This window comes from Juglans regia, chromosome 4 (assembly GCF_001411555.2).
Source record: "Juglans regia cultivar Chandler chromosome 4, Walnut 2.0, whole genome shotgun sequence".
NCBI lineage: Eukaryota > Viridiplantae > Streptophyta > Magnoliopsida > Fagales > Juglandaceae > Juglans > Juglans regia.
In genome coordinates this window covers 13,573,923-13,646,011 of record NC_049904.1, presented here as the reverse complement: position 1 = coordinate 13,646,011, position 72,089 = coordinate 13,573,923, and the positions used below count along the sequence as shown (strand labels likewise).

Here is a 72,089-nt window from a genome sequence, read left to right as displayed (position 1 = left end):
ATCTCTTCCAACCAAAATCCTTTATTGAGATCTGACACATCTTCGCACCTCCAAGATGTATTGAGTATGGCAAGGAATGGGCTTCGGCTAGTATTCGTTCTAAAATTTTTGAATTAGCTAGGACTACTCTTCGCCCTCTATACAACAAGGTTCCATTCTAACCAAGTTGAAATGCAAAGGTCATTTGCCTTTTTGGACTCTTTGATGGATCTTTAATAGCATTGGATCCTTCCTTTACTGAATCTCCAGTTCATCGAAATCACTCAACCCCAATTATTGCGCAGTGAGAATTTCCTCCTGTGGCATATCCTTCACTAACATGTACCTTATTCCCTACAGAAGTGAATCTACATCTGTGGAACCTTCCACGCCCTTTAACCTTGACTTATGACTTAGGGCATCATCAACTAAATTAAGCTTTCTCTGGTGATACTTGATTGATATCCAACCATCTCTTCTGTCTCATACAGGCCCCCCCTCCCCAATGTCTACATACCATAGTCATTAAAAAACTTGAGTTTTTGAGAAAGTTACTGGGTATTTCCAAGCAAGTTGCTCGGGACTTCAGGTGAGTATGCTTGGTGCTTTTGAGCAATTATGCTCAACATATCTACTTGCTCACTCTTCTACACCAGAATGCACAATCTTTTCGTGTTTAGCATCTTCCGAACATGTAGGTCGAGCAAGTATGCTCAGGCATTCGAGCACTTACGTTGAGCGAGTATGCTTGTGTTTTCCAGACCATTTGCTTGGAGTTTCCAAGCACTCCCTAAGCCCAAGTCCCAACGTGGCATTATATATATATATGTATATAAAGATACTAAATTCTATTAATTAAAATTTAAAGAGTAACTTAATATATTATTATATATCTATAATTGTTATAAGTTTCAAAATAAATATTATTGTAATTATTAAGCTTAGTAATTAATCTACCGGATATTACATTGAATTTCTGTATTAATGATATTGAAATAAATAAGTGTAGTTCGGATCACTAAAAGAAAAATGAGTTTTTGCCACGACACTTAATCGTGGAAAAGGGGCTAAAAATCACCACAATTGACTTCTCTCCATGATTTTCCATTGCCCTTGAGTCGCAGCGAAAGATTAGTCCTAATTGAGAATTTGCAACGAGAAAAAAAAAATGAGCCACAAATAATCTAATTTTAAGGCAATTTAATTCGCTGGAAAAGTCCCAAAATTTCATCCACGAGAATGTTAACCATGGTTAATCCTTGCCTGAAATAAGTATTTACGGCGATTTGTACCCGCGGAAAATCATTATTTGCGGTGAAAGTTGATTACCGGGAAAGACTAGGTTGCAAAAAATTATTTTTGGGGAGAAAAACTCGCCATAAAAGGTCCCTAATAAGATTTTAAAAAAATGCACTAAATAGGATACATAAAACTAGAATGGATTCATAAGAATTAGGCAAAAATTAATTTTTTTTACAAGCACAACGTTAAATCCTTCACTTTAGTATTTTTTTTTTATAGGAAATAAGAAATTATATTCATAAGAATTTTTTGATAAGTAATGAGGCATACCAATGATGCAAAATAATTACTAACTGCAAAAAATTAAAAGTGACATGTTTACTAGAGGGTTTTATGAACCCAATTATTATGGCCAACACAATTATCATAGCCAATAAAAGAACGTGGATTTACAAACAAGAAAAAAAATATGACTCTAGCCCTGAAACTTGAACACTTTTCTCCAATAATTTATATCCAAAATGAGATTGGAAAGATGAATGGACACTAAGAGAAAGAGAGAGACTAGCCGGTGTGGAGAGGAGGCGAGAAGGCGGTAGCAGGAGGATGAACGGTTTGAGGAAGGGCATTGATCTATGGATAAGCTGATCTTAAAAGAACTCCTAGCAAAATTAAATATAGAAGTCAACATAAAAGTAGAAAGAGCATTGATTAGTGAGTAACCTTAACTTCAGAAAAATTCAAGATTGAAAATTATGATTCTCCAATATCACACAGGCTTAATTTACATGGCATTCATGATTCTAATGTCACAAAGGTAATATCACAGGAGCTTGATCAGTAATGATATGTGAAGAACATGAGGCACAACATCTATCTCACTAATGTTCATCAAAAGTTACAGGAGGCAAAACATAAAATCCCAATCTATTAGGGTGTGTATAAAGTGTACACCTTACTTAACCTTCTTCACCATCAAGAAGAACAAGTGAAGAAAGGTTATACTAACATCACTGATGGCATCTTCAAAATATTGAGCTTCTACAACTACCAAGATATATATATATCATTCAGTTCACCAAGCAAAACTAAAGTTCCAATAATTATGACGCAAGAGCAAGATTTCTTTCGAGATAGGAACAACTACAAAGAGAAATTTAGCATCAATCTAACCACACTAACCGAGGTATCTCCAATAATATAATGTTAGTAGTAATACAATTTATACATAGAATGCAAGAAAAATCAATATCTTTCACTTTTTCTAACTACACTAACCAATTGAGCCAAGAAATACAAGCACAATAAAAAAACAATAGTCAAACCTAATGAGGAAAGTTGTCATTACCAAATAAACAATAATGAGTCTATTATACAACCACACTACCTTATTAACGATTTTTGTAATATAAGTACTACACAACCACACACCTACACCAGCATGTTCTCCCCCACACACCTACACCAGAAGTTGAGATATGTATGAGATTATTTAATTCATGTAAAGTGAAAAATAACAGAGAAAACCCAAGAGATGGACTTTAATTTCAGAATCATTCTGATGGACTTTGTGGTACCTGTAATCCAAAAATAAGAGTGTTGTCGCAGATAATATTATTCAAAACCTTACATTTAGAACATGAAAAATGGTACAATAAAAATGGTGTTTTATTGTACAGAAGCATGCAACCTTGTTCATTGCATAACATCACTATAGTACATTTAAGCTTGGTCTGCAAGCTGTACAATGTAAATATGTTTGGCCTTTGCCTGTACAAAATGTTGGCAAAATGAAAAAAATGTTGAGCTTTGTACAGAGCTAGAAATGGGTACTTTGCAGAATAATTGAAAGCTTATGCATTCACATGTAACTGGCTATACAGAGACATCACACAACAAAATTTATTGACTACATAGCATTCATAATCAAAATCTTTGTTTTATTAAAAGAATAAAACACAAAGTTCCTCATAGTAGTATTAAGTTGGACTCAACCCTAGAAACTAACACCCAATGCCAACCCTAGAAACTATGCCCCAATCTCAGTTACTTGTGGTTCACCACATTCATTTATGCCACTAGGCCCTATTTAGGGATATGTCTCTAGTAACCTCTTTAACAATCATGTCTTTCCTACAATAAAACACATTAGTAAGGAAAAAGTAATGTCAATTTCCCAATTCATCAATACCAACTACCAAAAGTAATTCATGGTGTATGAGTAACTTTAGCCATGATTTTTGTCACAAATGTCTATCTCCTTCCTCTTTCAATCTTTAACTTTCTTTTATGTCTCCCTCCTCTTCTATTTTTTCTCCAACTCCCTCCGTTCTAGGGTAATAATTGGGTCTCAATCATACTATGTACAAACAATATATAGAAAAAGAGAGTTGTTATGTAGTGGATGGCCAGTACACATTTTATTCATGCCCTTCTGCGAAAGGCCACCTTCCTAGTTTGAGCTTCCAAAATAGAGGCAAACTACAAACCAAAATAAAGGCATCATATGATATTTGAGCAATCCTAACAACTAATTAACCTAGCCAAACAAGATCAACAAACTGAAGCTAGGGTTACGAGACTTACCCCAAAATCCAGTAAAATCGAAGCTAGGGTTACAAGATGAGAGAAAAGGACAGGGAGAAGGAAAAGAGAGAGGGAGAGAGCTTACTAAGATGGAGAGCAAGGAGAGGAGGTGGCAGAATACCTTGGTTTGCAATGGCGCCATGCTGGAAGAGAGAGGGATTGAGTGAGATTAGTTATAAATCTAGAGAGAGTGTGTAAGTGAGAGAAAGAGAGAGATGGCAGAGAGAGAGAGATACTCACCTTGGAGGTGAGGAGACAACGGTGCGGCAGCAGGCCATCGCTGGTCGATGTGAGGAGAGGCGAGTTTATAATTTCATAGAGAAGAGAGAGAAAGAAAGAGGGTACTAGAGACAGTCAAGTGATTTTGGGGATTTCTCTGTCAAGATTTAATCTAAGGCTTTTTGCGGCGACTTTATTTTCACCGCAAAATAAATATAACATATCAGTCAGCATCTCAGTTTTGTTCCTCATTATTTACGGTGATTTTAGTTGCCGCAAAAACTCTTAATTCATTTTTTGACAACCACCATGTTGCCACAGAACAAAATAACATCGCAAGTCGATCACATTTCCATCGGATTTATTTGCAGCGACAAAAATGTTGTCCCAAGAAAGTTCAAATTATGGAGATTGTTCATTCTCGCCAGAACAAAAATTACAGTAATATATGAGCTTTTGTGGTTGTACTACATGCAAATGGTAGAAAGTTGTATTTTGATCACCAAACTGCAACCAATGTTGTTTTGCTCGTTGCTTCCATTTGAGCTCCTCCTTAGCAAGATGTAATTCAATGTCATCTTGATGCTACTTTACATTACTTAGGTGAGTGCCATCTCCATTGTCCTGCAAACCAGCAACAACTTCCATTTTCTTCTTAATATACAGGGGAGTTTTCCTCTTGTTATAAGCTATCATCTCCTAAAGAGCCTTTTGATAATTAAACAACCTTTTCCTAATAAGCACATCAATTGAGTCACCACTACAATTATGTTGCCAGGCTTCCCTAACAATGGTAGAATATGCCTCCCTCAATGTCCAATGATAACTTTAATTATAACTTTCTTTAGTGAAGAAAGCCTCAAGTCTATTGTTGGACAAGGTAAACTTTGGTCCTTTTGTAAATATGCCATTCAAAGAACACCACTTAATTGCAGCCTTAAATTGCTCCATTTGTCAATATGGTCTGATGCTAGCCCCAACTTTCTCATTTTGACTAATGAGCTCATTACAATCCCCCATACAGATCCAAGGAGGAACTGTGTCTTGATTGAGCATTTTCATGAGTGCCCAACTTTGCTTCCTCTTAGAAGTCTCTGGATATTCGTAAAAACCTGTGACAATCCATTTCTGATTGCCATTGTGCTCAGAAATAATGGCATTGATGTGCTCGTATAGCTGCTAATAATGACTTTAAAATCTGCTTTCCAAAGTAGTGCAAGACTACCACTTTTTCCAATGCTATCTACTATTAAACAAGCATCAAATTTTAGCTTAACCCTTATTGCCTCCATTTTTTCTTTATTACATTTTGTTTCCATCGAAAAAACCACACTAGGGCACTTCTTTGTAATCACTAGACTAAGGACCCTAACTGTCCGAGGGTTCCCAAGCCCTCGACAGTTCAACATAAGCAACTCATTGCTTCTGGCAGAGCTGGGCACCAACTGTTGCCAGTTGAGCTTGACTGAGCACTCCTTCATTGGATCCATTTTTCTATTTTTCTGAAACAACCCTTCCATTGACATCATTTTCTAAACCAGTCACAAGCCTTCTCTTTTGAGCCCTTATTCCATAATGGTGTCTTGGGGTACTTGTTTTATTCCAAGCTTTCCTTTTCCATTTGGTTACTTTTTTGTGCCCCTTTTCATTATAGCCATCTACATTCATAAAATTCTGCTCACTATTGTAGGGGTCAACACCTATATGCTGGTCATTACTACTAACTTCCAATTCCTTATTCAAAGGAGGATTGGAAAAAACAGCTCCTGGGGACCCGAGATGACAAATCCCTGATTCCAGCAAATTTACAGCCATGAATCCAACAAAATCATAACCCATATCAGAGACCCCAATTCTTTCCTTGTTACCGAATTTCAACCCAACAGCCCCTTAATTGAGCTACTATGATTGATATCCTCTCTCCACTTCAGATCTTTGACCCTTAGATTGATCCTCATTCCTAGGAAGGGACTTTCCATATTAACGGTTGCAGACTTAGTCTCTTCCACTGAATTTGCCTCTTTTCCAGTAGAACTTGAATTCTTACCAACATTGACTTTATTTCATTTCCCTACTTCATCTTCCTCTTGGCTCCAAGGATTGCCATGATCCTTACTACCATTGTTATTGGAAGATGATTTAGAAACTGGTTTTTCGGATAAGGCTCTAAGCCAGACACCATATTGACTTTGGGTCCCACTATGCAAGGATTTTCTACCATTCAACTATTCACACTCATTAGCACCATGTTTAATAGTACCACAATTAAAATAGAAATTGGGAGTCTTTCATACTTAAAAGATATCCAACATTTACTCCTTAGAACATTGATTAGCAAACCACGCATGAGTGGCTTTGTGATATCCACAACAACTTTTACTCTAAGGTATGGACCCCATCCAATCCCATCCACATCAGTGTCCACATCCTCCACCACTCCAATCTTACTACCAATAAGCCTACCAATATCTCGAGTCATCCCTCCTAAAGGGATATTATGAAGTTGAATCCACATTGGTTCAGTAGAGAATGTAATGTCTTTAGCAGCAACATGACCATCAAAAGAAGTCAAGCATAACAAATTACGATCAAAGGTCCAAGGCCTACCTGTCATCACTTTCTAAAGGTGCATGCTGAAACTCAATGACAAAAAGGTTGGAGCCAACCTCCTTGAACATTATTCTCCCTTTTGTCTTCCACACAATTTGCATGGTGGATTTGAAAGCCTCCCCATTGACACTCTTCTCAGCCACTATGAGTCCAACAAGGCAGAGTTTACCACGAATAGAAGTCATGCTCTCTTTTGAAATCTCCACGTCTAAAGTGTTCTGTTCCCTTTTAGTGAGGCAAAGCTCACCCCATTGTTCAATGAGATCATCAGCCATCATAGCAAGATGTCACTTATGACCCACTCTCAATAAGAGAAGAAGAATAAAAACCAACAAGAACAGAAAAAAACCAAACCAGCCTCCTCCAAGAAGGAGACACTCTTGCCTAAAGCAAACACCCTCCTCAGCTCCTGCTAGGAGACCCTTATCATGTATTTTTGTAGTTTAAGAATAGGAGAATAGAAAATTGATCAACCTATGTATTTTCTGTTTTCAAGCTGACCCAATGTATTTTCTATTCATTTTCCATTTGTCACACTAAAGCAACTAAATTGCATATAATATGTTGGGATTCCCACAAAACATTGTTGACTCTATAGATAAATAATTAATATGGGAAAGAAAAATGAAGATTGTTATTTTAATTTAATATTTAATTAGATTTAAGGTGCCTATTTTATTTAAACCTTGTCATTTTTATTTAATTTAATTTATATTTACATTGTCTATTTTAATGTTATTTCTCCATTATTATTATTTTCTATAATTAAATTTGAATAAATAAAAAAACTATCAGTCAAAAATTAAAAGAAATAGTAGTTTTATCGATCACAATTTTAAGAACAGTACCTCGATTTAAGATGTTATTTCTTTTTTTATTTTATTTTTTATTTTTTTAGTTTTCATTTTAAATTTTTGTTTTCGTTTATTTTCAATTGGATTTTGGTTTTCCTTACTATTATTAATTTTTTAATTTTTCTGATACAATATGGCACGAGTACATGTCAGCAACAGTAGTGATTTACAAGCAAAATGTTCAAGAATTACAAGTATGAGGAGTCAAAGGCTCATCATTAAAGTATACGTACCAACTTTTCTAAAAGAAAAAATTTAGTCTTTAATCTATTTCTATCAGACATGATGAGTGTATATTCTAAATTGTTGTGTACGTTGACGAGAAAAACTCATAGGCCTAACACTTCACCGTTCAATAAGGTTGTAAATGAGCAATAGTAATACAAGATAGACAACTCGAATCTGGCTTCATTAAAAAACTCAAACTCGACTCAATTTGATTATTTATAAATAGATTATTCATATCAGAGAATTAGACCCGATTATTAATCGTGTTAATGTAAACTTTCATTCATTGAATTATTTTCACATATATAATAACTAAGGATTAATATAAACATATTAATTAAGGCATTATTTAGTTTGGAGCCCGGCCAATGTAGGTAGATCAAGCTAGTCATTCATTGACCAACGAAGGGTGCGTCGCAGTTGAGTTTGTGGTTGATCAGAGTAATTCTTTCTGTCTTTTTTTTTGTCATAAAAAGAAACTAACTTAAGTGGTGGATAATCTGTGTAATTAAATGCTTTAATGCATGCAATATATATATATATATATATATGTTTTAATCATAAAGAGATTTTATAAAAGTAAACTCATAAACTAACGTGACCGGGTTGATATAATACGTTAGATTATAAAACTACTTTTATTATCAAGTATATCTAACATATCATATGAAGTCATGTCAGTTTGTAAGTTGATTTTGTAGAATTTCTTTGCGGCTGTTTGTGATAACCCGAACGTAGATAGGTTTCATCTGTGTTATTTTCTCATTGCCTTAATATTATCTTAGGGCCATCAAATTAGGTCTAAATTGATAGAGGCATTGAACCGATAGTTTAGCATCCAAAGCCCAAGAGGAGGGGCCACTTAAGGCCTTGCATTTTCGGCCAACTAAGTGGGCTTGAGCCCAAAAACCCTAGAAAAGCAATAGGTCATGCCTAAGCTATGTGTCTTGTGCCACTTGTTACGCATGCATAGTCCATGAACCAGGACGTGATAGTGGGCTAAGGGGTAGAGAAACTTAGGGTTTGGGAACCCAAAGGGCTTGAACGCCTATCCTGGTGACAAGCCTTTGGTCTTGCCACATGTCACTCATACATGAAGGCTTCTAGAAGGGAATCATGAGATTCACTTAGGGGAGACCAAGAGCCACTCAGCCAACACGCCCCACACTCACCAAGAACCCCTTCACTCGCCACTTGTCAATTTAGATAGTTCCAAGAGATCTTGCACAGAGAAGTAGCACACGGGAACACTAAAAGGGTTGCTTTTTCCTAAGGATTTCATGGCAAACACCAAGAGGCTTTTAGATCCCCAAGCCACATGCCCACGCTAGGGAAATTTTCAGACTTAGTGCCAATTATCATTCATGCATTGGAGAAGGAACAATTCTAGAAGAAGTATCACACGAAATTACCATTGAGACCCTAGGGTTTCAGCCACCACATCCAATCATGTGTCACATGTCATGTTTAGAGTTTCTAAGAGACATTGGGAAGTGAGAGAGTCACCTAGGGAAGGAGCATAGGAAGAAGAAGGTTCTTACTTGGGAGCGAGTAAGGGTCACACATAAGGAAGAGTAAGGGACACCATGGGGAAGAGGAAAGATCCTCATGGGGAAAAGAGAGAAAGGGACGACACTTGAGGGATTCATATGAGATTCATTGAACCTAGACGTTTGAAAGGGAGTTTAGAGGGCATTAGGGTTTCGGCCAAGGGAAGAAAAGGGAGAGTCATGCCACATGTCCTTTATGCATTGGCTATTGTTTGACCAATCGGCTTCAACGAGGTAGGCTATATAGAGACCTCATGCCCTACGACCACCTTCTTTTCTTCTTGTTCATTTTCATATTTTTAAAGCATACTCTCTACTCCATCTCTCTCTCATGCCACTTAGAGGATTCTCCAAGTCCAAACACTATTTTCCCACACTTTCCTTCCAACCAAGCAGCTACCATACACTCAAGGGAAGGTGACGGATTTAGGAGAAGTTCCACGATAAGAATGTCACACTTCAACCTCCTTTCTTCTCACAATCATACACGCCTATTCCAAGGTGTAGGAGATCTCAAAGTGAGTTTGAGATTCAGAAGGACAAACTCACACACACGGTTTCATTGGGCTATTTCATCTTTCAAATGCCCTACGGTTTTTCCAAGGGAAGGAGGCTAAAAGTTTGAGGACTCATATCCTCAAGGCATTCGACCATGACACACGCACACTACTCACATGTTCATGACCTAGCCGCGGTCACACAAACTTGAAGGTCTTTTTATTCTAAGCCCTTGAATCGAATGCTTCAAGCCTCACTTTGAGCAAACAACCTACCCTAGCAATTCCATAACACACGCACACACGGATTAGGGTTAGAACCTTGTTCTAACAAGTTGTATCAATCTGTTACAACTTGCTAGTGATTATTCGAAGGATTTTGTAAGTAAACCCCCAACCTACTTTCGGTTAACATATGTATATACCTGTGTGAATCTTTCATCCTGTTTGATAGTGTGTATGTTTGTTATTTAATGAATTTGTGAATAAATATCTTGTTGTAAATGTACAAGAACATGCCATGATTATATGCTTCAATTTACATGATTTGAAAAGATTAGGGTTTCAGCTTATGGATGATTTGCTATGCTTTCCTGTTTTGGATTTTGTAATGATCTTTCCCATGATCTATAGTCCATTGTAGTTCGGTTTTTATGCTAATGAACCCTATAATTTTCTGCCACAGAATGTTTGTGTATGATGGATTAAGTGTCTTGATGTTGAACTATGCCATGCTCACATGTTACCATGCCATGATTCAAATGTGTTACACTTCATTATTGCATGCACGGTATTTCATATGTCACATGTCAAATGTTAGAAAGGGTACGTCTTAAGTCTTATGTTACATGCATTTTGGTAAATGATTTCTTCAAAGGTGTCTATAAATGTTTTATCACGACCCCAAATGCTAGAACCGAGGAATGTCCTAGTGGAACTTCTCTGTCCACCCTAGAGTACTTAAGAATGGAATGCTAACCCCTGGGTCGACAAAGAACCATCAGCGTACCTCAGATGGATCATTTTGGAAAAGATGTTGGAGCAAGGTAGTACCTAACGCTAGTGGGTGCCATGACTAAGGCAAATAACTCGACAAAGTAATGTCGTGTTATAACGATTATCAATAAGACATATTCACCACGATGTATGGATTGCTAGTGGTGCGATAACTAGTAGGAACATGCGGTGCTTAGGGCAGCCGTGTTGTGTCCACCATGTGTTATAAAAACAAGACAATGAACTCACATGATATGATATGAATCACGTGATAAGATACGATATGATATGTAACGCCCCAAACCCGGGTGGCTTGGAGAATTACTACTTGTCACTCATAAACATGTCTCCCAACACATCCAAAGAAAAATTCTCCAAAAACTTTATAAATGAAATCAATCTAAAATCTTCTCAATAATCTCATTACAAACTCCACACAAACTTTAATGCAATAATAATAAATCAAAGGGGTCCATAACCTCCCAGTAATAGTAACATACCAAACTGAAAACACCATAGGTCCTACTAAACCCAAACATATAATTAAAACTCAAAGGCATTAAAAACTAAGAACATCAAGAGTCCTTATTCCAACTACATCTCCTCAGCTTAATCCATGTTCACCAATCTAATCCAGGTCCTCATTTGGACTCTCCACATCATCTGAAAAATATTATCATGATAGGGGGTGAGTTATCACAACTCAGTAAGCAGAAATCATATGCTAGCGTGCAAACATGAGCATTTATAAAGTAGAGTATGCAGAATAAAATATTTTCCAGAGTTATCATGCAGAACAGAACATATTTTCAAAATAACAGAGCGATGGTTTTAAAACAAGTAAAACCCATGGTACTTTGGCATAACATAAACTGAGTATCATCATCAGATCAAAACAGAGCATCAAACAGAGCAGAGACCATGTTTCACCCCCGTGGTAGGGTTGTGCTAACCCCGGTGGCCAAACCAGGCAGAGACAGAGGTGAAATCTTTCCTTTATTCTTCTCGGAGCCCCGAGTGTGCACACAGGAAAGACCACAATAAAACCACTTTGTTTCCAAAGTGGGTGCACTCAGAGACAGAGAAGTTGGTACCAACCCAAACAGAGCAGAGCATAACAGAGCAGAGCAGAGCAAAGCAGAGACAGAGTCAGATACGAAAACCAGTACACCATGCCAAAGGTTTTCACATGTTATATCAAAATAATACAGAGTACCAAAATAGAATCAGAACAGTTTGCACACGCTGAACACAAAAGTCAGAACAAATAAATGCACAACTTTTCATATTCTCAATATCGCTCTTTTCCAGATTTCAGAAATCACATGACAGAATTTAGCTCATGTCTACACAATGCATGTCAGAATATATTTTCCTTTTTCACACAGATTTCATGAATAATGCAGATAAGAGACCGAGGTTGATCTTTGTTTTCACAAGTTTCCAACACAACACAAATTATGCAAGTTTTCATAAAATCAACCACAGTCTTATTAACTTGTATAAAAACCCAGCATAGGAACCCCGCTTACCTGACTCCTGCAGCGTATTATCTAAGCCTTGAAAATGATCTCTATCAATCTCGTCACCTATTCATAAAAATAATATAGATACGCTGAGTATTAAACGATAATTGATATAACGTCCATCTAATAATTAACACTCATAATCTCAACCCATAGTATAGCAAAAACAACTCACTAATACTACTAATAGTAATTTGGACAGCCCGCCATTCAACCCGAAAATACCATATTCTAATTTTAACAATTACCAAAACACCCACCAAAATCCACGTCAAACACAAATAACCAAAATATCAACCCCACCTCAAAGGCCCCTAACTCCAAGCAATCATCACAACTCAACCACAATGCAGCTCCAACTATTAATCTCCACTTCAAACGGTCAAATAGAAATCCATATAGCACAAAAACAGCCCCCAAACAATCCCAAGCATTACTCGATTTACTGCTCGACCAACCCAAAATAATTCACAATTCCAAGACCATTCCAAAACAAAGTGTTTGTTTACTCACTTAAAAATACCAGGAACTAGGAATCACAAGCCACAGAAGTCCAAGAACTGAAGAAAAGCAAACTCAACTCACGGCAACAACAAACTGCAGAAATGAGGATAGAATCAAAACAAATTCGAAGAGGAAAACTGCATGAGTACGTTACGGCAAAGAGAAATTCCAGCAAAGGTTTCAATGCTTACCCGAAACTCACCAACCCGAAATACTCCCACGCACAGCAACCAGAAAACTCACAAAATGCTACTCAAACTCACAGCAACAATAATTTCCAGCAAGGCTTCAATGCCGACGAAATGCACCAACCCAAAGACTCACCACACACAATAATCAGAACCCACGGCCACAAACAAAACTGCAGAAAAAGAAGATAAAACAAACCGAATACTAAGAAGCAGAATTCGCACAGTTACAGAAGGAGAAACCGAAACTTAAAGGGATGAGAAAGAAACCCTTACCAGTCGAAAATGGAGGGATTGCTCGCTGACTTGCAGAGGAAGGACCGAAAAGCATAAAGGAGAGAAAAACAGAGGAATGCAGTAACCGAAACCAGTGCTGCGCAAGAAGGAAACCGAACTTGAGGAAACTTGGGCAGAGAATCGGAACCCACAGACTAACGCAGCAACAAGAAATAAGAAGAAACCGAAAGAAAAGAAGGAGACGTGCGCGAGAGACGTGCGGGAGAAACAGAAGCTGCAGAAGAGAAGGGAGAAAGAAACGGAAAACAGAGGAGAAAAATCAAACCTCCCAAAACGACGCTGCTCGGTGGTCTCACAAGACATTAAAATGGCTGGGCCATTTACACGCACTGATCCGGGCCACTGATGAAGAAACTGGGCCTTACATGATATGAATGTTTAAAGATCAACACGAAAATGATATCAAAGATCTCTGCTACATATGTTTTGAAAAAGGTCAAGTGCATAAGTCAAGTTTTTGGTCATGTCATATGTCAAGTACATGTCCGTGCATGCATTCCATAATTGGTCGTTTGTATGCTTATGTTAATTGTTGCACGTTGTATGTTTACTTGTCGAGATTTCTCGAAATCTCGTTGTGGTAGTTTCCACTACCATTCCTCTCCTGGAATGGTAAAAGTTGTTACAGGTATAGAAGATCACCCCATGGTGAAACACAAAAGGACAGTACCCCCGACCATCCAGGAGGTACCAATGAACAATGAGAGCTCGACGGAGCCCTCCTTGTTGGATAGAGCAGAGAACACTGACCGTCTCATTTCCAAGGCACTGCAGCATTGACGAGCTAAAGAGATTAAGGAATCGGGACAAGGATCAATTTTTGGAGAAAGAAAGAAGCCTGACTAGTTTGAGAAAAGAAAAAGGAGGGACCGTTTTCCTATGCTAGGAAACATGTTTTGGATGTCTAATAGAATTAAGGCCTTTTTGTGATTGGTCCCTTTGTTTTGGGAAGAAGTTTTTGATAGTCATGTTTTGGGAGACAATGAACATATCTTTTATCTGGTACTTTTGAGAAGAATGTTATGTTAAAGGCAATGTTTGGGTTATGTTGAGTCTTACGGTACCATGTGCTAAAGCAATTGCTTTAGGCGTTACCATGTCTTATACGAACTTTACAATTTTCCATTGTGTGATTTATTGCATACTGCTAGTATACATAGCATGGGTTGGGAGCGCCACACTGTAATACTTCTCATATATAGAAATGGTCTTACATGATCAACTTTCAACAATAGAGGAGGAGATGAGGAGAAGAGAGAGCATCATGACTATGTTATAATTAATAACTGTTGTTGTCGGCTTGCTAGAGTACTTTGCCATTGTTCTCTTTGAAATATATATTTACTTACCTTTAATGTCTCCCACAAACTCCACTGCTAGGTTTTGGTCTCTGTACATGCCTCCTATTTATAAAGAGTTGTGATGATCAGTAGGGGTACAAAAAAAATGGTGAACTGGTAAACTGGGCACAACCAAAACCAACTAGTGAGCTCGGTCTGGTTCTAAAACGGTTTGGTCCAGTAACGGATCTATTTTCTTCAAAACCAATTGGAATCGGTCTTGTTCCTATTTTCCTTTTTCTAACACCAAACTAAACCGTACCGGACCGGACCGGTTCATATAAATATATGTATATTTCAATTTGTTATATTATATAAATTATTTTATATGAATTTTTATGTCATATATAATTTTTATATCTAATATATATAAAATAATCTTGTATTATATGCTAAATTACAAATTAAAATAACATTAAATTTTAAAATCCTATATAAATAACTATAGTCTTTAGTATTAGTAGTTATACTAATACAATATCGTTATAGATTATAATATACTATAATAAATATATCACTATATTATAATATATTATCATTATATTATTACATACTATAATGTATATTGCATATTATATACATACTATATATATAACATAATAGAAAAATTGGACCAAACCAGATTGGAACTGGTAAAATCGAAAATACCGGTTTAGGGGTATAACCGGTGCAGTATCGGTTCTTCAAATCTAAAAATCAGTGTATACTGGTTTGTTCTAAAATATGTCCAAAACCGAACCAAACCAGACCGGTTACACCCCTAGGGATCAGAGAGGTGGCCAGCCGGCTTTTCTTGCAGCCGAATCATGTAATTAATTAGAAGCTGCTTAGAGCGAATTACTCAACATAATGGACTCCAGTAACAAAGTTTCCTTGTTGGAAACCAATTCGCATGGTATGCCACCCATCGTTTTTTCTCATTATTTTTTGTTTATAATATAATGTTTTTTGTGTTGCATTTTGTTTTATTACTTTTTAGTAATATTATTGAATGAAAAATTCTATTTATAAGCTGGTGTGTGTAATATACTTAATAAAGTGTTTACATGATATAAATTTATTTAAAAGAAAAATAACAAAATCTAAATACTACAAGTCAAATCTTACACATCACTAATCATACCATCACTTTTGCGTACCATTTGCACACTCCACTGATCATATGATTGGCCAAAACAATTATTTTATATTAAAAAAAAAGTGATGCAGCCAATCACATCAGTGGAGTGCATAAGGAATATGCAAAACTACACAAAGTTTTTGATAATTTAATAGTATAATTAATAAAATTGGGAGATTTAGCCAAGGAATTGGTTTGATCCACGTTTCTTAACTAATCAAGTGCTAAGAAATTAATGAATATAGTGTTGAGGGAAAAATTAGTCGGTTGGCATATTCTTGTGAAAACCTATGTCAAATTATGTTGTAATAAGTGTTGAAGCGCTGGAACATGAAAAGGATTGAAGTGTGCTCAACACGGCTTGAGCAGAACTCTTCCAGAGAGGTTCGCTCGATGTACGCTAGACATGTCGCTTGAGCAATTTCTGAAACACAATGTGCGCTCGACTTGCGCTTGACACTTCGCTCAAGCCAATGCTTAAGACAACTTAAAATCCAGGGTTTTGAGTGTCGTGATCAACAGGGACTATAAATAGAACAGCTTGTTTCTGTTCTTTGGTGTGGAAAAATAGAGCAAATACCCTAGTTGCTTCCAAGAGCCATAGAGAGAAACTTTTCCCCACAATGTGAATCTCTCTTAGACAAACACATCTCCATCACACCACACTCAAGATCAAGCCTTATTTAAGTCCATTAAAGTGGACGTGTTGATTGGCCGAAAGAGTCTGAAGCTACTGTTGATGCAGAGATCGAGAGGTTCTCGTAGGAAACTATAGAAAGGTCGGAGTTCTGGCACTACATGCTTGTAGAGATCGAATGGGTCACTTGTGGTGTTGCAAGCCAAGTTTAGCTACTACAAAGGTTTTGTGAGTGTCTCTAAATTGGTTGTAACAAACCTTTTCTACAGTGGATTTTATGTGGTGTCTTACACCCGGAGTGGTTTTAGAATTTGAAGACGTTCTTCAAATGAGTTTCCACTTCGTGACCAAAATCACTGTGTTGATTATTTGTGTTATTTGATTCATTGATTAATTGTTTGTTTGACTATAACTTTGAAATGACCATCAAAATTGGATTACACCTATTCACCCCCCTCTAGGTGTAATGATTGGTAGAACCACTGCTTTTTCAGTTGGTATCAGAGCAAGTTCACTCCGCCAGGATTCAGTTCTTGAGTGTGATCCTGCTGTAGTGGTTTAAATGTATAAGTCTCAATCTCTCACATCACCACCATATTTTGATGGAAACAACTACGTTTATTTGAAAGTTCGAATTAGAGCGTTCCTAAAGTCTGTGGATGAACGAGTGTGGGTTTTCATAACAAAATGATGGAGAGAACCAGTTGCTATCATTGAGGGAGTTTAAACCCCCAAAAGTGTGGATAATTACTCTAGGGATTAAATAAATGAGTGTGGTTGGAATAGCAAAGGCCTGAATGCGGTTTTCATGGCTGTGTACTAGGAGAAGTTCAAGCGAATCTCCATGTGTGAAAATTTCAAAGAAGCTTGGGACATTCTTGAGGTTACCCATGAAGGTACCAAGGCTATAAAGAATTCTAAGCTTCAGATGCTGACCCCGAGTTTCAAAGAACTTAGAATGAAGGATGCTGAAACATTTGATGCCTTCTATGCCAAACTAAATGAGATTTTCAATTCTTGTTTTAATTTAGGGTACAGAATTCCTGAGAACAGAATTGTGAGAAAAGTCCTCAAATCTCTTCCTGAGAGGTTTCGCCCTAAAGTTACTGCTATTGAAGAAAGCAAAGATTTGGACACTACGAGAATTGAAGAGTTGGTGGGCTCTCAACAAACATATGAACATACTCTTCATGTGGATAAGAAACACAAGTCCATAGCTCTCAATACCATTAGAGAGGAGTCAAATGAGTCATCCGATGAGTCGGCTATGAGTGACAGAGAAATAGCATTCTATGCTAAGAAGTTCAGGAAAATGTTTATGGCTAGAAATAACAAGAACCAGAGGCCAGAGAAGAAAAATTTGAAAGATATAACACAGGCTCAAGTTCAGGAACAAGGAGAGAAGCACTAAGTACACTAGAGCAAATAAAGACAAGGTACAACAAGGGTGCAGTGTCATGAATGTCATGGATTTGGACACATTCGCTTGGAATGTGCAAATTACCAAATGGCAAAAGAAAGAGCTAAGATTGCATCCCTAAATGAGAGTGAGTCAGAGTCAAGTGACTCGTCTGAGAACTATTCTCCAAAAAGAAATCTCAACTACATGGCCTTCACTACCTCTGTTAGCAACAAAATTCAATGCAGTGAACAAGTGTTTGATGATGGGAGCATATCCAGAAATGAATCTGGGTATGAAGATCAGTTGCAAGAAGTCTACGAGAAGTTATACAAGGAATGTGTTAAATGGAGAAAACTCAACAAAGTGCACATTGAGGAGATAGACTTCAGCAAACGAGAAATGAAGGGCTTCAAGGCAAGTTAAATGAAGCCATTGGTCTAGTTGACCGGTTGAAAATGAGGAATGTTTCTCTGGAAGAGGAATTAAAAAATCAAGAAAGTGAGATGATTTTGCTGAAGGATAAACTGAAATCTTTGTACACTGGGAAATAAAAGCTAGCTGAAATACTGAGGTCAGGAAAGCCTCCTAGTGACAAGAGTGGGCTAGGATATGATGCAAAGAAATCTGATGCAACTACTACCTCAAAAGTCTCCTATAAAAATGGGAGGAAAACTGTTTTTGTTCATGAATCAACTACAAATGGGAATGCTAACCCATCAGACAAGGGTAAGAAATCCTCACATGTAAAAATGGGTGTTCCGTCTCACGAGAAGTCAATAGCTCGAAATACAAGCCCTGTTTGCCACCACTGTGGTAAGACTAGTCATGTTGTAGCGGACTGTTTCAAATTGAAGAGATACACTATGTATGATAATACACCATCTCATCTTTCAGGGGGCAAAGAGATCGCAAAGAGAACTACGTGTGCCATAATTATGGTAAGGCTGGTCACAGTCGACCAAACTGCTATGAGCTTAGAAGGAATCCCATGAGAAATGGAAATAGCGAATCAAGAAGAGGGCATTTGAATCTTTGGAGTCAATTCAGGGCCATAACTAGACAAAATGAGATGTTTAATGTCAAGGTAGACCAACTATCGACTAGTAAAAAGGGCAGCTCTCCAAAAGTTAGAAACGCATGGGTCAAAAATGGAGAAAGAAACACGTGCCATGTGGCACACATTGCTCTAAAGACCAGAGACACCTATATGTGGTACCTTGATAGCAGATGTTCTCGTCACATGTGAAGTGATAGAAGCTCATTTAAAACGGTTGAAGAGTACAAGTGTGGAATAGTAACATTTGGAGATGGTGGAAAAGCTGTGATATAATTGGGAGGGGTGAAATTGAAATACCTGGACTGCCTGTCTTAAGAGAAGTCCTTTTGTTGATGGGTTAAAAGCAAATCTCCTCAGTATAAGCCAAATGTGTGATAATGGTGCTAGAGTCCGTTTTTCAAAAGAAATGTGCATTGTTTCAGATAAAATGGAAATTGCATAATGCAGGGAACGAGGACATCTGATAATTCTTATGGCATCACCCCTAGACCTCAGTACAGTTGCAATAGTGCTATGAGTGAGGCTACTGACCTTAGGCATCAAAGATTTGGACATGTGAATCACAAAAATCTGTTTAAGATTGCCAAGAAAGAGATGGTGGTAGGATTGCCTGAGTTGGGTAAAGTGGAGACTCATGTGTGTGGATCATGTCAAATGGGAAAACAAGTTAGAACAGCTCACAATAACATAACGGCTATCCTGGCCGAATGACCATTAGAGTTGTTGCACATTGATCTTATGGGACCCTCTAGAACTGAGAGCCTGGGGGGAAAAAAATACATACTGGTAATGGTAGATGATTTCACCAGATACTCCTGGGTAGAATTTCTGATAGAAAAAGGTGAAGCTCCTCACGTGATTAGAACTTTGTGCAAGAAACTTCAGAATGAGCAAGGGAAAGCAATAGTCAAAATTAAGGGTGATCATGGAAGAGAGATTGAAAATTCAAATCTTGAGAGTTTCTGGGATGAAGAAGGTATCAATCAAGAATTTTCTGCTCCTATCACTCCACAACAAAATGGAGTGGTCGGAAGAACAGAGTTATTCAAGAAATGGCACGAGTCATGATACACAGTAAAAATGTACCTACTCACTTCTGGGGAGAAGCTGTGAACACAGCATGTCATATTGTGAATAGAATCTATCCACGACCAAGCACTTCCAAAACACCATATGAGCTGTGGAAATGAAAGAAACCCAATGTGAAATACTTCAGGGTGTTCGGAAGTAAATGTTACATTTTGAGAGATAGGAAAATTTTAGCTAAGTTTGACCCTAAGAGTAATGAGGGAATCTTTCTTGGATATTCCAAAAACAATCGTGCTTATAGGAGTTACAATCTACGCAGCCAAACCGTCATGGAGTCCATAAATGTGGTGGTGAATGATGCTCCTAGAGAGGAATTGAACAAGTAAGAGCCAACTCACTCACCGAGTGAAACTGGACAAGAAGATTTTGGTGCACTAAATGAGAACTTAGAGACCTCTTGAAATGAAAAAGTGAGTAACCAAAAGGAGCCTTTTTCGAGAGTGAAGTTAAATCATCCTCAGGATAACATCATAGGAAACATAGATGAAGGGATGAGGCTGAGGAGGAAAGTGATAAATCAATTGGTTCACTCAAGCTACATCTCACAAATTGAACCAAAAAGAGTCGAAGAAGTTTTAAATGATGAAAATTGGTTGAATGCTATGCATGAAGAAATAAACCAATTTGTGAGGAACAATGTGTGGTATTTGGTGCCAAGACCAGAGAATCATAATGGGGTGGGCACTAAATCGATCTTTAAGAATAAGTCAAATGAGAATGGTACAATAGTGCAAAATAAAGCAAGATTAGTTGCTCAAGGGTATGCCCATATGGAAGGAATAGACTTTGACAAGACCTTTGCACCGGTTACCAGACTTGAATCAATCCGGATATTTTTAAGCATTGCTTGCCACATGTGTTTTAAGTTGTATCAAATGGATGTCAAGAGAGAGTGCCTTTCTGAATGGGATCCTCCAAGAAGAAGTGTACATTGAACAACCAAAGGCTTCAATGATCCAAAATATCCTAATGATGTCTATAGGTTGAAGAAAGCCTTATATGGTCTGAAACAAGCTCCTAGAGTTTGGTATGAGAGGCTAACTTCATATCTAGAAGATCACAATTTTCTGAGATGAATTGTTGACAGGACACTGATCATCAGAAAAGTTGGAGAAGACATAACAGTTGCTCAAATCTAAGTGGATGACATTGTATTTGGATCATCTATTGGCGCTCTGGCTCTTGAATTTGCTAAAGAAATGAAAAATGAATTTGAAAGGAGCATGGTAGGTGAACTAACCTTTTTCTTAGGACTCCAGGTGAAATAGTTAGATGGTGGGTTGTTTATATCCCAATCTAAATATGCAAATGAGTTGATAAAAAAATTTGGATTAGATGGGAAAAGTCATGCCAGAACCCCTATGAGCACCAGTGTTAAGCTTAGCACTAATGGGTCAGGCAAGAATGTTGAGCAATCCTTGTATAGGAGCATGATTAGGAGTCTACTGTATCATACTGCAAGTAGACCAGACATCACTTTTAGTGTTGGGGTTTGTGCTAGATTTCAAGTCAATCCCAAAGAATCACATTTGGTAGCTGTCAAACGCATACTTCGCTATGTGAATGAGACAGTCAATTATGGGATCTGGTATTCTAGAGACTTTAGTACTGAGCTTGCAGGCTATTCAGATGTTGATTGGACAGGTAATGCAGATGATAGGAAAAGCACTTCTGGTGGGTGTTTCTATGTCAGCATGAACCTTGTTGCCTGGATGACCAAGAAGCAAAACTCCATATCCCTATCCATGGCTGAGGCTGAATACATTGTTGCAGGGAGCTATTGCACGCAATTGTTGTGGAGGAAGCAAATGCTATGTGACTATGGCGTTACTTAAGGTATGATGAGCATTTATTGTGACAATACCAGTGCCATAAACATTTCAAAAAATCCTGTCCAACACTCTAGGACCAAGTACATTGACATTAGGCATCATCTTATTCGGAAACTTGTAGAAACACATGTTGTGACTCTTGAGTACATTCCCACTGACCACCAACTAGCCGACCTTTTTACCAACCCCTTGGATGGGCTTCGATTTGAATTACTTAGAAAGGCTGAGGGCTGGAACATGCATCACATGCATTACATGCATTCTCTTTTTGTTTGTTTTGTTTATTTTTCCTTTCCTCTTGCTATTCTCCTCTGTTAAAGTTTTTCTTGTCTGTTGGATATACATAGCGTGCACTTGTGTGTGATAAAGAGTGTTAGTGATGTCAATTTTGAAAATTTTAGGTACATATGTCTTTTGAAAATTGTATCATGTACCTTTATAAGTTACAAAGGTTTAAAACATGTGTACTATTTGTAATTTGTGACCTGCATCACACACGACACTTCTAGCTCAATCAATTGTTATTTAGCCACTTGTGAGTTCTTGGGGAGGCAATTAAAGGTGTAAGCGAGCTCTACATGTATGCAGAATTGACCACGGGCTATATGACCTCATGATTATATATTAAAATTCCTTCTGTTAAAATTCTCTATCTATAAATAAATAAAATAAAATAAATAAATAAAGGAAGGAAGGAAGAAGAAGAAAAAAAATGGGTCATATTACTTGATAGGCCAATTTGATATAGGAATTCAAACAGAAGTATTTAGGTCCTAGTAATATTAGCTTTTACTTTGTATATCATAGAAAGGTTTCCCAAGCACTTATGGTTTCATGTTTCAGCCCAACCCCACTCACATCTTTTGGTTGAAACTTCTTGATTGAGTTGGGATTCACAAAACACGCATGTTCATCTTACTTGTGATACTCTGTTTTTAGTACTTGCGTAAATTGTGATAATATGATGCTCTTTTACATTGGATGTGATTTTAAGGCTTTCAAATTGACTTCATTAATACTAGAATCACTTAATGAAAAAGTATGTATTATTTTGAAAATTCTGGGGACATCGCTAGAGCGAAACTTAAATTCCGCTAGAGCGAAAATGACTTAAAAAAGGCCCACGTCATTTTCTTTTCCCCCAGACCCGTTTCATTTCTTGCGCCATTTTCTCTCCCCTCTTAGTGCATTTCCTTCTCCTCTTTATTCCGTGTGCTTTACACTTGATTTCTCTCAAGAAATCTCATCCTAATCACGGTAAGCTTCTCCTATTTGTGTTTATTTTCCTAATTTCGGCATTAGGGTTTGTTTATTTTCCCATTTGGGTTTGTTGCATTTGGACATTTTGATTTGGTTTTCTTAATAGAGAGAATGATTTAGGGTGTTTGGTGGTTTGTGATTTGGGTGTAGAGAATGATTCTCTCACTCTTGTATTTAGGAGGTTCATGGAACTCCCATGAAGTTTTGAATTTGGTTTTTGTTTGGATGCACTCCAAGTGCTCGGTGAAATGCCTCAATGGTGTTTGCTTTCTCTTTTTCATTATGCATTGGCATAGCATTGTTCTCACGTTCATTATATGTCTATCCTAGTGTTGGGATAGTGTTTGGCATGAAATTTAATTGTGTTTGTATATGGGAGGGCCATTGGGTTTAAAACCCAACCTTGGCTTAGTTGCACTTGAAGTGCTCGATGAAATGCCAAATGGGTTTGTGAAATGAAGCATGGGGCTATGAATTCATTTCTTCATTAGCATTGCATAGTGGGTTCTGCATAAATGGGTTTCTAAAACCCAAGTTTGGCAAAGTATACATTGGTTTACATTGGGCATGTGCATTGGCATACATTGGTTTACATTAGGCATGTGCATTGGATTATGAATTGGGCATTTTAGACATGCATATATCGGATCTTCACAATACCTTTAGCCTTGTCTAACGGTCACTGATTCTGTCCACAGCCAAAGTCATGTCTTGACGTGTTCGTCCACGCCAAAATCCTCCTGCCCCCGCTCAAGCACATTTCCACAATGCTCGGGCACAAGCGTTTTATACTCAGAACTTCTCTCACCATTCTCCTATTATCGAGCGTATAGTCTCCCTCGGTGAGCCTACTGAGACTATTATTCCCTGTATTTTGAGTCTCGCCAGTGGCAAGCCTTGACCACTGGTCATCCCACTCCTTCTGTGGAGTTGGTTCGGGAGTTTTACTCCAATATTCATGCCATCTCTGAAGATGGCTTTTTCGAGGTTAGTCTCCGGAACATCCTCTTCCAAGTGACTCTGGCATGTTAGCGGCCCTACTAGACGCTCCATGTGTGGCAAATCCAGTGTATCCCTATTCACGGACATCTCCTCTTAGTCTGCTAGTCATTTCTAGATGTCTGTATGGTGGGACTCGTTTTTGGAATGGTAAGTCACCACTTCTAACAGTGAGATTTCCACTTGAATATCTCATTCTTAATAGGATTGTCCTTACAAATCTGTATCCTACTAGTCATCAGAGTGATGTGGGTCTTGACCGCGCCACTCTTCTGTATGCACTGATCAATGATGTCTCCATTGATCTGGGGAGTCATCTTTTTGCCGGGTCTTGCTTGAGGCCTTTCATTCCATGAAAGTACGGACTGGATTGCCATTTGCTTGCCTCATCACTCGGTTAGCCCTCTCTCAGTCAGTTGCGATTCTTCCCCATGAGCCTAGAATCCCTCTTAAGGCTCCTATTGGTCATAAGACCATGCAGCTTAGTCATGCTCACATTACCTCTCATCCTCTAAGTGTTGAGCATCCTCCTGCACCCTCCTTTTAGCCATCGAGCTCTCGGCCATCCAGTTCTCATCCTTCTAGCTCAGCACCATTCCCTTTGGCACCAGGATCAACCGAGCCCAGCTTGCAGACGATCCTTTAGTACCTAGCCCATCTTGAGGCCCATTTTGATCGCCTTGATGCTCGTGTTGATAGCCTTCAGCAGCTTGTGACTCAACACTTCAACGACATGGAGGAGCGCCTCGATGATGATGATGATGGTGGCAGTCATAGTGATAGTGATAATTGAGACCCTTGGCCTATTGTGACAAAAAGGGGGAGTAGTATAAATTCAGGGGGAGTGGTATAGATGCAGGGGGAGTAGCAAGAAAGGGAGAAGGGGGATAGGTGTTAGTAACACATTATTTTGTGGGGGAGCAGCTTTTGTTTTTGTATCACATGCTGCTTGTGCTGCTGTTGTTTGTCTAATTGAACTCAATGTCTAATTAATTGCTTAATGAAATGGTTTTTATGAAAATTTCACTTGTTATGTCTATACATGTATTTTGGTTTGTGATTTGCAAACAGACATTGATTATACTTATGAGAATATTTCTTGCATATTTTTGTTGGTACATTTAACCATTTGCTAAGTGTTTGCAGAAATATCTCAACGTGTTCAAGACTATGCTTGAATCTGGGAACCCTGTTTGGGGTGTGTCAGGATTAGGTCCTATGTATAGGTTAGAGGTTTTGTCGCATAAATGCCAAAGGGGGAGATTGTTGAGGGAAAAATTAGTTGGTTGGCATATTCTTGTGAAAATCTATGTAAAAGTATGTTGTAACAAGTGTTGAAGCGGTGGAACATGAAAAGGATTGAAGTGTGCTCAACACGGCTCGAGCAAAACTCTTTTAGAGAGGTTCGCTCGACGTAGTGCTCGAGCGAAACTCTTCCTGAGAGGTTCGCTCGATGTGTGCTCAACGTAGCGCTCTAGCAGAACTCTTCCAAAGAGGTTCACTCGATCTGCGCTCGACGTGTCGCTCGAGCAGTTTCTAAAAGACAACATGCGCTCAACACTTCGCTCGAGCCAATGTTTAAGACAACATAAAATTCAGGGTTTTGAGCGTTGTGATCAACAGGGACTATAAATAGAATAGCTTGTTTCTGTTCTTTGGTGTGGAGAAACAGAGCAAAAACCCTAGTTGCTTCCAAGAGCCATAGAGAGAAACTTTTCCCCACATTGTGAATCTCTATTGGACAAACACATCTTCACCATACTACACTCAAGATCAAACCTTATTTAAGTCCATTGAAGTGGACGTGTTCATTGGCCAGAAGAGTTCGGAGTTGCTGTTGATGCAGAGACCATCCAATACTTAGGATGTTTGGTGCGTGGATATAGATTTCATACAACTGATAGAGAACAGTATAGAAAAACTCAAAATGGTGGGGTCGTAGTCTAAGAAAGCCATGGGGAGGATAACATTGACTTCTATGCAGTTGTCAAAGATATCATTGGGTTAGAGTACGTGGGAGAACATATGGCCTGGTTATTTAAATTTAATTGGTGAGATGTCTCAAATCCTAGGTTGGGAGTACGTAATGATGAATATTTTGTGAGTATCAATACATCTTGCACATGGTATGAGGATGATCCTTTTGTTCTCCCTTGCCAAACAAATCAAGTTTTTATTTAGATGATTGGAGTACTGAAACCCATGGTGAGTAGTACAGAAGTTTGCACCAAGATATGTATATGATTACATTCTAGAGGTAGATGAACAACATGAAGAATTTGATGGTCCAACAAATAAATAAGCATATCAAGAAAACGAGTCAAGCATCAATTTATTTGTTGATCTCAGCCAATATGGCATGGATCTATTGTGTAAAGAAGATGTTGAACCAAAAGTATTAATTGAGGTAGATTGTCAGAAGAACATGAGTCAACTTAAGTGTCTAGCAAGGATAAGGACAACTAGTCCAACAAAACTGATAGTGAATGATAGCTATTTTTGTGGAAGATTTGTTGTTATTAATATAATAACATATTTGTGAATAATAATTTATTACAGTTTAAAATAGATATGCCTCCCAAACGCAAATTAACTCATGTGCCATAAATGGTGGGCCAACATCACCAGGCCCAGAACAAGATATGTTACATACAAACTTGATTTTATTTGATGATTTAAGTAATAATGTTTTAAAAATAAAATAATTTTTTTGATATTATGTGCTTTAATTACTGTATAGCTGTTGTAAGTCATCACCGAAGTTGAGGTGCTACTAGGGATGTCTGCATAGAGAAAGAAAGGAAAGCAAAAAAAATTAAAGTTGATATTCCTGATGATCACACCGGTGGCTCTGGAGATTCAGCAACTTGGCTTGCTTCTTATGTTGGTACCCTTACTCGCACATATGCACCGATGGCTACATTCTCTTAGGCTAAAGTTCCTCAAGATGTGAAAGACCACATCAAAAATCATTGCTTAGTTATAAGTTATTTAGAAAATAATTAAGTATAACATGTTAATTTATAATTAGTTTGTATTTGGACTAATCGTTTAAAATTTTTTCAAGGATGAGTTTAAAGTTAATTTTGGCCGGTGAGAGGACCGACTAATGGTTGATGAGCTAATGTTCAATGCATTCCAGAGGTACAAAGGTAGGTGTCATGCACACGATCAGAAGTTCAATAATGCAATAGAGGCGCATCAAAATCCATTCCAAGACATGCCACCAAACGAATGAGAGAAGGTTTGTGATATGTTTGAAGATCTTACATATCAAGTAATTTCGCTGCTATATTTCTTTATGGTATAAGATAAATGCATTAAACAAATATAGTAATAATGTTGTTTCGTTTTTTTGTAGTAACAAAGTACTGTCAACAAAGCAATAGAGTAAATTTAACGATATACCATCATACAAGTTCTCAATCTTTTCATCGATTATCAAAACAATTGGTAACGTTATACTAGTCCCCTGTTAAATATTAACGTGTCAAAATTTATTATTGAAGTTATAATATAGATTTTCCTTTTGTAGAAACAAGACATTTCTATTGACAATAATCTGACCCAATTGTATGTTAAATCATATACAAATCGTGATGGTGTTTGGACCAATCCTGAAGCTGAAGAAAAGTATGTAAGTTTAAGTTTTTTAGTTGTATCTAATAATATTTTTTTCATTTATACTATCTCTAATGATTTTGTTTTTATAGGAAAAAATGATCACTTATGGAAACTGTTGCGGCTTCAGTTGATGAATCATCTGTGAACGATGTTTAGATCTTTTCTCAAATTCTTGGACCATGTTCTGGATATCCGAGGGGCTTAAGATGTTGCATGAAGTCTTCCTCAACATCATCATCATCTTCTCAAGTCAGATCGAATAACAACTCTCAGGAATTAGAATAAGCAAGGTTTGAGATCGAACATTTGAGGTTGAAGCAAATAGAGTTGCAGACTCAATTAGATCAGGCAGCGGATATAGAGGCAAGATTAGAACAAAACATGCAGAAGAAGCTGGAGATCCAATCCCAAAAAATGTTCGAATAATGACAATTAATGATGTTCCAAAACTCTATGCCACCACAATCCTAGAACTTATTTTCTTTAGTTCTCTTTTTATTATTCTGACTTGACGCAACATTTGAACAAATGTGATGTTTTAATTACAATATTTAATATTAGTTTTATATTTGAATTTACAATCTACCGTAGCATGAGTACCGTTCGAACATAAAATACCCAATTCGAACGGTAATGTACAATTTATTACCCTTCTAAGGCATTTTAGCTTCTGATCGAACTACCAATCAAAACCATTCGAATGACTTAAAGAAGTGTCAATTCTATTCGAATAGATTAATTGTTTGTTCGAACAAACTTTGTATTTGAACATTCGAACAAATAATAGCTTGTTCGAACACATTTTTCATCATTTGAATGTACCATATACCATTCAAACAAAAATATTGAACTACCCGTTCGAACAGATGTTTTCAGTTCAAACGTATATAAATCGCGTTCGATCATATTATTTTTGTTCGAACATAGATATACATGTTCGAATAGACAAAAACTATACGAACACTCCCTCCATTTGAATAGGATCAAATAAATTAGTGTCATTTGAATTAAATTTTGATTGAGTTCGAACAGATAGACTACCATTTGAACAGTAAATGTTCCATTCGAATAGTTTTTTGGGACGAAAATGTTTCATCCCAAAAGAATATTCTTGTTCAAATGGTTTCAACCGGTTCCACCAGATTTCATCTCTAAAAGTATTTTTGGGAGGAAATTCAAATTTCGTCTCCAAAAACCTTTTGAGACGGAACTTTTGGGACAAAATAGAGATGAAAATTTTTCGTCTCTAATACTCTTTTGGGACAAAAATGCATTCTCTTGTAGCGACGTATAAGCACATGACTAATTTGATAGTATAATTAATTAAAATTGGGAGATTTAGCCAAGTAATTGGTTTGATCCACGTTTTCTTAACTAATCAAGCGCTAAGAAATTAATGATATATAGTCATAAAAGTGAGAGAAACAGACTCATCAAATGGATATATAATATATATAATTTATAACACTATACATGAGAGGAAAATGATTGGACCAGCAGCCGAATGTGGGTATATTTTGTCCAGCTATTAACAATAAATAAAGTTATTCTTTATAGTTTTAAGACATAACAACATGCGACAACAAGTACTTATCTATAGTGAAGGAGAAAATTTATTTCATGATTTCAACAAGAGCAACAATGGCTCAGTATGGCCAATTGTTAAAAAGGAATGCAGAAAAAACATCAATTCTTTCCTCTCCTTAATTTCATGGTATTATTAATTAATGCCAAATACATAATGACGACTAAAGAATAGAAACGGCGCCGTAAAGGCATTATTGGTTAGCTAGTTTGGAGCCCCGTCAATGCAGACCCATTGACCAACGAAGAGTGCATCGCAGTTGAGGTTAGGGTTGATCAAAGTGAAGGTCTCAGCATTCAACTTGAACTTCTCAACAACCCCAGAGCATGTCTCTCCACTTTCTACACCATGCACAAGATCACAAAGAATGCCCGCTGCCTCCTCCTCCTCTTTCACCATCCCAACTGCATGCACCCATTTATTCATGAATACCATCAATATAAAAGTTAAATGATTGTCAAGTTTTTATATAAATATTACTTTAAAAAAATATCATGCCAATATATAGATGGTTATGGAGTGGTAGTTAATCATGCATATAAGCAGAACTTACCGCCAATAAATCGACCTTCAGCCACCGGGGAGAAGGTGATGAGGAAAAGAGAGAGCATCAAGACCAAGGAAATAATCACAGCTGTAGCGTTGGAAGACTTGGCCATTAATGTTATCTCCTATATATTTTCTTCTATTTAATGTACTTATCTTCTAATTAAAACTGCTCTGGTGAGTTTTGGTCTCCATATAAGCCTCCTATTTATAAGAGGAAGGAATTGGTGAGATCAGGAAGCTAGAAGCCGGCTTTTCTTGTAGCCGAATGTGATTCCCAGTTGTTGTCTGTGTAGTACTGAAATTGCTGGACTTCAAGAAATATAGAGCGGATTACTCGAGATAATGGACATTCATGAATACTATTAATTTTTCCTTGTTGGAAATGGCCGACTGCACTCTTTAGTGTTCTTTAATGTTTAATTATTTCTTTTCTTTTTGTTTTTCGGATTGTGCATAGACGTCAGAAGATCTTACACCTATGATTAACATTTCACACAGACAAATCTTAGAGCATCTCCCAAAGGCTTATGTAAATTTACTTCGTTTCTTGTTTCTTTTTGGGCCTCTTTTTATGTATTCACATCCCCCATCAACTTCAACTAAATTATTGTCTCACTGGAGCATTCATCGGTGTACATACATTTGCATGCACATGGTGAAACCATCTGACATGACTCTCTCATCTTTTATACAATAATTAAGTATATGTTTGAATAATCAGATTTGATGAGTATTCTCTGAATAGTAGTTAAATTGTTTATATATAATAGTGAAATGGTTTGAGTTAAGATGTTTTAGTATGAATTTTAGAAAATAAGAGAGAAAAAATTGAATAAAAATATTATAAAGTTAAAATATTATTATCATATAATTTTTTTAATATTGTTTTATTTTGAAAATTGGAAAAGTTGTATTGTTTTTTATGTTTGGTTTATAAGTTTGGAAAAGTTGTAATGATTAGATGAAAAAGTTAAAAATTTGAAATTAAAGAGTCTTTTTTTCAATGATCAATCATGTTTAGAAAGTAAATTATAAGAAGTTTTAAAATGAAATTAGATGAGAAGAAATCATCTCCCTTTCCAAACAATCCCTAAGAGTAAATTCTCACTACAACAGAATGTGTCTTTTGTGACAGAGGAAACTGTCACAAAAAAATGGCAAATTGTCACTAAAGATCTTTGGTGACGGTTTGAAACCGTCACCACGACCGTCACCTAAAGTGCGTCACAGAAAATATTTGGTGACGATTTACTATTCAACCGTTACAAAAAATATTTTTAGTGACAGTTGGAAGTGTTCTGTTCGGTACAACGTTCGAACGTTCCTTTTTTTGTGACGGTTGGGAACTGTCACAGAAAGACACGTTCAGATGTAAAATTAAACGTTCGAACGTTAACCCGACCGATTGGCGTTCGAATGAGAGAATTTGACGTTCATTGATTATCGTTTGAATGTATCATATTTACATTCGAATGTTAATGCGTCCAAACATTACTTACAATAAACGTTCAAATTTTCGTTCGAATGTAAATGTAAATGTTCAAACATAACGCGTTTAAAGTTTGGACGTTATTTCGAATGTAAACGAAGGAGCGTTCGAATGTAAGTTCTTTGTTCGAACGTTAATCGCTTTATCGTTCAAACGGTTTGTTCGTTTTAGTGTGAGGACGTTCGAACGTAGAGTTTGACGTTCGAATGATTCAATTTATGTATTTACGTTTGAACATTTTGTTCGAATGTGAACTAACGTTCGAATGATTTTTATTTACATTCGAACGTACAGATCAGAAATACTAATTTCATAAAATTTAAAAACATAATACCAATTGTATCATATTACATACCATCAATTAACAAGTAACAATGTCTTATAAAAGCACAAAATTAGATACTAAAACTAGCTAGAAATATTGATAAAATTTATTTCTTCTTTTTTCCACGCCCACCGTGATTCTGTTGCAACGACATAACATGCTCCATTTGCACCATCATCTGCCGTTGCACTTGCTCTTGCACTTTACTGCGTTTTTTTTCCTCCTGGTCTCTCTGTTGGTCCTGCAAACGTGTCTCTAAATGAGACTGTCATTCTAAGAGAGCCTCTAACTCTTGCTATCTCGACCTCATATAATCATTCTCACGCCGTGCAGCTTCTAAATCTGCCGTAAGATTATTAATTTGTAAAGCCGATGAGGTTGAGGAGGATGAACATTTATGCTTGATAGATTGTCCCAAACCTCTTGCCATATTAGACTGCAACCCGAGCACTTGCATGAATATGTCTATGTCACTAGGAGAGGATTCCACAGAAGCCGACTGCATCTCCATCATTTTTTCCTGCAATTTAAAAGGTAATGATCGTAAATAATTAGTAACGTATTAAAAGAAATAGAAATAAGAAATAAATTATTCAAATGTTATACAAATAACTTATTTAACAAAATTAACAATGCTTACATAATTATCTACAGCGACAGGATCCATCCACATACTATGCTCATTAGTGTGAGCAGCAGCATAGACATGAATGAGGGAAAAGTTTTCAGAACCATCACGTTTCTAACAAAGTGACATTAGCAATTTTAAAAAGATAATGTTAGTACTTAAATAAAAGAATATCAGGAAAATAAATGAATTATATAATTTTTTAATTACCATTTTTTCAGCAAGACGGTGGAATGACCTTTAACTGGCACGATGGTGGACAGTCAGAGCGGATCTATTCTGTGAATTTGTAGAACTCAAGTGCTACAAAATATATTAAGAATGTTAACTGTAATATGTATACATATAATATATTGAACGAATATGAATGTAAATAATTAAAAGATATAAATGTAAAATACCTTATAAACTGAAGATGCGAAAAGATCACAACACTTTCTTCAATCATCTAACTTCATCTGCTGAAAAGGAGACTGCGCAGCCTCTTCAAATGTCTCAAACTTCTTGAAGTGGTCATGACATCGTCCTTTGTGACGACAGAATAGTGTAGCCATCAACTCATTCACGGTTCTCAAATCCTCGCTACGGCCAAAGTTGAGGTCAAATTCATCCTAACAAGGGAATCAGGTAAAAAATATAATATACTAATCTAGGTAAAAAAAAAATGTACTGAAAAGTAAACTCACCAGCACACGACTTCGAATGTGCTCCTTAATCTCATTCGGAACATCTCGCCATGAGCGCACATAGAATGGAGCATAAGCTCGAACTACTGTGCCAATATAGGAGGAAAGCGCTGCTGCACTATCATCCACTCCTCCAGTGGAATTATCAGGAATTGTGATCTTCAGTTTTCCGTGCTTTCTATTTTTTTCAAGAGAGATTCCACATATATAGCCACGACCGCAACGTGCAGTTGCATCAACTACATAATAATAGATAGTATAATTATAATTAAATAGTTATTGAGACAAAAGTATTAACTATATATATAATTATCAACGACAATATTTCCTTACTGATAGCTGTCGAATGGTTGTTGTTCTCTTCTGTGTTAGCTTGATCTTCAGGAACGAATTTCTCGAGTGGGGAGTCCTCAATGGATTCAGGATTTGGACTTGGCGGAGGCACATTTCTTCGTTGTCGTTTTGGCCGTATTCTTGAAAATAATTAATTATATCAAAGAAAATTAATTAGAAGAAATTATGAAAATTCAAGATATTTTATAGTCATCTATATGAATAAAATATTTAGTATTTTTATTCTTCATCTTCAGATGAATTTTCCATGATTGTTTCAGAATCTCCATCAATAACATATTCATCATCATCATGCACCTCTTCTTCATCGTCCTTATCCACCTCCTGCCTGGATTCTGATTCGTCTTCATCTTCTGACTCTTCTTCTTCTTCTTCCTCCTCACTTACTTGAATTGAATGATCATTTAATACAGACGGGTCGAGATGGACGGGTGGGACATCATCTCTACACAATGGGAGCAACTCGAGTGCACCGAGGTCAACAAAACAAGTTAATACCCTCTCCATCTTCCTGGTATGCCTCTACAATTGGAGTGTCATCTTCATCTCCACTATTCTCGTAATCTGCACTCGTTCCTGCTTCATATATATTTCGAGGAACAAATTTTTGTATGACTCGCCAAGTTATCTCTCCACTATCTTCATCAGCACTTTTCATTGGATCAATCAAGTAATAGACTTGGGTAGCTTGACAAGCCAATACGAATGGATCATCTTCATACCATTTAGATGCAGTATTGACACTCGTAAAGTGATTATCTCTAGGTATCAAAACCAGACCACCACCTAGATCCCACCAATCACATTTAAAGACATATGTTACAGACCCACCCAGATATTTCAATCCAATAATATCACATATGACACCATAATAGTCAATATCATTTGTTCCATGACTCCCCTCGACTAACACACCACAGTTCTGAGTCTTTCTATTACGTTCACGGTCCAAAGTATGAAATCTATAACCTCGAACCGTGCATGCAGTGTATCGAAGTGCTCTATTTGAGGGACCACGGGCCAATGCATACAATTTAGAAGAAATTTATCTGGGATCACAAGCACGTTGTTCCAAAATCTAACAATTGAAATAGTATATATTTATTATTTCATTATCCAGAGTTAAAAATTTCAAAATATAACATATATATAATTTTAGTTCATACACATTCTTCAAACCATCCGGGAAATTCTTCCTCATGTCTTGTCTCTATATTTTATACGCCTTCCGTCCTAAGTTTGTCCATGTGCTCACTGTTATAACATGTTGCAAAAGAAGTATATTTTGAGCACAACAATTATAGTTAATTTTAAGAAAACTATAATTATTCAAAGCAATGAAAGGACATACCTGAGATAATCATCAATCTCCCGGCAATTATTTAGCACATACCACCGAATTTTACCTAACTCTCCATCAATTAAATCGTAACCTGTTTGTGAACCCAAGGGTCATACATTCTGGAAAAACACTGATAGCTCACGAGGAGTCGGAGCAGCAAGATTAGCATTTCGCTCTTGACGATTAAATTGTGTCTTAACACCACGAAGATATAGAGAGCAAAATGTTAACCATTCATCATGTATATAGGCCTCTGCTATTGAACCCTCAGCTTTGGCTTTATTCCCAATAGTGCGCTTTAGTCGACCCAAATATCTTTCAACTGGATACATCCAACGAAACTGCACCAGTCCACCCAGAAGTACCTCTTGCGTATACCATGTGCCGCAAATAATTGTGATGATCGACCAATACATCTGCTGATTGTTCATATAGCTCACCATGCAGTACCCATCGCGTATACCCCAGATCCATACCATTCCCAAATATATGACTTTCTACTTCATCCAATCCTATCGCACACAAATTTTTACACCCTCGACATGGACACTTAATGTAACCACAACTATCAGTAGAGGCCCGTGTAAAATCAATGAAGGTTCTTACTCCACGTGCATAGGGTACGTAATCATTTCCAAGTCTATCGCCTAGACGCATCCAATTTTTGTCCATTTCTAAAAACATCTATATATTAATAACACGTACATTGAAAATTCACATGCATGTCATACTCCAACTCTCATTGCTTTTTTGATAAGGTAGTTGGTCCTATCCCATTCGAGATTATATTCTCCATATTGCACAAATCTCGTCACTCTACTACTTTCCACGTTAGTAGAAATTTCGGCAGCACCTCCTCATAGTTCTCCAAGTATACATGTTCAAATATCGGGATTATGACCCTACGAACAGTATACCCGAAGAACAGTAGAGGAAGATACCGAAACTACAGATTAAACGTGGAAAGTAGCGAGTAACAAAAATGTGCAATACAGATAATATAATCTCAAACTGTCCACACTGGACAATTTAGGATTTAGTGGACACATAAATGTACACTAATTCCCAAACGGGTCTAAGGTTATTTATGCAATGACACATCATATCTAAATATTAGTCTAGTTGCTTAACTGTCATAAACTCTCCAGTCTTAATAACTCTCAATTAGTGTATGTCAAGACCGGAGGAGATTAGTCAAGGCCGGAGAGAATATAACAGTCAAGTAATTAGACTAAATACCAAAAGATTTTATATAATTTTAATTATTATCATTTCACAATTATAATCTTAATTGTTATACTCAATTGAGTGAGTTATTTATTTATATAGACAATAAATAAATAATTTTTATATAAGCATTATTTGATTCTTATTTACTTACTCTTTAGTTTATAATAAATAAGTATATTTACATATTCCAACTCTACTTATTTAGTAGGTTCAAGACTTTTTTATTAAAGAGTATTTTAAAGGTTATATTATACTTTTAATTATTATCATTCTTAAAGTATAATTTTAATTGTTATACTTAATTTAAAATGTTATTATAACATTTTAATTATTATCATTCTTAAAGTATAATTTTAATTGTTATACTTAATTTCAAAAGTTATAATATAGTTTTAATTATTATAATTCTTAAAGAGTTATTTTAATTGTTATACTTAATTTCAAATATTATTATCACAATATTTCAAATCCATATCACAACATATTCACAATAACTCACAAACTATTTACAAACTATACAAACAATAATCACAATATTTCAATTTGCATAAAATAACATGCCACGTGTATGAACATACTCCTAAACTTGAGTAAGCAATAAATATGTATTAACAAAGCTTAAGGATAATATATTTCTAACAATGTAAACATATTCAAACATCATTCACAAATAATAATCACAATATTTCAAATCCATATCACAATATATTCACAGTAACTCACAAACTATATACAAACTATACAAACAATAATTACAATATTTCAATTGGAAGCATAAAATAATATGCCACATGTATTAACATATTCCTAAACTTGAGTAAGCAATAAACTTGTATTAACAAAGTCTAAGGACAATATATTTCTAACAATGTTTCTTGAAAACGTCATTCACAAATAATAATCACAATATTTCAAATCCATATCACAACATATTTACAATAACTCACAAACTATTTACAAATTATACAAACAAAAATCACAATATTTCAAAAGTAAGCATAAAATCACAACAACATATTGATAAAGTTTAAAAATATACCTAGCACTCACAATATTCTCTTACAAATCAAAATCTTCCAACTTGCCAAAACAACCAATCCTTCAAAAAAATACAACACTAATTTATTAGAAATATTATATAACAAAAATACAATACAAATATTATAAAATTCAAAAAAAGACAAGAAAAATAATTTTTTCTTCCCAAAACTCAACTCTCTCTCACTCTAACCCTCTCTCTCTCTCTCCTGCAGGAGTCTTGGGTCGATTCTCTCTCAACTCTCTCTCTCTCTCTCTCTGTTGCGCGCAGGGGAAAAGAAGAAATGATCTGCTTCCCCCGTGCACGTATTCATTAAGTTCTAAAATTATTAGTTCAAACGTTCGAACGTAATGAAAAAAAAAAATTATTCCTGCCTAGAATATTCGAACGTTTTCAATACACGTTCAAACGTACCCTTCTTATGATAGAACATAAAATCTAGAGGAAGATTTCCCGTACTTTTATTTTTATGTTCGAATGTATCACAATTTTTCGTTCAAACGTTCGTAGATTTACAGATTAACGTTCGAACATCTAACTTAAACGTCCGAACGTACATATCATCAAAGTGTTACCATATTTGAGCGGAAAATTTCCCACACTAATTTTCCTAACGTTCGGACATTAAGAAATTTGGCGTTCGGACATTCATAATTTTCTAGTGATTTTCATCAACTAACGTTCGAACGTACAGTATAAACGTCCGAACATCTGAATAATCACACATATCCCTTAATCGAGCGGGAAATTTCCCGCCTCTTAGTTTAACATTCGAACATTAACTTGAGACGTTCGAACGTACCATTCCTAATATACTATATTATAGTATAGTATATATACACCATTTTATATATCTATAACTATACTACATTGTATAGTATGATAGCATAATACTTTAGATGAGAACATAATAATATAGTATATAAACTATTTTATATATATAAATCAATAATATATACTAAATTGTTACTTATTAAATTCTGCATTATATACTAACTTATAATATAGTATATATACACCATTTTATATATCTATAACTATACTACATTGTATAGTATGATAGCATAATACTTTAGATGAGAACATAATAATATAGTATATAAACTATACCATATATATAAATCAATAATATATACTAAATTGTTACTTATTAAATTATGCATTATATACTAACTTATAATATAGTATATATACTACATTTTATATATCTATAACTATACTACATTGTATAGTATGATAGCATAATACTTTAGACGAGAACATAATAATATAGTATATAAACTATACCATATATATAAATCAATAATATATACTAAATTGTTACTTATTAAATTCTGCATTATATACTAACTTATAATATAATGTATATACTACATGTTATATATCTATAACTATACTACATTGTTTGGTATGATAGCATAATACTTTAGATGAGAACATAATAATATAGTATATAAACTATACCATAATAATCATATTCTAACTAAATTACTATGAATATATTATATATACTTACTCCATGTTATATATTAAACTTCATATTATCTGTCTATTAAATGTTTTTAATCTTTACGTAAAATTAAGATCATAAACTTATGATTTTCTTGTTAAACATATTCAATAAAAATTCAAAAATAATAATCACAATATTCTCACAACAATATTTATACACATATTAATTCATCAATGAATACCATAAACTCACAAACTATTCACAAAATTCACAAACAATAATCACAATTATTTCAAGAGTAAGCATAAAATCACAACAACATATATAAACATATTGATAAATTTTAGAAATATAACTAGCACTCAGCACTCACAAATTCAAAAAAACCAATTAATCTAATTGTCAATAATATTATATAACATTATAATATATAACATAAACATTTATAATATAATATATTGTAGATAATATTTTGGAAAGTAAATTGACAAACGTTCGAATGTAATAATAATTACATTTGAATGTTCTGTGTATATAAGGCCAAAACCGAACGTCGAAACGACATTTCTAATACCTCCATCGTCATTCTGTTGCACGCCGCCATGCCTCCGTCACCGCTGCCGTCAAACTCCGCCACAACCGTCACTAAAAGATAGGCATTCATCTTTTATTCAAAAAATATGTATTTTATTGATATTTGGATTGAGTTTTGTTCAAAACGGGATAAGTGATAGCCGGATTTTTAACTCCATTTTCCGGCCACCACAGCTTGCTATTGGCCGAATAGTCACCGTAGAAATGTTTCTTGAAGTATATACTTCATTTCTACGGTTGAACGTATAACATAAACGTCCAAACGTATGTCAGCCAATATTGATTTACTGCTTATGTTCGAACGTCTATGTTTTACATTCGAACATATATGTTTTACGTTCGAACGTATATGTTTTGCGTTTGAAAGTAAATGATATACATTCGAATGTAAATTTATTTACCTTATTTTACGTGCGAACGTATGAAATAAACGTCTGAACATTTTATCTTAACGTTCAAACGTTTATTTTGCTATGTTCGAACGTTAATGCAGAGCAGCTTAAAATTAACACAAAAAAATGCATTAATATAAAAAAAAAATTTCCTTTTCTATTTTCAGGATATGGCTCATCCACTGCATACTAGGAAACGAGGGAGGGAATGAGCCACTTAGGACATTGCTCCTATCGGGGCTAGTACTGTTATGGTAGAGCGAGAGGTCCTGATTAATGAGTTCGACAAACTCAAATGGCAGCAGACGAACCTGAGAGATGTTTTCCTTAATAGAGGCTGGGAAAATATCTGCACATTGAGGGAGAAGGTATACCCCTCAATGGTTCAGGAGTTCTACATGGGGATGTGTGACATGCCTCAGGACGTATCCTCTCACACCGTGACTGTACGCGGTGTTTCCATTGAGGTATTACCAGATGTCATCGGCGAGCACCTCGAGATTTGTCGATGAGTTGAGACATTTGCACACTCAACACCTCGTGAGGATGTAGGCACTTCTACATCATCTACTGGCCGCCTATTTGAGCCAGCATCAGCCAGAGATGCAGACCAGTCAGAGGCCGAGGATACTGGCGTCGAGGCTCGGGATGATGATCGAAACGAGGATTTCTACATCCACACCGGGAGGGACTGCATGCAGATCGAGCAGAAGAACGCCTTCAACCAAAACCATCTGCTACATTTCTTTCACATGTTGCACCTTATTGTTGCAACAAATGTCAATCATGTGGCACATAAAACCACATTTAGTCGGACGAGTGGCACGTGGAGATCCTATAGATTTGCCACTGCACATCTTTGAGAGGATCCGTTAGAGGCGAGCATCGTCTCCACGGATAATCTCTCATACGATGTCCTAATCAGCCGACTATTACTTGCACGGGGAGCGCCGACCCAGCCAGAGGAGCGGATCAAAGATTAGATGAGCCCCCTCGACATGACCACACATCGACGTAGCATTGAACAGGCGAGGGGACGTCAGCCACCCCCTATAGAGGATTTAGTTCCTCTGACACAGCCTGAGCCAGGTCATGTGGGGAGTAGTAGTCAGCATACACCGAGTACATCTACAGGAGATGCGCGGCCTGCTTGGGTTGATGCGGTCATCTTACAGCTGACTGTGCATATTGATCATAAGATCGATCGATCGCTTGAGACTATATCAGCGTCTATTACTGAGCTCACCCATCGTGTAACTATCCTCAACAACAAGGTTGATACCTTGACTGAGGAGGTACGGAGTTCGACTTTCGCGGACAACGTTATTATCTGACTATTGTTTACTACATTCTATCAAATTTTGTATTTTATTTTTAATATTTGTAAAGAAAGATATTATTAAATATTTCTATCAATTTTTAATTTCAATTCTTAATCTTCTTTGATGTTATATTTTCTAACTTTAATACTAAATCACTGCATTTCAAATATATATAAACATAAATATATATTTATATATTACAAATTGTGTATATATAAATATATACAAGTCAATTTTATAGACTTGTTCACAAATTATGTACAATAAAAACCACATAATTTTTAAATTAAAGTCATATTTAATTTAAATTTACAATGAACGTTTGAACATTATTAATTAACGTTCGAACATTGGCGCAAACATTTCACGTTCGAACGTTAATTAATAACATTCGAACGGTTGTGCCAAAACACTTCACGTTCGAACGTTAATTAATAACATTCGAACGGTTGTGCCAAAATATTTCACGTTCGCACGTAAACAGCCACAACGTTCGAACGTATATGTGACGTTCGAACGTAAATTTCCCATATGTTAGAACGTAAAAAAAATTTCATCTATCTTTAGTGACGGTTTCCATAAACTATCATAGAAAATGCCTTTTAATGACGGTTTAGAGACTGTCACAATTTTCCAACCGTCACTAAAAAGCAATTATGTTGTAGTGTCTTCACCTCTTTGAAATTAATGTTCGTTCATCAAGTTGCCGTTGTTATCATGCTAATGTAACGTACCAATACACTAAATAAAAACTGACACAAAAGGAGCTACCATTTTAATGCTCTACATTAGCATGCATGACTACTGATTTTACTTGTGTCTGCAAATCTTAGTCACAAACTCTTAGTGCGCCTGTGGATCGATCATGATTTTTCTGTATGTAAAATAGCTAAGAATCTATACAAAACTCCACCTCGTCATCATGTATAGCAGCTCTATACACTAGACCGCGCTATATATATATATATATATATATGCATGAAGAAATTAAGTAGTAGAAACGTCAGGAACGTATATGTCTAGAGTGGTAAGGAAGATCGTCCAAGAAAACATATCATATTTATCATAATCAATCCATTCCCAGCAAGAAAACATTGCTGTCCAATGTTAATCCTCTTTGTATTCACATCCGATGCCAACTGTACTTCTATATATATCTTTCCCCAATTTCTTGGTTTTTTCACTGATTTTGTATTATAAATAGGAGGGGTAGCTCGACGGAGACCAAAACCCACAACAAGAGCTCCTATACAAAAGTAAAAGAGAAGCAGATATGGCCAATTCAAGCAAATCAACAGCAACGAGTCTTTACTTGGGTTTGATGCTCTCTCTTCTCCTTATAATCTTCTCTGTGGCTGAAAGTCAATTTCTTGGCGGTAAGTCTTGGCCAGCTTGCTGAGAGTAACCATTTATTTATTTTTTCATCAAATCAAATGGAAAGTTGACATCTTTTCACTTTTGATGTTGAAATTAAACAGGAGGATTCCTGAAGCCAAATCCCATCAAGCTGGTTTGTGATTCCATCTACGGTGTTCAAACCGGAGACATTTGCTTTAACATCATACAGGAATTCAACTTGACAGACAACTTCTTTAATTTAATCAACCCCAACCTCAACTGTACTGCACTCTTCACTGGTCAATGGCTTTGTACTAACGGAACTCTACAGTAAATCATGTTTAGAAACAATTTAATAAGGTGATCATAAAATTCTATTTATGTCTTCCAGCATCATGAGTTTTATAGCCATTTGCAGCTTTTCTTTTAGTGTGAAAGAAATGGAATAAAAGTACTCTATGTAGATTGTTGCTAAAAGACCTCAATTTGGTACCGTCAAATGTTTTCCCTTTCTCCCATCTGTTCTCGTACGTACACCAACGTTAGTTTTCGCTGTTAATATATATGAGAAGAGAAATACTCTAACCACAAAATAATTACGTAAAAGTAATTTTATAAACTGACGTATCTTGATGTGATTTATTAAATTGTAAACGTACGTATAAACTGGATATATAACTTGTAAATGGCAATATCAAAGCTGTAAATTTTGACAGCTAATTAAATGATCTGTCAATTTACGGTATTTGGGGCATCCTCAATTTTTAATCTGCAATAACCACAATTCATGATGATTAAGTTGTAGGCCCATCACTTTAGGGATCCCATGAGATTCAACATGGATTTTAATCAGACTTGTCTTTATCGACTGCATTGAGTGCTTAATTATATATCTTGGCTCTTAATCAGACTTTTTATCGGTGTGGCGCTTTATTCCAATCTTATCTCATTAAATGCTCATGTCATGTCCCTTTGTATTAGACGCTTCTCACTATTCTATGTTAAAATTTATATATTGCCTAGTACATTGAATGCGTCATTTTCTACCTTCCGTTATAAATGATCCAGAATTTCTAGTCTCGAAGATGGCATCATCTCGCATCTTGACACCATTACTCGCGGGCACAATGGCATTTCACGCATTGCTATATTGCCCCCACTGGGCAATGGCACCTCTTAGAAGTTAGAACTGCCTAACTTGAGGTCAAGCCTTGGGCTCAAAGAGCTTTTGTTGCCTGTTCACTCAACATATACATACATATATACATACATATGTGCGTATGTATTTTTTTTTTTTTCCCCAAGCAAGTAAGTATATTTCATTAGAGAAAATGAGACAAGAGGAGGGGATGGAGTTTCCCAACAAATACACTAGAACAATAACAATAGTGCAAATTGATGAATAAAAAAGAAAAAAAATGAGTTTTTGCGACCAGTTTCTTGGTCTTCACTCATGTCCTACAAAGAGGATGTCGTCTTAAAAGACAGAAATAAGTTGTTTGCAAAAAATTGCCAACAATGGAACCACCGCTGGTAACGGTGGAACCTCTGCTGAAAGTGGTGAGAGCGGCGGATGCACTGCTGCTTGTTGTCTTGAGATGATTTTTGGAGAGATCTATAGTCCCTTCTTCGAGATCACGGTTTAGGGAAAGCGATAACATAGTGAAAAATCGAGCATCGGGTGGACTGATCTGTTGATCATCTTCATTCTCGCGCTCCTATGATGGCACGTGGCAGCCATGCGCTAGTGGGATGGAGACATGCTGGCCTAGATCTGGAAGATCTCGGAGAGACAAAGCTGCTGGTATGGCGCGTATAGTCATCGGAAGCGTCATTGTACGGCGGCGAGTGAGGGCCATGCGCCAAGCTTTTTGGCACGACTCCACTCCGTCCCAGTAGATCGGCAGCTGTAGGATCGGGTGGTGGGGCTTGTGTAGGCAGATGGTGACTAGAGAACAGTAGATCTGACCAAAACCGAACCAGTGGAGGGAGGAGGGAAAATGGCACTACCTTGAAAGTGTATACACAGTGCAAAAATAGAAAGGAGAAGGAGACTCCTCTCCGGCAGCGGCTCTCACGGAAATGGAGTTTTTTAGAGCGAAGGCAGAGCTTCTCTCTCTAAGGAAATGAATAGGTGGTTATATCTGCATATGTATGTGTTTATAGGAAGCAATCTCGAAATATTGTTAGGCCTTTGCATATAGTTGGCATCATCTTTACATTTTGCATAAGAATACAAGGATGAAATAGTTCATGGTTGTTTTGAGAAATGAGAGAAAAAAAGTTAAATAAAAATTATTATAAAGTTAAAATATTATTAGAATATAGTTTTTTAATATTATTTTTGTTTGAAGATTTGAAAATTTTGATTTGTTTTTTATTTTTTATTTGAAAAGTTGGAAAAGTTGTAATGATAAATTTGAAAAAGTTGTAATGATTAGTTTGAAAGTATTTGTATTTGAGTGATATTTGAGAAGGAGATGAAATGAGATGCGATGAAAAATTTGGGATGAAAACTTTTTCCAAACAAGCCCTATTTATTATGACGTGATAGAGATATGCTATCCAAGCTTTTTTTTTTTTTTTTTCTTGAACTACAGGCTTATTTTGATGCCAATCATACTAGTGATCCAGTTAATCGTTGCTTCAACGCAGACTATTTTTTCTACCTTAGGGCATCTATGATTTCTTGGTGTAGTAAGAAACAATTAATTCTTTCTCAATCTATATTGAGGCCGCAATGGCCATCACCTTATTTGAATATATTTGGCTATGATGGCTTTTAGCAAACACAGATATTCTGTAGAAAACAAGCATATTGCCTAATAGTCTACAAAGATTATGGTGATCATACTCTTGAAATATTTTAGGACAGACTAATTTGTATTTATATATATATTGATTATATTTTCTTTATTGAAGAGACTTTATTACACTATAAATATATATCAACCTTGTACTCAGTTTTTGGCTGAGTACGTCACCTTTGTACATTTGGAATTCACATTGAATGTGCATAGTTTTCTACATATATATAATATGATAAGATGTGTTTTTGTTTCTGTGATCATTTAAAAAACAAAATAGATTTCATATTTAGGCAGTTAGACCTCATTTGGATAGTGATATAAGATGAAATGATTTAAAAGGAAAAGGTAGGCCTAAATGTTGCCTTATCCTTCCTATGGCGGAGTGCAGATCAGTCCTCAGCTACCCAAGGAAAAACTTTTACCATTCTCGTGAGCATCAATGGGCAGGAGTGGGTTCAGTAACAGATTGTCCGAACAACTTACCTCCCTGCGGGATACTATAGGGAAAGGTAAGCCTAATAGTTGCTTTATCCCTCCCGCAGAGGAGAGCGGGATCGGCAACACGACTACAAGGATAACTTACCCCGTCCCCCACTGTGATGAAGAGTGGGATCAATGCCAGCCTAACCCAAACTTATTATTTCCTGCGGTGTCAATAGACGAGAGTGGGTCTAGAATGGACTGCCCAAACAACAAACCTCTTAGACTATTTTACCTCCCCATGGGCCAAGGAGGCAGGTCGGGCCTAAGGCCATCTTGACTCCCAGCAGCGAAGAGTAGGTCAGCCTCGCGGCTGCTCGAAGGGCGAATCTACACTATTGGAGGAAGATTAGTAAACTCTCAAACTTACCATACTATTTTACCTCCCCGTGGGCCGAGGAGGCAAGTTGGGTCTAAGGTTGTCTTGACTCCCGGCGACGAAGAGTAGGATCAGCCTCACGACTACCTGAAGAACGAAGCTATGCTAAAGGAAAATGTGAAAAATGCCCGCCCCATTAAGCAAAGTCATTAAGGCCTGTATAAATGGATACATGGTGAAGGCCGACAACAAGTGCATAAGCCGGAAGACCACCGGCATGCGGGGTCATCAAATGTTGGTCGAGCACTTGCGGGGCGGACCACAAGAGGCACTGTGCGGGAAACCCTCGCGGCTGAACTCTCCCTAGGCCGGCCCAAAAATAAAAAATAAAAAATAAAAAATAAAAGAAAGGAAAAAAGAAAAGTAAGGAGAAAGAAAAACAACGGAAAAGGATGCGCAAAAGACATAGCCGGATACAATCAACAAAATGTAATTTTATTAATAAGCAACGAGTTACAACATAAAGCCACAGAGCTACAAGAAACGAGTTACAACATAAAGCCACAGAGCTACAAGGAACAAGTTACAACATAAAGTCGTAGAGTTATAAGGAACGAGTTACAACATGAAGCTACAAAGCTACAAGGAACGAGTTACAACATAAAGCTACAAAGCTACAAGGAAAAAGTTAAAACATAAAGTCACAGAGCTACAAAGAACAAGTTACAACGTAAGACCTTGTATCTTCAAGAAACAAGTTCCAGCGCACGACCGTAGACCTAGACCATAAAGTAGCCAGGTATAATCCAAGGGAACCAAAAGCCCGCACTATTCACGAACCCTTCTAAAATAGGACAAGCTGAAAATCTCTATCAGCGACGAAGATATTGCCAAGAATCGGAACATCTCGGAATTGATTTCTACATTGAGAACCGTTTACCAAACGAAGGCTGGGGACTGCCACAACCGAGCTCAATCAATTTCTATATTCCATGCAAGCAGCAGGCCAAGATCTTCATCACGATGACGTGTCGATAACGCCTGCAGTTACTTGTAAAAATCAACAGGGATGTAATGAGGCAACAAATTGAGTCGTACAATGATGGCCATCGCCTTGGAGTCGCTCGAGACCATCCACCAGCTGTGGAGAGGGGGAAGAAACTGTTGGAGGAAGTGAAGACGCCAGGTGTGAATGGCTTCGAAGTCAAGCCCCGTAAGGAAAAGGACGAGAATGACTAAAGCACAATAAGCAAAAGGGCAAGAATGAGAAGAAGGGGCTCGAAACCCCAACAGCAAAGGAATGGCAAGGAGATCTACCAGGAAAAGGCCGTGAAGGCTTGGAGCAATAACAACGTTGAAGAGTGAGAAGATCTGCCCTAAAAGTCCACCCACAACCGGTGGGATCATTCCCTCAAGGTCATCACCAAGGCCGCTCGTAACCAGAATCTTCCTTAGGAGATCATGCTGCCTTAGAGACTCCTCATGAGGGGGAAAATGCCCCACCTCCATGACCCTGAGGTCACACTAGGGGTTCAAAAGAATGTGGGTCTTCATCCGCTCTAAGCCATCATTGTAGCAGAAACGCCACGTGTCATTGCGGATACCACATACATAATATAGTTCGTCCCACAAACTATGGATGGTAGCTTCATGAGCTTCAAGAACCCATTTGTTTTCATCTTGGGCGGCCTCCATGTCTTTCCTTCGCTGTCTTTCCTCCTCCAGAGTTTTTCTTTTCACTGCCAGTGACTCATTAGAATTTTCAACATGAGTTCTAAGCCACTTGATCAACCGGTTGTCTGTGTCCTGTTGCTGGTGCAGCTCCTGGATATTGCCTTGTAGCTGCTCAAACTCCGATTGGTACTTGTCAAGGGACTGTTGCAGCGCCTCCCTCGCCTAGGAAGCAAGTGAGGCCTCAATGAGGAGCTCACCGACTTCCCCCTGAGATCTTATCAAGTTAGCAAGGGTTTCCTCACCTCCTTCTTTCTACTTCCGCTCCATGGCCGCATAGTCCAAGGACAGCTGAGCCAGCAAACGAAGGTTCCGAGTTCTTGGTCGTCCACGATGAAGGCCGCCAAACGCTCCAATCCCTATCACAGAAGTCAAAGCCAAGACCGAGCCTGCAAGTTGAAAAGTTTACCCCTCCGAGTAGCCTCTAGAGTCTACCCTCCATCTCGTGGATTCGGTCGGCATCACCAGGCAAAGCAACCGTCTAAAGGCCCCTTAAGACTTCTTCAACGACCTCCTCACCTATCCCCTCGTAGGGAACTCTGGGAGTCGTTGTCTCCTCAGCCAGAACAGCGGTCGTCACCGCTTCGAAAACATCTTCCAGGGCTTGGACTAGCAACGCGACGCAAGGAAGATTCGCTATCATCATCATCTTCTTGGGAGCCCTTGGTTTTGCCCAAATAAAAAGTCCCTTGAAGGACGCCCCAAGAGGGATAGGGACGTTGTCAGAATCAGACCGAGCAGGTGAAATCCTTCGAGGCTTCTTACCTCTCCCCTCTACCGGCGGGCTACGGGAGCAACTGCAAGTAAGTGACGTGATCGAGTTATAGGAAAGCCCATGTCCGAGCACAAGTAGGCCGAGGGGGCTAGATATTGGTGAAGGCAGTCCTCTGTCAAAAGAGCCTCCGAAGAAATGTCATCCGGATGCGCCTTCACCCAGGCTCGAATGACCCTGTGCCTCAGTTCCTCCTCCGGGGTTGGTTTAGGGCGGTAGTTTGTGTCCCCATCAATGGTACCCCATATAGCATGCATGTTTAACCGGCGCTTGAGGGTCTGCCCGACCGGAAACTCCCATCCATCGCACGACAAAAAGAAGAATTTACGATTGTAACCCTTCATGACAGTATGTTGCGCCTCCACCTGAACCAGTTCTTGAACCGGATGGAAATTGTAGAGGTGTCGGCCCTTCTGCACAACGTTGTGAGTAATGACGAGCTCACGGGCTATAATATCCAAGAAGTCTGACCCAACCTCCTCCAACGCACAGTGCCAGATGACACAACATGAAACAAGAATCCTCCACACAAGGGGAGGATGTTGAGCAGGTGCCAACTCAAAGAAGCCCAAAACTTCTCGCACTGGTCGGCAGAACGACAACCTAAGGCTGCAAGAGAACATGGCGGAGTATACCCTACCTTGGTGCCATAGCCCTCGAAATCCACCTCTCCTTCGATGGGGAGGGCACCACAAACTCCACTTTCGAAGGGACCCTATAAGTCACCTTCAACTTCTCCAATTCGGCAGGGGTCACAACCGATTGCAATGAAAACCCTGTGAAATCACCTAGGGTGGAACCACCATGGCCAACAGTGGCTAGGCACCACCAGTGGACCCAACTCATCCAGCAGGGCATGAAGATTTCTTCAGAGCCATGAGAGATTAAGGGAAAAGAAAAGAAAGTTTGGGAGAGAAACGAAGGAAAACTGGGAACGAAGAACTCAAATAGTGGGGCAAGGAGAACAGGAAACATAGTAAAAGGCAAAATGAGTATAATGGATTTCCCAACAGAGAGGAAGGGTCCTTATATAGGCGGGGTTGATGTTTCAACTCCTAAGGCGCCATAACTCCACGTAGCACCACATGTCCCTGCAAAGTACCTGAATCCCTCGATTGTCTCAACTACTGTAGAGTATATATGTTGATACAAGGTGCGGAATAAATGGTTGCGTCACATGAAGTCACAACACAGAAACTGAAGAGATGCCATTCAATGTGAAAACGTAATTGACGCCATATCACCACATGGGTGTAAGGTGAATCGTTGCTCTGCTCGCAGCAAAGAAGGTCGGGTAGTCTGGAAAAGCAGAGGGTTAAAGAATAAAGAAAGAATTCCTCTCGGACAAGTCCAAGAGGAGTTGGCGGGCTAACTATAAGGGAATTTTCCCCACTTCATAAAGCCCACTAGGCCTCAGCCCGATACCCGACTCAAAGGCCACCAAGCCCGCATAGGGGACAAAACCTCTACCAGAAAAGGGAGTCAAGTAGTCAACAAGACAGGTATACTTGACAGCCTACAGCCGCATTCAGAGCACAGGAACCTGTACAGAGTGCAATGGGAAATGCGGGCGACCCTCGATCCGTCGACATCAGACCATCAACAACTCAAAAGGTATAGATGAAAAGCCACAAAGCCATGCTGCATTAATGATGCCGCTACCGAGCTACACGCCACATTTATGGTGTCGTCGCAGAGCCACGCCACATTAAAGGACTCTGACAGGATAAACAGAAGGGAAGGCACTAACTTTGTGGAGACAAAGACGATCTGCGCCTCCCCCAAGCCGCGATATAAATAGCTAGCTCCAGGTACAAAGAAGTCTCTCTCATCCCTAGACTCATTTACTTATTTAAAAACTTCCAATAATACTTACTAACTTTAGCATCGAAGGTTCCTCAGCCCCAAGGCCGCCCTCCTCTAGTTGCACTACTCTCCATCTTTTGCAGGCCTATTTCAGAAGACCTGAGTTGTCAGAGATTTGTCCAAATGTGTGCGAAACACAATGTTAACAAATTAGTTTGAAAAAGTTGTAATGATTAATTTGAAAGTATTTGTGTTTGAGTGATGTTTCATAAAGAGATGAGATGAGATGAGAATTTTGAGATGGAAACTTTTTCCAAACAATCCCTTAGTTTATTATGACTTAATATAGATATGCTATCCAAGCATTTTTTTTTTCCTTGAACTAGAGGCTTATTTTGATGCCAATCATACTGGTGATCCAGTTCATCGTTGCTTCAACACAGACTATTTTTTCTACCTTAGGGCATCTATGAATTCTTGGTGTAGTAAGAAACAATTAATTCTTTCTCAATCTATATTGAGGCCGCAATGGCCTTTATATATTGATTATATTTTCTTTATTGAAGAGGCTTTATTACACTAAAAGTATATCAACCTTGTACTATTTTTTTGCTGAGTATGTCACCTTTGTACATTTGGAATTCACATTGAATATACATAGTTTTCTACATATATAAAATATGATAAGATGTTTTTTTGTTTTTGTGATCGTTTAAAAAACAAAATAGATTCCATATTTATTCATTCTCAGCGTGTGAAATCCTCTGGCTTCTTAAACCAAAACATAAAAAGAATCCCATGACTCCACTCTGTGATTGATATCGCCGCACTTTTGCCTCTTTACCGGGACCAGGTTGGGATTGAAGTAATTGCACAATTATCAATATAATGGATCAAACCAAAAAAATCCATGTTGAATCTGTATATCCTTTTGAATGGATTGGTATATATGGGTGGGTACATAATAGGCTGGACCATGATCTGTTGACAGATTGAGAAAGCCCTTTATATGAAAAACAAAAAAGCTACCACACGTTTTTTGTAGCCTGGGCTGCTCCCATGCCCATCTCCACGTTGGGGTGAATATCATCGCTTACGAATCTGGACCAGTACCAGTGGGTCTTCCAAACCCTGCCCATCTCTTCAATTGGAATACCCTTTGTCTCAGGCAGGAAAAAGTAGACAAAAATGGTCATCACCAACACAAAGAAGGCAAAGAAGAGGAATAACCCGAACTTCATGTGGCACAGCATTGATAAGAAGCTTTGAGCAATAGCAAACGTGAGAATCATGTTGACAGACACATTGACACTTTGAGCAGCAGATCGGATTTCCAGAGGGAAGATTTCACTAGGCACCAAGATGCCAAGGGGACCCCAAGACCATGCAAACCCGGCAACATAGATGCAAATGAAAAGCACCACAACTATTGCATACCACTTGGGCAACTCACCAGGATCTCCATCCACTCCAAATTTAGCACCAATTGCAGCTGTAACAATAGCCTGGAGACAGATAAAAAAAACCATATAATCATAGGTCAACTAATTAATGTATCTCTCTATCTCTTTCTCAAGAGATAGAGAGATACATGAAGTGTACCTAGAACATTTATTGTTCATTTAATACTGTTCGGAGTATTTGTACAGGCAACAATAAATGTTATAGGACCCATTTTATATGTTTATCTCTCTCACTTAAAACCTTTTAAGTTCACAACAAGTCTTGATCTTGTGACTATAATTTTTATTATGAATAGGTTACCTGGCATATGAGCATTTGGATTCCACCTTCGAGGAAAAGAAATCTCCTTCCCCATTTATCAACACCATAAATAGAAACAAAGGTTGCAGCAACGTTAACACCTCCAGTAATCACCGCCGACATAAGGGAAGCATCGCTTCCAAACCCAATCGTGTTAAACAAAACAGGTGCATAGAACATGATGACATTGATCCCAGTGAGTTGCTGAAAGAAGGGAATTAGGATTGCCATAGAGAGGTGAGGTCTATACTTTCGTTGCAACAAGTTTCGCCAAGGGTGCTCCACAAGTTTTGATTCTTCACTAGCAGCAACAAGGTCACTGAACTCTTCCTCAACATCCTCAACACCCCTAATCCTTTTGAGTTTCTGTTTGGCCTCAACGTGTAGGCCCCTCTCAATCATAGAGTTGGGGGTATCATGAAGGACAAGTGATCCAACGGTGATTATGAGGGCAGGGACCATGGCCCCACCCAAGCTCAAGCGCCATCCCCACCCACCCTTAATCTTTGCAAAGAAGTAGTTCAAAACATTGGCAATAAGGATACCAATTGTGATTGATAACTGCAAACCAATGTTTAGAGCTCCTCTATACTTGTGAGGGGCCATCTCAGAGATGTAGAGAGGAATTGACTGCATGTACAGAAAAAGTGACCACATTAACTTCCAAATCAATACTTGCCAAAACAGATCTCCTCTGTGCTTGTAGTGACCACATCTACCTAATTTAAGAAAATATCCCACATTTTTATCATGCATGCGAGTGTAGAATGTCACAAGCTGCAACTCCTACGTGGTTTACGATCATTGGCAGGTATAAAAATGTGAAAACACCCGTCCGGCCTTGAGCTTTTCTCTATATGAACTTGGAGATCACAAAGAAAAGAGATAGAGTGCGCGCTATAACTTATTGTCATCTATATAAAATTTTATAAAATCAATATTGATGTTTAGCTTCAATACCTATCCAACGCCTTATTGTCAAGTTGCCGTGCTCCTTGGAAAAAAACAAAAATCGTTATCCACACGTTGTGGATTCTTTAAGTAAATTATTGAGGAGAAGTCAAAGAACACAGCAGTGAGGTCATTTATGGTGTATCATGATCGAGACTTTTCATAAAGAATTGTAATGAAAACAGTGTTCTACAGTTCCAGTTGGTCCAAAGTCTTCTTTGGTTTCTGGGGAGGGACGAATCGTGTCCATCTTTTCTTTCCCAAAGCGTCTACTTCAATTTATTAAGAAAAAGATTCAGAAAAACTGGGAACAGTGACAAGTAGAAGAGGCCCATAACTCTACAACCATTAAGCAATCTGAAGAACCAACGGAATAAACTATTGTGTTTAGTTTGGTTTTCTGACAGCATCTTTTTTTTTTTTCGGTTCTTCCCCTCCCCACAACGTTCACTGAACAAAGACAGGAAAATTCAAGATCCAAAGCAGCAATAAATATATAAGAAACTACTCTCCAAAAAAAATAAGATATCCCAGATCACGGAACAGAGAAAAAAGAATTACCTGTCCTGCAAACCCAATACCGAAACCAAGTAACATTCGGCCGACGATAAGCATCCAGACTGCTTGGGCAAAGCCATTGAGGATGGCACCCACGCAAAAGAGCAGGCCGCCCAAGAGCATGGACAACCTGCGACCGAATTTACGTGTCACAGTGGACGCCACGATGGATGAAAGCAGAGCAGCCAAATACAGGGACGACGTGAACATTGTCAGCTTCTCACTGTCATATTGGCAGTACTGGTTGGTGGATGATTCCTCATGCTTCTTCCGGTACACTGACGGGAAGAACTTCTTCAAAAACGGGTCCATTGACGTCACTCCACCTGTCAACACATAATCATGATTTAGATTAAAAAGCAAAACGATTTCGATTTTTTATTAGGATTTCCATTCGGAGTGCGTATTCCTTACCAGAAATTCCAATATCATAACCGATAATCAAGCCCCCCGTGGCTGCGACGATACACGTTACGGTTACAAAAGGAGTAAGTTTCCCCGTGTACACCTTGCCTGGCACACCATCCGCAGGAACTCCTCCGACAGCAGGCATTTTGGCTTGTCAAAGCTGCAAGGAGAATGCTCAAGTGTACCGAGAAAGAAGTTCAAAACAAAGAAGGAACCAAAAACTCAATCAATAGTAATGACGAATGGAGGCACATAGGCCAAGCGGAAGAAGATTTTAGAGTACTGCTGCTAGCTAGTGTATATATAGAGACAGGAACATGGCTTTTTCGAATTGAGAAATTTTACGTGGAAGCTTTTTCACCACATATATCCACTTAGAGTATCATCGTTGGCCGGGCTAAATGCATCTTCAAAATTTAGCCAATATCACATTTTTTTAATTTATCTATTTCTTTTTTTTTTTTTCTTTTTAAATAGATGAAGGTCCCCTGTCCATGAGAGACTTCATCCCAAATTTATTTAAAAAACCCTAACTTATAGCAGATGAATATTGTGGTAACAATCTCAAGGCCACCAAAGATAAAAAATCAGGTGCCAAAAATCACAAGCAAAAAAATAAACCATTAGAAATCACTTTCTAATATGGGGCATGCCAAGTTTATCTAATCGAATTAATCCTCGAATACACCCTTGAATGGAGGACATGTCACAAAAATCTGACATCAAACCTTGAACTCCCTGCTTTGCCAAGAAATTTGCCACCATATTAGCTTCTCTATATATATGACAAAATCGAACATTGAGCTCACATACCATGCTTTTCACATCCTCCCAAAAATTCCAAAGGAACCAATACTTACATATCCAGGATGCTAACCAACCAATAATAACTGCAGAATCTAATTCTACCAACACATCCCGTAAATTTAATTGCCAACATAACCGAAGTCCATCATACAAGGCTCTACATTCAGCAATGGTATTAGTGGCATAACCATATGCATGTGCAAACCCCCCAGGGACGTCACCAGTAGCATCCCGAAGAATACCCCCTCCCCCAGCCTCACCTGGATTACCGCAAAATCCTCCACCCACATTCAACTTTCTTCTTCCTCTTTCTGGTGGACACCACGCAATTAGCTTAATAGGCTTGAAAGAAATAGGAATAATCGGACAAGCTAGCCGCTCCATGACCTCCCTATCCTCACCACCCATATGCTAGAATTGTTTAACTTAGCAAGAAATATCTCTAATCCATACTTTAACTGATCTAATAACATTTTCAAGCATAAATTTAGTACCTTCCATTCTTGCCTCACATCTTACCCTCCATATCGCCCAAGAAATAACTATAGGAAGAGACCCCCAAAGCCATCCAACCTGAGAACCCATAAAAGCTCTATGCCACCAACTCCACATCATCCCCTCCCAACTCCTGATCTGCGTTAGTCGAACTCGGCATGCATCTGCAAAAAATCTCCAAACCATTTTATCCCCTTCCCCTTCACATAATAAATGATTGAATGTTTCTACCTTGCGCTAAGCACAACACTCACATTTAGAAACTAAAGAAATTCCTAAATTTCGAATAACATCATCAACCAAAATAGCTCTCCAGACAAAAAAAGACATTTTCTTTGGTATCCAATCATTCCAAAGCCATTTCTTCCATGTACATATTTCACCCCATTGACTGGACACTTCCAAACACATACGTCTCGGCCCTGTCGAAGTCGAATTCCCGCAACAGAAATTTTCATGACAGTCTCTTCATTAACCATATCACGCAGCTGACTCAATAAGGGTCCTGTTTCATCAACAACCTCCTGCACTTTCAAATTAACACTCCCAGTAACAGGAACAGACTCAATTAATGGGCCATCTCCTAACCAATTATCCAACCAAAAATTCACATTACCTTCAGGAATTAACCAATTCGAGTTGTTCAGTACTCTCGACATTAGGGCCATAACACCCCTCTAGAATCTCGATCCTTTGTTCCCCTGCATAGCTAAATAAAGATGGTCATTACCAACATATTTCGAAGCAAAAAAATCTGACTACATCGTACCTCCTTTAATTAATTTCTAAGCAAACTTCATAAGAAGGATTCTTGAATCTCATGAAATGCCCGAATCCCGAGTCCCCCCTCCTCCACCGGTAAACAAATTTGCTTCTAAGAAATCCATTTTCTTTTCTTATTTTCTACCGAGTACCCCCACAAAAAATTTGAAAAAATCTTCTTAAGCCCTGAGATAACTCCTTTTGGAATGTTCAAAACCGATAACAAATTAATTGGCATACTATTTAGAACATGTTTGATTAACACAATTTTTCCCCCAAAAGATAAAAGTTTACTCTTCATCCCGCCACTTTCTTCTGGACTCTAGCCAAGAATGAACCAAACGTGTTATTTCTCATACGACCCACATATAATGGCACCCCCAAGTAGGTGCACAGCCAACTGCCCTCCATGAACCTAGAAATTTCTCTCAAACCCATCTTTCTCTCAGCCGAAATAGAAGAGGAAAAGAATATTGACGACTTACTCAAATTAATCAATTGACCCGACATTGATTCATATCTTTTCAGCCATCAGATTACACATAGATGACCTCCCTTCATTAGCAAAAGTCAATACATCATCCGCATATAACAAATGGGAAATCAATGATCCTCCACTAGAATGAAAAGGTTTAATCCGGCCAATGCTAAATTCTTTGTTGATGATCTGCAAGAGAATCTCTTCAGTTAAAATAAATAAGTAGGGTGAAAGGGAATCACATCGTCGAAGACCACATGATGCCTTGAAGAAGCCTTTAGTACAACCATTTAGCATTACCGAATAGAAAGGGGATGAAATAGCATTAAACATAATACTGCACCATTTTTTCAAAAAGCCCAGCCAACGAATGACCTCTAAAAGAAAACACCAATTGACCCGGTCATAAGCTTTAGCCATGTCAATTTTCAGCATCACATTTCCACCTCTCACTTTCCTGTTAATTCTGTGAACCAATTCCTGAGCTATCGACATATTATCAAAAATACTTCTTCCCCGAATGAACGCGGCCTGCTCATGAGATATGATTTTATCAAGAATTGGAGCCATTCAAAAAACCATAATCTTTGACATAATTTTATGCACTACTGAGCATAGACTAATTGGCAGGAATTGGCTAAAACCCACAGGTTCATCCGCCTTCTGAATCAGGACCAAGTTGGTAGCCCCAAAAAAGTGGAAAACGGTTGTCCTGCAAATACATCAGTAGCCATTTCTAACAAATCATTTTTAACAATATCTCAGGCTATCATGAAGAAATTGGCAGCAAAATCATCCGGACCCGAACTACTATTTGCTGGAATAGACCATAAAGCCTTCTTAACCTATTCCAAAGAAGGCTCAGCACATAAACTCTCATTTTCAGCCATAGAAAAAATCGGATCAAGTAATTCCAAGGTAGAAGAATCCCTCACCACATGCGACGCCGTAAGAAGTTCCTAGAAAAATAAAATCGCCCCCTCATGTACTGCTTCCATGGTGTCTAGCAATGTTCCGTCTGCCATCTTCATCTTCTCAACCCACTTATTATTTTTCTTAATCCGCATTGCAGCCTTGAAGAACCTAGTATTCGAGACACCTTGAGCAATCCATTTCATACGCGATTTCGGCATGCCAATGTCTCCTCCCGATGAACCCATTGTAGATGCTCATGTTTGCACTGCGGCAGATCGTTTTCAACATGCCCCAATAAGTTACTAGAAATCGCAATCTCGAAATCAATAATAATGTAACACCCAGTATTTTAGTGTATTTTTTAATTGAAGGATTATTTGTTATTACTTTAAAATTTGATTCTCTTGTTTTAAATTTTCAGATTTTAATGGGTTTATTTTTATGATTTTTTTTAATTTGTGAAAATTAAATTTAACATGTTTCCTTAATATTAATAATTATGATGCATTTAAATTTTTCTTAATTTAAATTAGTTTGTGGGTTTTGAAATTATTGTATTGTTGGATTTAATTATTTTATTTTACTTAGTCACTGTGTTTAAATTTATTTTATTTAAACTGCTGTTTTGAAATAATTTTCGTTGGATTTTTGTGACCCAAGTTGTGAGGATTAGACCTCATTCATTTCCCTCCATTTTTCTTTTTCCTCTTTCTTTTTCTCTTCTCTTTTTTTCTTCTTTCTTTTTTCTTTTTTTTTTTTTCCTTCCGGAACTACTTCCTCCCGCGCGCGACATCCCTCTCTCCCTCTCCCCTAGCGTTTTCCTTCCTCACCTAGCCCGCCGCCGTGCGCCCCCATCCGGCAACACCGCCCAGCCCACGGCCTTCCCCACCCTCCGGCGACCACCTCCCTCCAATCTCAGCCCCTCTAGCGTCGCCGTCTGCCCCCACGCACAACCTTATGTCGTGGCGTTCCTTGTGCTCGTGCGCCGCTGTCACGCCACCACCGGCCACCATTTCTTCACCACTTCATCCTCGACCTCCTAGCAACCTAATGCACCCATCCTTCGCTTCGATCTGTCACCGGTGAAGCTCCATCTATCTCCATCTCCGATTTGAGCATTTTGGACTTAAATCGCCGCCCACGCCGCCACCCACGGCCAACCATCACCACCACTAGCTTCACCGACATCCCTAAGCCCTACCCTAGTAATCTTGGGTCTTGGTTTGTCACCATTCAAAAGTGAGTTTTTTAGACCCACGGCCACAGTGCATTTGGCACTATTTTGTTGCTACGTTGCCGCTTCTAGCACCTCCGTGATCTTTCAAAAATTATATTATAGCATTGTAAGTATTTTCTCAAAGAACTTTTGAGATTTAAATATATTTTCGCGCTAACTCATATTTACTGTGAATTGGTTGGTTGTGCCAGACTGAGTCCGAGGAGTAAGGGGGTCGGTTGGATTGGATGATGGAGTTGTTGGTGTGATTGGTTTATGCTATGAGATTTGTTGGCTATTTCGAGTTTAAATATTGAGATTTTGTGTTTGATGTGGATTATGGTGGATATTGGTGATTTTAGGAAGTGATGATATATTTTGGGATTATGAACGTTTTAAGTTTTGAGGAATTAAAATAGGTTATTTAAGAAGCTTAGGTTTAAATATCAAAAACCGTGATTGATTGAAAACTTATGGAAATTATGTGATTATTTTTATAGGTGACGATTTATGGTCGACTTGATATTTTTGAGGAAATTTCTGAAAAGCTAAGTTGTCCAGGTAAGCGGGGCTCATATACTAGTTTTGCATAAAAGAAATGAAATGAGGTCAACTTTGAAAGTATGCATGTTTGTTTGAAAAGAAATATGAAACGACCTCAAATGTTTGTTCTGCATATGCATAAATTCTATATAAGAGAAATTATTTTCTGTCATGACTGTGTAGACATGAGCTAATTTTGCGCATTCTGTTCTGAACTATGCAAAAGGAGCGAATATGAAAAATCTAAAAGTTTTTGTTATGAATAAATGAAGATGTTTTGGACTCTGTTTATTCCGAACATGTGAAATGATCTGAAGCTATTCAGTATTTTATTTTGATATGATGTGTCATCTGAAAACCTTGGCATGAAGTTCTGATTCTGTATTTGAATGTGATCTTGTTCTAATGATGTTCCATTCTGTTTCTGTTAAGGCCCAACCACGGGTATAATGGTGGTTTATAACCCTACCACGGGGGTGAAACATGGAATACGGCCCAGCCACAGGTATAATGGTGGTTTATAACCCTACTACGGGGGTGAAACATGGTGGCCCAGCCACGGGTATAATGGTGGTTTATAACCCTACCACGGGGGTGAAACATGGTATACGGCCCAGCCACGGGTATAATGGTGGTTTATAACCCTACCACGGGGGCAAAACATGGAATACGGCCCAGCCACGGGTATAATGGTGATTTATAACCCTACCACGGGGGTGAAACATGGTATACGGCCCAGCCACGGGTATAATGGTGGTTTATAACTCTACCACAGGAGTGAAACATGGTATACAGCCCAGACACGGGTATAATGGTGGTTTATAACCATACCACGGGGGTTAAACATGGTATTTGTCCCAATGTGATGCTATGAGATGATATGAATATAATGTTTCAGTTGGATATGCCAAAGGACTTTCTTTTTGAGAACAAGTTTGTTTTTCTGAAAAATTTCGCTCTGATGTTTTGTAACAAGTTTTGTTTATGCATTCTGAAAGATAATATGTTGTTTCTACATTCTGAAAGTAAATGTCTTGTTCTGCATACTGAACTTTATAAATGCTCATGTTTACATGCTAGTATATGCTCTCTGCTTACTGAGTTGTTGATAACTCACCCCTTATCTCCATAATATTTTTCAGATATTTTGATGGTTCAGCTGAGGATCAAGATTTTAAGGCTTTGGGTGAGATGATTTAAGTATAGTGGCTTGAATCAATTTTTTTTTATGTGATATTGGGAATTTGGAGTCTATTTTTATATTGTTGAAATATGAGTTTAAGTATTATGACGTAACTCTCCGACCCGTGCGGGACCGGGGCGTTACAAATACGATCTTCTAACCTTTTAAGTTCATCCTCTACTTGGCCAAAAGTGACTTTATTCCAGTTCCATAGATCACCTTTGAGAAATTTTAATTTCCTACTAATCCTCACCATAGCACATCCATTAATACTAGAATTCCACACCTCCTGCACTAGTGGGAGAAACCCCTCATATAAGCCCCACATACGAAGAAATTTAAAAGGCCAAACAAAGGCCTCGCATTCTCTAATAATCTGAACAAGCATCAGGGCGTGGTCGGATGATGACCGAGGCAAATAAGACACCTGAATATCACCAAATAAATTCAAAAATTGCAGATTTACAAGCACTCGATCCAATCTTGCCCATATTCTTCTACGTCCTGAGCGTCCATTGCACCACGATAATTTATTGCCATTACAAGGAAGATCCACCAACACACAATCGTGAATACAGTCATTAAATTCCCTTTTCAGATGAGAAGCCTTTAAAACACCACCCACCTTTTCATTATCACCCCGAATAATATTGAAATCCCCCCAACAAACCAAGGAAGGCCACCAGAATTTTGCCCTATTAAAAAATCCCATAGCTCCACTTGCTTAGCACGAAAACAGCTCGCATAAACAAAAGTGACAAGAATCCGATAACTACCATGCACAAACCATCCACTAAGCACTTAATCCGACATAGCTATAAGCTCAAATTCCAAATCATCAGCCCAAAAAATCCAAATTTTACCCCTACCTCCATATTATTAATAAACGATGGCAACTTCATCCATCTTGCCCAACAATTGCATTTATTCGAATGTAAAAATGGTTCTAAACTGGCCACCACTGAAGGGCGACTTTTATTCAAAATACGCCGAAGCCTACTTTTCGACGAAAAAATTCCCCTAATATTCCAAGTAAGGATATGCATCATAATTAAATAAATTTTTTTGAGCGAGTACGCCGCTCGAGCACCACAATAGATTTTTCTTTTCAGACCCCCTTCAATTTTTTTAAAGGCACATTCATGTCCGGATCAAATTCAAAACACTTCTCTGCTAACTCATTCAGCCCTTCCTTAGAATCTCCATCAGAGACTGCCCTGCTCAGAACATCCTCATTCTCCATGGAGTTCGCAACAAAAAAATCCCGATCTCCCAACTCACCTAACTCCAACTCCAACACCTCGTCCACCAAACGTAACGAGCTTCTTGGTTCTGGTTTCTTAGTCATCACCCGATTTTTCTCATCAGTCTTGCTCTGTTAATTCAAACCAAGTCCCTCCCTGGTCGTTTTCCTGACTTTGCCTGGTCTTAGCTCCCTCCTCTATCTCGCCACTCCTAAGTTCACCCGCACTACGCGGCTGAATCTCTCCACCTACATCACACACCGCAGGTAATATCTCTTCCTTTTGATCGGCCAGACATGAATCATATAGTTTTTCCCCCTTTTACAAGAACCAAACCTTCTGTATATCCACAACCCTCACATCTCGACGCACATGGATCGATTCTAGGATAATATCTCGGCGAGATTTCGATGGCTCCCCCATCTCCTTTTCATCCACATAATTTTCGTTCACACGGTTGCCCACAACTTTTCACACATTCTTCACGGGATTCTTCTTACCATCCTCAAGAGTGGCAACCTTCTTATCTTTTCTATCACTCATAGGGCGTTCACGCCTCAAACATTTCGCCTCCATATGTCCTTGTTTCCTACAAAATACATAGAACAGCGAGAGAGATTCATTGATTACCTCCAGCAAATGGCTCGTCACAAGACCCGAGGGACCCAACCAAAAAACTTTCCATATTGGTTGAGAAACATCCACTTCAACACATATGTGCACAGCCTCAGGTCAAGTCACACACGCCGTGGTGTTATCTCTCTTCAAGTACAGACCAAAACTATTGCCAATACTCTGTAAAATCGATTCCTGGAAAAAATTTGGAGGCAACCCCAGCAACGTAAGCCAAATAGGAACCCAAGGGGAGTCTTCTTCTTCCATAAAATCCGAAGTCCAATGAGAAACTCGAAACGGCACCCCATGAATTTTCGAATTTCCTCTCGCCATCACACTAATAAAATCATCTTCTTTAGCCATCCAAACCAACACATTCCTCGGATTTCGCAATTGTCCAATTACCGGTATAGATTTCAATCCCCATCGATTCTTGACAAAGCCAGGAATGTGATCCAGTGAAGGCCTACGACGAAGGAATTTTAGCACCACTGAAAACTGAAACGGCTCAGCAGATTGTTGAATCTCAGCCTTCAAGAAAAGAAAAAACATTGCTCCATCTTGAAAGCGAGGTTCACGCAGCAGAAGATCCACCTCTAGAAGAATTTGTGGCTTCGTAGCCACCATTTTTTCAAATCCTAGTGCAGGAGAGACTCCAGCGCTGCGTGTAGACGTTCCACCATGCTCCGCATGATGTAAAGGTCCCTCCCTCTCCACCTCCCTGCCCTGTCGGCGGCAACAAGGAGCAGGCAGTTGACATCGTGCAACCCTAGTCGCCCTACCAAAAGTTGAGAAAAAAAAATCCCTCGTGCCACATCAGCAAAACAAGACTTTTTATATTTTGCCTATTCTATTTAAATTCAATCCCCACATTAGATTTTTCATTCACTCTTTATATAATAATAAAATATTATTAAATTAATAATTTTTTATTTAATTTATTTGTATCACATTTTATAATTCTACCAATTTAATATTAATAATAATTAGATTCTAATTAAATTAATATTAAAAAAATCATATTTTCAAAAGTCATTTAATGCTAATAACAAAAAATATTTGATTCAACTCATATAAATTTCTATCTAAATTTCTTAATTATAAACCAAATAGTATTTTTGCTGGGAGTGAGAAACTAATATTTTAATATTTGGTGAATCAATTATGGTTCTCCATCTTTGACCAACCACTGTAGCAAAAATTCATCTTATTTTAGATTTGGTCACTCTAATATGGGGTGTTTTTGACATCAATTATGTAAATTTTAGCTAACTTTCCCATTTAACCTTCAATTATGTAATAGCATCTGAATTATCATTTTTGTCTCTATCTTAATGTTTAAATATCTGTTTAAATAAAATTATAAAAATGACCAATCACACAAAGTGTGTGATGTAAGAGTTGTTTTTAGCATTTCTCTTTCAAATTACAATTTCTTGTAGAAAATTATGTACTTATAACTATTTTGTAACTATTTTATAGCTCGACATAAAATTAAGTTTAAATTTATAATATTAAAATTTATTTTTAATGCAGTTGCATTATTGTATTAGCTGATTGAAAATGAATTGTAAAACAGTTAAAAAAAATAAGTGTATCTTTCTTTTCTTTTTCTTTTCTTTTTTTTCTATTTTCTTGAAACCTTTATTTTTTTCTTTGGAGTGCTGTCCGAGATTTGTAAGAGTTTTTAATTGCACTATAATATCCTCACGTGTGTAGGATAATGCTATTATGTTCATAATTTATATTATTCGTATGGCACTATGAATAATGTCATATGAATGATATAAATTAAAAACATAAGCATAAAGTGATAAAGAAAATTTAGAATCTTTCTACGTTTTCGGAAGTTATTTTATTTTAAATATTTTATTTTATTTTTTTAATAAGCCGCGTGATACTAGTCACATCAAAGAGTCAAAAGACTCGAGGATGATGCTACATCCACCTCGGATTGGTACGGTAAAGGGTACCAATCACTGTTATATTTTTTTCTTTTTTTTTTGTTTTTTAAAAGCATTTTTGAATATATTTTTAAAAAATACTAAAAAAATAAAAACACACAAATACTTTAAAAAAAAATACTAATCTATACACTTTAGGAGTGGAAGTATCATTTTCTAAAGTAACAAGGAGTGGCCTCTGAACAAGCTATTCCCTTTGTGGCCGTTGGATGGTCCCACAGCTCATAATTCATATAACTTTACAACGATCCGGCGGCGAGGGAACAGAGAACTCCGAAATTATTCAACTTTTATAGGCTCTGTTTTTATATTTTATATGTATTTTTTTATTATTCCCGCTAAAGAAAAGTTAGTCAATGATATTCGTAAGGAGAAACAGTCGTTCCTGAACTGGCAAAAATTGAATATATATGTAAAATACTACTGATGAGATGGATTGGGAAGTATGTGATCTCAACGAATCTTCGGCTAAGTTAGCAAACAATAATAATTGGCTTATTATTGATGGTTCGATCATGTCGAGTCAATGGGTTACCAAAGATCGTGAAATGTTTACTTCAGCGATATGTCTGACATAGCATAGCATTTGAAGAGTAATGTTAAATATAAATTTTAAATAAAAAAATTTTATATATATTTTTTTGTTAAAAAAAGGGTCTAACTAGAAAAAATTTTTTACAAATTTTTATGGTGAAGTCTATTTTTTTACAAATAAGTTATGCGAAAATTATATATTTGAGATTTGTATTAATAGATATTAAGTTGAAGGGCAGTGTTAGGGCCATTAAGAGTGGGTCTCGACACTATCCACCGATAAGGTCATTTATCTCTTTTTTTTTTATATTTTTTTAATCATCATAAATATTTTTTAAAAATTAAATTTATAACATTATTTAAAAATATTTACTTAAACACTAAATAAAAAAAATCCATAAACTTTTTCGGAAGAATTGATCGGTCACTTTGGCATTATTGTTAGTTGAATAATGTTGTGTGAACTGTCCTTGCACCGAAATTGTGTACGGGCTGATGTGGAAGGTCACTGAATCAAGTGTAATCTTATATATAATGAATGTGTAAATATTATATAATTATTTTTAAAAAGAATTAATATATTATTAAAAAATTAATTTTTTTTATATAAATTTTATATATTTTTTTTTAAATAATTATATAATACTTATATAATCATGACTATTACTATTATTTCTTTTCAGTTAAACGATCAGTGATCAAACAGTTCATAAAGGTGTGTACCGTCCATTAGTACTGTATACATTTATTTATATATAAATACTTTATCCTTAATAGTACTGTAACAATTTATCCTCAGAGAAATTGGCAACCGGCTAATCAAAGTTATTCATAGACTAAAATATGGTCAAAATTGTATAATTTTTTGATATTTAAGTGTGGTTTGGACAGTGAGATAAGATAAAATGATCTTAAATAAAAGTTAAAATTTGAATAAAATATTATTAAAATATTATTTTTTAAGATTATTATTATTTTGAGATTTGAAAAAGTTGAATTGTTTATTATATTTTGTGTGAAAATTTAAAAAAATTATAATAATGAGATGAAATGTAATACTTTCACTATTATAAGGGGATTTTCTCCACTTCACAAAGCTCACTAAGAATCGGCCCAATATCCAGCTCAAGGGCCATCGAGTCTGTATAGAGGCGAAACATCTACCAGGAAAAGGAGTCGAGTAGTCGACAAGACAGGTCAATCCATTAGCATCAAATGGATTAAAGAACTCTGACAACAAGAGTAATAGAGGAGGCACGACCTCTATAAGGACAAGGAAGATCTTCACCTCCCCCAACCCACGGTATAAATAGCAAGCTTCAGGTACAAGAAAGCTCTCTGATCTCTAGACTCTTTTACTTATTTACAAACTTCCAAAAAGACTTACTAACTTTGACATCAGAGACTCCCTGGCCCCGAGGCTGCCCTGCCCAAGTTGCATTCTTCATTGTTTTTTGCAGGCCCATTTCGGAAGACCATGTTGCCGGAGCCTAGCCCAAAAGTGTACGAAACACGAAGTTAACAGTGGCGCCGTCTATGTGATCGTTATAGATCTTATATGTAATTCGTGTGCTTAAGGCAGCTCGTTCCAGGCAACTCAGAAGCTTGCCAGTGGTACCAGTGGCATGGAGGTCAATCAGCAAGAGAGCCAAGTACAGGGGAGTGAGAAGGACACAATAGAAGAAATCTATACACACACCTGCAAAGAGATGTCGACAAACGATGGGGTAAGCAAGGCGTATCCTACAGAGGGTGCCTGCATCTTGTTGCCAGCTCCAAATTGCACGAAGGTCATAAGCAAAGTCCGAGACAAGCAGAAGCTCCAGAAAGTGGAACCAATCGGACTATTAAAGCTTGTCACTATCGACCCAGATCTGCAAGAAGTCAAAGTAAAGATTAGCAGCGAAATGACATCTGAAGCCCGAAGCGCCATGCGACAACTTCTTGCTGAGCACCAAGACGTGTTCGCTTGAAGCCACGAGGATATGCCTAGAATAGCACCCAAAGTCATACAACACAACCTTAGTGTAGACCCAAAGGCTAAAGGAGTAAGGTAGAAACGTTGAAGAATCAGCACAGAAAATAATGTCTCTATAGCCGAGGAAGTGAACCGTCTGCTGAGCATGGGATTCATCCGAGAAGCCCATTACCCGGAATGGTTGTCCAATATAGTGCTCATAAAGAAGCCGAGCTGTAAATTGAGAATGTACGTCGACTTCACTGACCTCAACAAAGCATACCCGAATGACAGCTTCCCGCTTCCTCGCATCGATCTGATTGTCGACTCCATAGAGGGCCATCATATGCTCAGCTTTATGGATGCCTACTTTGGGTATAACCAGATTCGTATGAACGCTGAGGACAAAGTAAAAACTTCGTTCATCACCGACCGAGGCTTGTATTGCTACAAGGCGATGCCCTTCGGGCTTAAGAACACGAGTGCCACCTACCAACAGTTAGTCAATCGTATATTTAAGGACTAGATAGGAAGAAATATGAAGGTCTACGTGGACGACTTGCTAGTTAAGAATGGGACCCTAAAACAGCACCTGAGTGACTTAAGGGAGGCTTTCGCAATACTACGGCAATATCAAATGAAGCCGAACTAGGCAAAATGTGCTTTCGGTGTTGGATTGGGAAAGTTACTAGGATTCATGGTGTCAGAGCACCGAATCGAAGCCAACCCCAAGAAGGTGGAGGTCATCCTCTACATGGCCCCACCTCGAAGCATAAATGAAGTACAAAGGCTGGCCAGGCAGGTAGCCGCCCTTAACTGGTTCGTGTCAAGATCCACCAACAAATGCCTATCATTCTTCAAGGTCTTGCGGAAGGCAAAGGCATGGGATGGTGAGTGCAACCAGGCATTCAAAGCCCTCAAGAAGTACCTCGCGAGCCCATTGCTCCTCAGCCAACCCCGGTGTGGGGAAACGCTAACCTTCTACCTGGCGATATCCCATTAGGCTACCTCCTCAGCATTGATGAAGAGGAAGGGGTCTAGAGGCTAATCTACTGCACCAGCCGGGTGTATTGGGGGGTTAAAGCTAGGTACCCCCCGCATAGAGCAGCTGGCCTTTATGCTAGTAGTGACTACAACGACCAGACACCTCAAGTTGACTTATGAATTGGGCAATCGAATTGAGCGACTTCAACATCGACTATGAGCCACAGAACACCATAAAGGGGCAAGTGCTAGTGAATTTTGTCACTGAATTTATCGATTTCCTAGCAGATAACGATGATGCACCTGCTTAAAGCCCTGGCAAGTATTCGTTGATGACTCATCTTGTCGGGCTAGAGGGGAGTGGGAGTACATATCGTCATCCAAGGAAGAAAAGTACAATTACGCCATCAAGTTGGCATTCAAAACGACGAACAATGAGGTGGAGTACGAAGCATTACTGTCAAAACTAATAGTAGCCAAGTCTTTAGGCACCACTGAGATAGAAGTATGGGCCGACGCTCAAGTAGTGGTAAATCAAGTGCGGGGAGAGTTTGCAATAAAAAGCAAAAAACTAAATAAATATTCAGCATTGGTAGAGGCCGAACGCCCCCATTTCAAGTATTTCCAAATTTAGCAAGTGTCGAGGACAGAAAATCATAAAGCGGACAAGCTAGCACGTGTTGCATCCAAATAGGAAGACTCCACCTCCCAGAACAAACAGTTATCCAAATTGTGGAAGTTCCTGTTAAGGAAATCGAGGTAATGGAAATACGGCCCAGAGCTCCAGACAGGGTAGAAGGCATAATCAAATATTTGGAAACCAATGAGGTACCGAGGCACAGACAGGAGGCTACGAAGATCAGAAACAGAGCAACACACTACACTCTAATTGAAGGAATCCTGTATTGGAGGGTTCACTCGGTGCCTCTCTTGAAGTGCATCTCCCCAGAAGAAGCACAGTACGTGTTGGCGGAAATACACGAAGGGATTTGTGGGAATCACTCATAAGGACATGCGTTGGCCGGAAAGCTAAGGAGAGTAGGCTATTACTGGCCTCAAGCCCTACGGGATGCCAAGGACTATGCGCAGAAGTGTCGAAAGTGCCAAGAATACGCCAAGATGCCCCATTGCCAGCTAGAGGAATTGACGTCGATCACGTCACCTTGGCCCTTTGCCCAATGGGGAATTGACTTGGTCGGCCCACTTCTCCCAGGCAAAGGATGAGTCAAGTTTGTAGTGGTGGCTGTGGACTACTTCACCAAGTGAGTTGAAGCTGAGGCCTTAGCAACCATCACAACGAGCAACATCACGCGGTTTCTATAGAGGCCGGTAGTTTGCAGGTTTGGCGTCCCGCACACCACTATTTCGGATAACGAGAGGCAATTCGTTTCCGATTACTATCGCAATTGGTGTCAAGGGGTCAAGTTCTGATACTCATCCCAGGACACTCATAGTCTAATGGGCAAGTTGAGATGACCAACCAAATGCTGATGGGAATGCTCAAGAAGTGGCTCGATGATAGAAAGGTGGCGTGGGTAGAAGAACTCCCCACCGTCCTATGGGCCTACCAGTTCACGGTGAAGATGCTGACGGGGGAAACCCCATTTACCCTCCCATACGACCACAAGGTGATGCCGCCTATAGAGATCGAAATCCCCACCAACAGAGTTCAACACTTCGAACAAGAGTCTAATGATAGGCAGCTAGAAGAATAGTTAGACCTATTAGAAGAAGTCCGACTAGAAGCTGAGATAAGAACCGCAACCAACAAAAGCAAGGCCGAGAGATTATTTAACAAGTGCGTGCGTCCGAAAACATTCAAGGTTGGAAATCTCGTACTCAAAGAGACAGGAACAACAACACGGGATGAGGGAAAGTTAGGCCCCCGATGGGAGGGCCCTTACGTGGTCATCGCTACAAATCGCCCAGGCTCTTACTGCCTTAGAGACTCCTAAGGAAACGAGCTGCCGCACCCATGGAACGCCTGGCATCTATGAAAATATTATTGTTAAGCCAGTTTATTATCATAAATTTATATGTTCTCATGCACCCGTTGTGGGCCCTAATAAAAGAAGTTTTTGTATTTCAATGGCTAATTTCATGAACATAACATAACCCGTCAAGTGAACTCCCCTCCGGCCAAATCAACAATCTCTATCAGTAAAGTCAACTCCACTAAACAGGAACTTCATCAACAATTTACCTACTCGCGAGGTAAAAAGTTAAACGTATGCCTAAAAGGTTGCCTTATCCCTCTGGTGGAGGAGTGTGGGTCGGTCATTGACCACCCGAAGACAAAGGCTTATATTCCTATTTAAGCGTCAACAGACAGAAACGGGTCTAGTAACAAACTGCTTGAATGACTTACCTCCCTGCAAGATGCCATAGGAAAAGATAGGCCTAAATGTTGCCTTATCCCTCCCACAGTGGAGAGCGGGATCAGCCTCGTGGCTACACGAATAACTTACCCCGGCCTCCACTACGACGAAGTGTGGGATTATCACCAACCTGACTCAAATTTACCCTTCCCTATGATGTCAAAGGGCAAGAGCGGGTCTAGAAAAAACTGTCCGAACAACCTACCTCCCTACGAAGGATGATAGGTGAGCAGGTGGCTCAACCTTCTCGTGTAGGAGAGTAGGACTAGCCCCCAAGGTGGCCCGAATAACTTACCCCGACTCTCATCACGACAAAGGAGCAGATCAGCCACATCGCTGTCCAAATTACCTCCCCATGGGACAACAGAGGGAAAGGTAGGCCTAAAAAAGTTGCCTTATCCTTCCTGCGGCAGAGTGCAGGTCAGTCCTCAACTTCCCGAAGGAAAAAACTTTTACCTTCCTTGTAAGCATCAACTAGCGGGAGCGAGTTCAGTAACAAACTGTCTGAACTACTTACCTCCCTATGAGGATACCATAGGGAAATGTAAGCCTAAATGTTGCCTTATCCCTCCCACAGTGGAGTGCAGGATCCACTTCGCGACTACTCCAATAACTAACCACGGCCCTTGCTACGAGGAAGTGTGGGATTAGCGCTAGCCTGACCCAAACTTATCCTTTACAGTGGTGTCAAAAGGGTGGGAGCTGGTCCAGAACAGACTTTCCGAACAACATACCTCCCGCTCCTATGGGGGACAATGGGATGAGATGAGCCTAAGGTCGTCTTGTTCCTCTGGCGGGAGCTGGAATGAGGCATTCCGACCACTCCTCGACAGAGAGCGGGTCAAGTCCATGGACTGCCCGAATAATGAAGCGAAAGACCTGGACATCGTTAATACGAACATCGGCGACACAGGACATCAACACAGACATCATCAACAAACATTGCACGGCATTGATCGAAGGATCTAGGTTTGCGACATTAACTTATGTGCCCAAAAGCAAAATAATGATAGATTCTTGTTTCCGAATAGGATGAACACAACAATGCTAACGAAGGAAGACCGACGTAGTTTCAAACTGGTCGGACAATCTACCTCGCCATGGGCTAAGGAACCAAGTCAAGCCTAAGGCTGTCTTGACTCCCTGCAGTGGAGAGCGGGTTTAGCCCTACGGCTACCCAAAGAACAAAACTATGCTAGTACAGGAAGACATACGCATTTCATAACTTGTCAACAATTTACCTCCCTGTGGCTAAGGAGCCAAGTCGAGCCTAAGGCCATCTTGACTCCTAGTGGCGGAGAGCGAGATTAGCCCCACGACTGCTCGAAGAACACAACTATGCTAGCAAAGGAAGACTGGCGCAGTCTCAAACCAGCCAGAAAATCTACCTCTCGTGGGCTAAGGGCCAATTCGGGTCTAAGCTTGCCTTGACTCCCTGTGACGGAAAGCCGGATCAGCCTCACGGCTACACCAAGAACACAGCTATGCTAGTGGAGGAAGACCGTTACAGTTCCTAATTAGCCGGACAACTTACCTCCTCGCGGGTCAAGGAGGCAAAGTCGAGCCCGAGGCCATCTTGACTCCCCGTGGAGGAGAGCGAGATATACTCCAAGGCTACCTGAAGGACAAATCTATACTAATGGAGGAAGACGGGTACACTTCCAAACCATCTAGGCTATTTACCTCCATACAGACCGAGGAAGCAAGCCGAGCCCAAAGCCATCTTGACTCCCCGCGGTGGAGAGCGGGGCCAGCCCTACAGCTGCTTGAAGAGTCAATCCATGCTAAAAAAGAATGAAGAGAACTCAGGTCTCATCAAACAAAGTCATTAAGGCCCCGAGAGAACGGCTACACGGTAAGGACCGACATAAAGGGCGCTACCCGGAAGACCGGTGGCTAGCAGGGTCGTCAGACATGGTGCGGGCACTGGCAGGGTGGACCGCAAAGGCAAATCCTTGCAGTCGATCTCCCCTGACCGGCCCATAACAAAAAAAAAAGGGGGGGGATGAAAGAAAAAAAGAAGAGCAATGGAAAAGGATGCGCAAAAGGCATAGCCGAATATAATCAACATAAAGTAATTTTATTAATCATTGAAAGTTACAACGTACAACTGCAGAGTTACAAGGAATAAGTTACAATATAAAGCTGCAGAGATATATGAAGCAAGTTACAACATAATGCCGCAAAGGTACAAGGAACAAGTTATAACATAAAACCATATGGAGAACCATCCACCAGCTATGGAGAAGGAGAAGAAACTGTTGGAGGAAGTGAAACCAGTAGGTGGGAATGGTGTCGAAGTTGGGCCCCGTAAGCAAAAGGGCGAGAACGAATAAGGCACCATAAGCAAAAGGCCGAGAACGACAACAAAGGGCTCAGGACAACAACAACATTGAGGAGCAAGAAGATCTGCCAGGAAAGTCCACCCTCGATGGGTGGGATCGTTCCCCACA

At 38.3% G+C, this 72,089-nt stretch overlaps 3 protein-coding genes across 3 annotated transcripts; 1 reads left to right on the top strand and 2 right to left on the bottom strand.

Moving 5' to 3' along the window:
- Nucleotides 1–21,282: 21,282 nt before the first annotated feature.
- On the top strand, nucleotides 21,283–21,756 carry LOC108987274 (secreted RxLR effector protein 161-like). The gene has a single exon (XM_018960166.1). It carries the CDS (start codon nucleotides 21,283–21,285, stop codon nucleotides 21,754–21,756), a length of 474 nt encoding a protein of 157 aa, XP_018815711.1.
- A 7,475-nt stretch (nucleotides 21,757–29,231) lies between these two features.
- Nucleotides 29,232–29,946, bottom strand: LOC118348249. The gene is made up of 2 exons (XM_035689407.1): nucleotides 29,775–29,946; nucleotides 29,232–29,625 (listed from the first exon to the last, which is right to left on the bottom strand). Exons 1-2 carry the CDS (start codon nucleotides 29,878–29,880, stop codon nucleotides 29,426–29,428), a joined length of 306 nt encoding a protein of 101 aa, XP_035545300.1. The 5' UTR covers nucleotides 29,881–29,946; the 3' UTR covers nucleotides 29,232–29,425.
- A 20,686-nt stretch (nucleotides 29,947–50,632) lies between these two features.
- Nucleotides 50,633–53,841, bottom strand: LOC108987282 (sugar carrier protein C-like). Its single transcript, XM_018960175.2, has 4 exons — nucleotides 53,568–53,841; nucleotides 53,157–53,479; nucleotides 51,645–52,274; nucleotides 50,633–51,385 (listed from the first exon to the last, which is right to left on the bottom strand). Exons 1-4 carry the CDS (start codon nucleotides 53,704–53,706, stop codon nucleotides 50,906–50,908), a joined length of 1,572 nt encoding a protein of 523 aa, XP_018815720.1. The 5' UTR covers nucleotides 53,707–53,841; the 3' UTR covers nucleotides 50,633–50,905.
- Nucleotides 53,842–72,089: the final 18,248 nt, after the last annotated feature.

Bases quoted from the DNA above. Each gene is read 5' to 3' on its own strand.
- LOC108987274 (XM_018960166.1), top strand. From the start codon at position 21,283: ATGAGCACCAGTGTTAAGCTTAGCACTAATGGGTCAGGCAAGAATGTT.
- LOC118348249 (XM_035689407.1), bottom strand. From the start codon at position 29,880: ATGGCCAAGTCTTCCAACGCTACAGCTGTGATTATTTCCTTGGTCTTG. The intron at 29,626-29,774 runs GTAAGTTCTGCT...GGGTGCATGCAG, and splicing joins TGAAGGTCGATTTATTGGCG to TTGGGATGGTGAAAGAGGAG.
- LOC108987282 (XM_018960175.2), bottom strand. From the start codon at position 53,706: ATGCCTGCTGTCGGAGGAGTTCCTGCGGATGGTGTGCCAGGCAAGGTG. The intron at 53,480-53,567 runs GTAAGGAATACG...ATGTGTTGACAG, and splicing joins TTATGATATTGGAATTTCTG to GTGGAGTGACGTCAATGGAC. The intron at 51,386-51,644 runs GTAACCTATTCA...ATCTGTCTCCAG, and splicing joins TCCAAATGCTCATATGCCAG to GCTATTGTTACAGCTGCAAT.